General features: G+C 36.3%; 5 protein-coding genes, 1 non-coding gene and 2 pseudogenes across 8 annotated transcripts; 4 read left to right on the top strand and 4 right to left on the bottom strand.

Moving 5' to 3' along the window:
* The first annotated feature begins 24,943 nt into the window (after nt 1-24,943).
* LOC107628906 (peroxidase 39-like) lies at nt 24,944-26,544 on the top strand. Its single transcript, XM_088502697.1, has 6 exons — nt 24,944-24,979; nt 25,332-25,575; nt 25,689-25,730; nt 25,881-26,026; nt 26,104-26,292; nt 26,362-26,544. The coding sequence occupies exons 1-6, from the start codon at nt 24,944-24,946 to the stop codon at nt 26,542-26,544; spliced, it is 840 nt and encodes a 279-aa protein (XP_088358823.1).
* A 101-nt stretch (nt 26,545-26,645) lies between these two features.
* Nucleotides 26,646-27,237, top strand: LOC110262485 (clathrin light chain 3-like; annotated as a pseudogene).
* Nucleotides 27,238-33,434: 6,197 nt separating this feature from the next.
* LOC148576274 (secreted RxLR effector protein 161 pseudogene) lies at nt 33,435-34,184 on the bottom strand (annotated as a pseudogene).
* An 11,534-nt stretch (nt 34,185-45,718) lies between these two features.
* Nucleotides 45,719-45,822, top strand: LOC148576273 (small nucleolar RNA R71). The gene has a single exon (XR_015903581.1). It is a non-coding gene; the product is annotated as a small nucleolar RNA R71 (small nucleolar RNA).
* A 3,215-nt stretch (nt 45,823-49,037) lies between these two features.
* Nucleotides 49,038-49,703, bottom strand: LOC107605593 (uncharacterized). Its single transcript, XM_016307511.1, has one exon. It carries the CDS (start codon nt 49,701-49,703, stop codon nt 49,038-49,040), a length of 666 nt encoding a protein of 221 aa, XP_016162997.1.
* Nucleotides 49,704-53,866: 4,163 nt separating this feature from the next.
* On the top strand, nt 53,867-58,507 carry LOC107628891 (Putative membrane lipoprotein). 3 transcript variants are annotated; one of them, XR_001617876.3, is made up of 3 exons: nt 53,867-54,107; nt 54,225-54,390; nt 56,645-58,507. XR_001617876.3 is itself a non-coding variant. In XM_016331525.3 (2 exons), exons 1-2 carry the CDS (start codon nt 54,040-54,042, stop codon nt 54,337-54,339), a joined length of 183 nt encoding a protein of 60 aa, XP_016187011.1. In that variant the 5' UTR covers nt 53,870-54,039; the 3' UTR covers nt 54,340-54,625. The 3 variants fall into 3 exon arrangements, 1 of the variants encoding a protein (XP_016187011.1); XR_015902328.1 differs by having other exon boundaries at nt 56,642-56,987; XM_016331525.3 differs by lacking the exon at nt 56,645-58,507 and having other exon boundaries at nt 53,870-54,107; nt 54,225-54,625.
* Nucleotides 55,168-57,695, bottom strand: CT-BMY (chloroplast beta-amylase). The gene is made up of 4 exons (XM_016331512.3): nt 57,115-57,695; nt 56,664-56,874; nt 56,295-56,405; nt 55,168-56,166 (listed from the first exon to the last, which is right to left on the bottom strand). Exons 1-4 carry the CDS (start codon nt 57,693-57,695, stop codon nt 55,375-55,377), a joined length of 1,695 nt encoding a protein of 564 aa, XP_016186998.1. The 3' UTR covers nt 55,168-55,374.
* Nucleotides 58,508-63,708: 5,201 nt separating the features above from the next.
* Nucleotides 63,709-68,028, bottom strand: LOC107628874 (uncharacterized). Its single transcript, XM_016331501.3, has 8 exons — nt 67,532-68,028; nt 66,898-66,966; nt 66,738-66,788; nt 66,553-66,612; nt 65,817-65,882; nt 65,023-65,625; nt 64,567-64,638; nt 63,709-64,260 (listed from the first exon to the last, which is right to left on the bottom strand). Exons 1-8 carry the CDS (start codon nt 67,715-67,717, stop codon nt 64,027-64,029), a joined length of 1,341 nt encoding a protein of 446 aa, XP_016186987.1. The 5' UTR covers nt 67,718-68,028; the 3' UTR covers nt 63,709-64,026.
* Between the last annotated feature and the right edge of the window lie 4,061 nt (nt 68,029-72,089).

The following is a 72,089-nucleotide window of genomic DNA, read 5'->3' as shown; positions in this document are numbered from 1 at the left end:
TTACTTGCACGGTGACGACCTGCGAGTCGCTGCATACTTCCAACTTTGTGGCCTCGACTTCCCGAGCTAGAACCAAGCCCCCCAGAAGAGCTTCGTATTCTGCTTGGTTGTTTGATATGGGAAACTCGAACTTAACCGATTGTTCGTAAATAACTCCGGCTGGGCTTTCTAGGATGATCCCGGCGCCCCCGGACGTCTGGTTGGAAGCTCCGTCCATATGGAGCTTCCACCGTGTGCCTATATGCTCGGTTCCAGTTACTTCCACTAGGAAGTCCGCCATTGCTTGTGCCTTAATCGCGTGTCGGGGTTCATAGCTCAGATCGTATTGGGACAGCTCGATGGCCCAGGTCATCATCCTCCCCGCCAAATCAGGTTTTTGGAGCACCTGACGGATCCCCTGGTCCGTTCTCACGACCACCTGGTAACCCTGGAAGTATTGTCGTAGTCTGCGGGAAGAGATCAAGAGCGCTAGTGCTAGTTTCTCCAGCTTGCTGTACCTAAGTTCTGCCCCTTGCAACGCTCTACTCACGAAGTAGATCGGTTGCTGGGCCTTCCCTTCTTCTCGCACCAGCACCGCTACAAGCGCTGCTTTTGTTATGGCTAGGTATAGGTAGAGTGGTTCTCCGGCTTTGGGCTTCTGGTGCACGAAATTGTAATCTCCAGGCTCGAACAAATCCTGGTAATGGCTCCAAAGCTTGGTGCTCTGATCTTAATTCATAATTGTCACAACTTCGATACAACTAACCAGCAAGTGCACTGGGTCGTCCAAGTAATACCTTACGTGAGTAAGGGTCGAATCCCACGGAGATTGTTGGTATGAAGCAAGCTATGGTCACCTTGTAAATCTCAGTCAGGCGGATATAAAGTGATAATGGTGTTTTCGAATATTATATAATAAAATAGGGATAGAGATACTTATGTAAATCATTGGTAGGAATTTCAGATAAGCGAATGGAGATGCTTTTCGTTCCTCTGAACCTCTGCTTTCCTGCTATCTTCATCCAATCAGTCTTACTCCTTTCCATGGCTGGCTTTATGTGATACATCACCACTGTCAATGGCTACTTTCGGTCATCTCACGGGAAAATGATCCAATGCCCTGTCACGGCACGGCTAATCGTCTAGAGGTATCACCCTTGTCAATGGCTTCATCTTATCCTCTCAGTGAATAATATGCTCACGCACCCTGTCACGGCACGGCTATTCATCTGTCGGTTCTCGATCATGCTGGAATAGGATTTACTATCCTTTTGCGTCTGTCACTAACGCCCTGCAATCGCGAGTTAGGAGCTCGTCACAGTCATTCAATCATTGAATCCTACTCGGAATACCACAGACAAGGTTTAGACTTTCCGGATTCTCTTGAATGCCGCCATCATTCTAGCTTACGCCACGAAGATTCCGGTTGGAGATCTAAGAGATACTCATTCTAGCTTATTTCATGTAGAACGGAAGTGTTTGTCAGGCACGCGTTCATAAGGGAGAAGGATGATGAGCGTCACACATAATCATCACCTTCATCACGTTCTTGGGTGCGAATGGATATCTTAGAAGAGAAATAAGAAGAATTGAATAGAAAACAGTAGTACTTTGCATTAATCTTTGAGGAACAGCAGAGCTCCACACCTTAATCTATGGAGTGTAGAAACTCTACCGTTAAAAATACATAAGTGAAGGTCCAGGCATGGCCGAGATGGCCAGCCCCCTAAAACGTGATCAAAGGATCATAAGGTAATCCAAAGATGCCTAATACAATAGTAAGAGGTCCTATTTATAATAAACTAGCTACTAGGGTTTACATGAGTAAGTATTTGATGTATAAATCCACTTCCGGGGCCCACTTGGTGTGTGTTTGGGCTGAGCTTAAGTGTTGCACGTGCAGAGGCCATTTGTGGAGTTGAACGCCAGTTTTTATGCCAGTTTGGGCGTTCAACTCTGGTTTTGGATCCTTTTCTGGCGCTGGACGCCAGATTTGGGCAGAGAGCTGGTGTTGAACGCCAGTTTACGTCGTCAATTCTTGGCCAAAGTATGGACTATTATATATTTCTGGAAAGCCCTGGATGTCTACTTTCCAACACAATTGGAAGCGCGCCATTTCGAGTTCTGTAGCTCCAGAAAATCCACTTTAAGTGCAGGGAGGTCAGAATCCAACAGCATCAGCAGTCCTTTTTCAACCTCTGAATCTGATTTCTGCTCAAGTCCCTCAATTTCAGCCAGAAAATACCTGAAATCACAGAAAAACACACAAACTCATAGTAAAGTCCAGAAATATGAATTTAACACAAAATCTATTAAAAATATCCCTAAAAGTAACTAGATCCTACTAAAAACATACTAAAAACAATGTCAAAAAGCGTATAAATTATCCGCTCATCACAACACCAAACTTAAATTGTTGCTTGTCCCCAAGCAACTGAAAATCAAGTAGGATAAAAAGAATAGAATATACTATAAATTCCAAACTATCAATGAAACATAGCTCCAATCATATGAGCGGGACTTATAGCTTTTTGCCTCTTGAATAGTTTTGGCATCTCACTTTATCCATTGAGGTTCAGAATGATTGGCATCTATAGGAACTCAGAGTTCAGATAGTGTTATTGATTCTCCTAGTTCAGTATGATGATTCTTGAACACAGCTACTTTATGAGTCTTGGCCGTGGCCCTAAGCACTTTGTTTTCCAGTATTACCACCGGATACATAAATGCCACAGACACATAATTGGGTGAACCTTTTCAGATTGTGACTCAACTTTGCTAAAGTCCCCAATTAGAGGTGTCCAGGGTTCTTAAGCACACTCTTTTTTTTTTTGCTTTTGGACCTTGACTTTAACCGCTCAATCTCAAGTTTTCACTTGACACCTACACGCCACAAGCACATGGTTAGGGACAGCTTGGTTTAGCCGCTTAGACCAGGATTTTATTCCTTTAGGCCCTCCTATCCATTGATGCTCAAAGCCTTGGGATCCTTTTTATTTGCCCTTGCCTTTTGGTTTTAAGGGTTATTGGCTTTTTGCTCTTGCCTCTTGGTTTTAAGAGCTTTTGACTTTTTCTGCTTGCTTTTTCTTTTTCTTTCTATTTTTTTTTCGCCTATTTTTTTTTTTTTTTGCAAGCTTTGTTCTTTGCTGCTTTTTCTTGCTTCAAGAATCATTTTTATGATTTTTCAGATTATCAAATAACATGTCTCCTAGTCATCATTCTTTCAAGAGCCAACATATTTAACATTCTTAAACAACAACTTCAAAAGACATATGCACTGTTCAAGCATACATTCAGAAAACAAGAAGCATTGTCACCACATCAATATAATTAAACTAAGTTCAAGGATAAATTCGAAACTCATGTACTTCTTGTTCTTCTGAATTAAAATATTTTTTTTTTAAGAAAGGTGATGGATTCATAGGACATTTATAACTTTAAGACATAGTTACTACTACTAATGATCATGTAATGAAGACACAAACATAGATAAGCACATAACATAGAAAACGAAAAACAGAGAGAGTAAGAACAAGGAATGAGTCCACCTTAGTGATGTCCTTGAGCTCTTCTATGTCTCTTCCTTGTCTTTGCTGCTCCTCCTTCATTGCTTTTAGATCTTCTCTGATTTCATGAAGGATGATGGAGTGCTCTTGATGTTCCACCCTTAGTTGCTTCCAATAATTGTGTGGAAGAAAATGTATCCCCTGAGGTATCTCAGGGATCTCTTGATTTGCAGTCAAATGTTCTACCACTGAGCTATAGACCCTTGATGGAAGCTTTTGTCTTCCCTTTCCTCTTTCTAGAGGTTTCTCTGGCCTTAGGTGCCATCAATGGTTATGGAAAAAACAAAAAAGCTATGCTTTTACCACACCAAACTTAGAATGTTGCTCGCCCTCGAGCAAAAGAAGAAAGAATAGAAGAAGAAGAGGATATGGAGGAGAAGGATGGCTGTGTGTATTCGGCCATATGGGTGGGATTGGGTGGGGAAGAGATGTTGAATTTTTGAAGGTAAGTGGGTGTATGGATGTGAGTGGTAAATGGAAAACAGAAGGGATGATCATGAATGGAAAGAGAGATGATGAGGTAGGTGGGGATCCTGTGGGGTCCACAGATCCTGGGATGATCCTGTGGGGTCCACAGATCCTGAGGTGTCAAGGCATTTACATCCCTGCACCAAATTAGGCATGTAAAATGCCTTTGCACACAACTCTGGGCGTTCAGCGCCAGGTTGGTGCCCATTTTGGGCGTTCAACGCCCATTTGCTGCCATTTCTGGCGTTGAACGCCAGAACCATGCTTGTTCTGGGCGTTCAGCGCCAGGATGCTCCCATTCTGGGCGTTCAGCGCCAGAACCATGCTCTGTTCTGGCGTTTGAACGCCAGACAGATGCTCCTCCAGGGTGTGATTTTTCTTCTGCTGTTTTTGATTCCGTTTTCAATTTTTATATTTATTTTGTGACTCCTCATGATCATGAACCTATAAAGACACATAACTAAGAAAAATATAGTTAGATAAATAAACATTGGGTTGCCTCCCAACAAGCGCTTCTTTAATGTCAATAGCTTGACAGTGGGCTCTCATGGAGCCTCACAGATGTGCAGAGCTTTGTTGAGACTCTCCAACACCAAACTTAGAGTTTGGATATGGGAGTTCAACACCAAACTTAGAGTTTGGTTGTGGCCTCCCAACACCAAACTTGGAGTTTGACTGTGGGGGCTCTGGTTGACTCTGCTTGGAGAGAAGCTTTTTCTGCTTCCTCTCCATGGTTACAGAGGGAGATCCTTGAGTTTTAAATACAAGGGAGTTCTCATTCCATTGAAGGAATATTTCACCTCTGTCAACATCAATCACAGCTCTTGCTGTGGCCAGGAAAGGTCTTCCTAGGATGATGGATTCATCCTCTTCCTTTCCAGTATCCAGGACTATGAAATCAGCAGGGATGTAAAGGCCTTCAACCTTTACTAGCACGTCCTCTACTTGTCCATAAGCCTGTTTTCTTGAGCTGTCTGCCATCTCTAATGAGATTTTAGCAGCTTGCACCCCATAGATTCCCAGTTTCTCTATTACAGAGAGGGACATGAGGTTTATTCCTGAACCAAGGTCACACAGAGCCTTAAAGATCATGGTGCCTATGGTACAGGGTATTATGAACTTTCCAGGATCCTGTCTCTTCTGAGGCAATGTCAGTTGATCCAGATCACTTAGTTCATTGATGAACAAGGGAGGTTCAACTTCCCAAGCATCAATGCCAAATAATTTGGCATTCAGCTTCATGATTGCACCAAGAAACTTGGCAGTTTGCTCTTCAGTGACATCCTCATTCTCTTCAGAAGAGGAATACTCATCAGAGCTCATGAAGGGTATAAGGAGGTTCAATGGAATCTCTATGGTCTCTAGATGAGCCTCAGAGTCCTTTGGTTCCTCAGAGGGAAGCTCCTTATTGATCACTGGATGTCCCAGGAGGTCTTCCTCCTTGGGATTCACGTCCTCTCCTCTCCTCACAGGTTCGGCCATGGCGCTTATGTCAATGGCCTTGCACTCTCCTTTTGGGTTCTCTTCTGTATTGCTTGGGAGAGTACTAGGAGGGATTTCAGTGATCCTTTTACTCAGCTTATCCCATGAGTTCAGGCTATTCTTAGGTTGAGAATCCAACCAGAGTCTAGCTCTGTCTCTTACAGCAAAAAGGGAAAAGCATGAGCCTGTAGACTTTAGGATCTACTCCATTAGTCTTTACAGTATCACATATCTGCAAGAATTCAGTTAAGAACTGAAAAGGGTCTTCAGATGGAAGTCCATGAAACTTGCAGTTCTGCTGCATCAGAGAAACTAATTGAGGTTTCAGCTCAAAGTTGTTTGCTCCAATCGCAGGAATGGAGATGCTTCTTCCATGTAAATTGGAATTAGGTGCAGTAAAGTCACCAAGCATTCTCCTGGCATTATTATTATTTTCAGCTGCCATTTTCTTTTCTTGTTTGATAATTTCTGACAGGTGCTTGCTGGTTTGTTGTAATTCAGCTTCTCTTAGTTTCCTCTTTAGAGTCCTTTCAGGTTCTGGATCTGCTTCAACAAGAATGTTCTTGTCCTTGCTCCTGCTCATATGACAAAGAAGAGGGCGCAAAAAAATAATAATAATAATAGATATCCTCTTTTTTTTTTTTTGAGTGAGGGAGAGATGTTAGTGGATGAATAAACAAATAGAATAAGGTGAGAGAGGGGAAATTTCGAAAATAATTTTTGAAAAAGAGTTAGTGATTTTTGAAAATAGTTTTTGAAAAAGGTTAGTAATTTTTCGAAAAAATTTTAAAATAAAAATAAAAATAATTAGTTAAAAAGAAATTTTTTTTTTTTGAAAAGGAGGGAAGATATTTTCGAAAATTAGAGAGAGAGAGTTAGTTAGGTAGTTTTGAAAAAGTTAAGAAACAAACAAAAAGTTAGTTAGTTAGTTGAAACAAATTTTGAAAAGATAAGAAGTTAGGAAGTTAGAAAAGATATTTTGAAAAAGATAAGATGAGAAGATATTTTTGAAAAGATATGATAGAAATTAGTTTTGAAAAAGATTTGATTTTTAAAATCACAATTAATGACTTGATTCACAAGAAATCACAAGATATGATTCTAGGACTTAAAGTTTGAATCTTTCTTAACAAGCAAGTAACAAACTTAAAATTTTTGAATCAAAACATTAATTGACTATGGTATTTTCGAAAATTTTATATAAAAATGAGAAAAAGATTTTTGAAAATTATTTTTGGAATTTTCGAAAATAACCAAGAATTTTGAAAAAGATTTGATTTTTGAAAAAGATTTTGAAAAAGATAAGATTTTCAAATTGAAAATTTGATTTGACTCATGAGAAACAATTTGATTTTAAAAATTTTTGAAAAAGTCAACTCAAATTTTCGAATTTGATGAGAGAAAAAGGGAAAGATATTTTTTTTTATTTTTGAATTTTTATGATGAGAGAGAAAAACAAGAAAAATGATGCAATGCATGGCAATTTTAGATCAAAATTATGAATGTGTGCAAGAATGCTATGAATGTCAAGATGAACACCAAGAACACTGTGAATGTCAAGATGAACATCAAGAACATATTTTTGAAAAATTTTTAATGCAAAGAAAACATGCAAGACACCAAACTTAGAATTCTTTAATGCTTAGACACTAAGAATTCAAGAATGCATATGATAAACATGAAAAGACACAAAACAAAAAATCATCAAGATCAAACAAGAAGACTTACCAAGAACATCTTGAAGATCATGAAGAACACTATGAATGCATGAAATTTTCGAAAAATGCAAGATGCATATGCAATTGACACCAAACTTATGATATGACTCAAGACTCAAACAAGAAACATGAAATATTTTTTATTTTTATGATTTTCTAATTTTTTTTTGTATTTTCTTTTAATTAATTTTTTTTTCGAAAATTATTGTGAAAATTAAAAAATAAGGATTCCAAAATTTTTAATATGAATTCTAGGAATCTTGCCATGTTAGTCTTAAAGCTCCAATCAAAGGGTCAGGCATGGCTTAATAGCCAGCCAAGCTTCAACATATAATTACATGGACTGGAGTGATTAGTTGAATACCAATCCCAAAGCAGTTTGGGTATGGCTTTACAGCCAGATAGGATTCAACATGTTTCATGAAACACTAGAATTCATTCTTAAAAATCCTGAAGAAAAAAATATATTTTTTTTTTCGAAAACAAAGGAGAAAATTTTGAAATATTTTTGAAAAATTTTTGAAAACAAAACAAAAAGAAAATTACCTAATCTGAGCAACAAGATGAACCGTCAGTTGTCCAAACTCGAACAATCCCCGGCAACGGCGCCAAAAACTTGGTGCACGAAATTGTGATCTCCAGGCTCGAACAAATCCTGGTAATGGCTCCAAAGCTTGGTGCTCTGATCTTAATTCATAATTGTCACAACTTCGATAAAACTAACCAGCAAGTGCACTGGGTCGTCCAAGTAATACCTTACGTGAGTAAGGGTCGAATCCCACGGAGATTGTTGGTATGAAGCAAGCTATGGTCACCTTGTAAATCTCAGTCAGGCGGATATAAAGTGATAATGGTGTTTTCGAATATTATATAATAAAATAGGGATAGAGATACTTATGTAAATCATTGGTAGGAATTTCAGATAAGCGAATGGAGATGCTTTTCGTTCCTCTGAACCTCTGCTTTCCTGCTATCTTCATCCAATCAGTCTTACTCCTTTCCATGGCTGGCTTTATGTGATACATCACCACTGTCAATGGCTACTTTCGGTCATCTCACGGGAAAATGATCCAATGCCCTGTCACGGCACGGCTAATCGTCTGGAGGCATCACCCTTGTCAATGGCTTCATCTTATCCTCTCAGTGAATAATATGCTCACACACCCTGTCACGGCACGGCTATTCATCTGTCGGTTCTCGATCATGCTGGAATAGGATTTACTATCCTTTTGCGTCTGTCACTAACGCCCTGCAATCGCGAGTTAGGAGCTCGTCACAGTCATTCAATCATTGAATCCTACTCGGAATACCACAGACAAGGTTTAGACTTTCCGGATTCTCTTGAATGCCGCCATCATTCTAGCTTACGCCACGAAGATTCCGGTTAGGAGATCTAAGAGATACTCATTCTAGCTTATTTCATGTAGAACGGAAGTGTTTGTCAGGCACGCGTTCATAAGGGAGAAGGATGATGAGCGTCACACATAATCATCACCTTCATCACGTTCTTGGGTGCGAATGGATATCTTAGAAGAGAAATAAGAAGAATTGAATAGAAAACAGTAGTACTTTGCATTAATCTTTGAGGAACAGCAGAGCTCCACACCTTAATCTATGGAGTGTAGAAACTCTACCGTTAAAAATACATAAGTGAAGGTCCAGGCATGGCCGAGATGGCCAGCCCCCTAAAACGTGATCAAAGGATCATAAGGTAATCCAAAGATGCCTAATACAATAGTAAGAGGTCCTATTTATAATAAACTAGCTACTAGGGTTTACATGAGTAAGTATTTGATGTATAAATCCACTTCCGGGGCCCACTTGGTGTGTGTTTGGGCTGAGCTTAAGTGTTGCACGTGCAGAGGCCATTTGTGGAGTTGAACGCCAGTTTTTATGCCAGTTTGGGCGTTCAACTCTGGTTTTGGATCCTTTTCTGGCGCTGGACGCCAGATTTGGGCAGAGAGCTGGTGTTGAACGCCAGTTTACGTCGTCAATTCTTGGCCAAAGTATGGACTATTATATATTTCTGGAAAGCCCTGGATGTTTACTTTCCAACGCAATTGGAAGCGCGCCATTTCGAGTTCTGTAGCTCCAGAAAATCCACTTTAAGTGCAGGGAGGTCAGAATCCAACAGCATCAGCAGTCCTTTTTCAACCTCTGAATCTGATTTCTGCTCAAGTCCCTCAATTTCAGCCAGAAAATACCTGAAATCACAGAAAAACACACAAACTCATAGTAAAGTCCAGAAATGTGAATTTAACACAAAATCTATTAAAAATATCCCTAAAAGTAACTAGATCCTACTAAAAACATACTAAAAACAATGTCAAAAAGCGTATAAATTATCCGCTCATCAGCTTCCCGAGCACAGGGGGTGCTGCTAGGATTTCTTTGAAATGGTTGAATGCCTCCTCACACGCAGGAGTCCATTCAAACGCTATTCCCTTCTTCATCAGGTTGAAGAAGGGTAGGGCCTTTGCTGCCGATGCACCGAGGAATCGGGACAACGCGGTGAGCCTTCCCGCCAGCCGCTGAACATCTTTGATGCAACCCGGACTCCTCATTTGGAGTATTGCTTGGCACTTTTCGGGGTTGGCTTCCACTCCCCTTTGGGTTATCATGAACCCCAGGAACTTTCTGGCCTACATGGCAAAGGCGTACTTAAGCGGGTTGAGCCTCATGCCGTGTTGTCGGAGGGATGTGAACACATTCTCTAGGTCGCTTAGAAGGTCATCAGGTCAGGCGGTCTTCGCAAGGATATCATCCACGTAGACTTCTACCGTTTTGCCGATAAGATCGCTGAATATTTTGTTCATCAGCCTCTGGTACGTCGCCCCCGCGTTTTTCAGGCCAAAAGGCATCACCTTGTAGCAGTAGGTCCCTCCTGGCGTTATGAACATCGTTTTATCCTCAACTGGCCAGTGCATCGGTATTTGGTTGTAGCCGGAGTAGGCGTCTATGAAGCTCAGATACCGGTACCCCGCGGCCGCGTCAACGAGTGCATCAATGTTGGGGAGGGGATAGCAGTCCTTGGGACATGCTTTGTTGAGATCAGAGTAGTCTACACACATCCTCCATCTCCCATTGTGCTTTTTTACCAGGACCACATTTGACAACCAGGTAGAATAGTCTAGTTCCCGGATAAACCCTACTTCAAAGAGGCTGGCCGTTTGTCTGGCCACTTCCTCTGCCCTTTCCTGAGACATTTTTCTTCTCCTTTGAGCCACTGGTTTGGCTTCTGGCCTGATGGCTAGGCGGTGTGACATGAGTCCGGGGTCTATCCCCGGCATATCGGCAAGTATCCAGGTAAACAAATCGCCATTGGCTCTAATCATTTCCATCAAGGGCTCTTTTAATTCATGGGGGAGGTTTCTATTCACGAACGTGAACTTGTCCTCCGTGTTCCCGACCCTAAACTTTTCCAGGTCCCCCTCTGGTTCGGGCCTGGGCTTGTCGTCAATTCTGGCATCCAAGTTAGCGAGAAATACCCCCGATGCTTCCTTAGATTTCTTTCTTAACGAGAGACTGGCGTTGTCGCAAGTGACTGCCATTTCCAGGTCTCCCCTCACAGATCCTACTGACCCCTCTTCAGTTATGAACTTCATTACCAACATCCTTGTGCTGATGATTTCTCCTAGGTCGTTGATGGTCTTTCTCCCCAGGATGATGTTGTAGGCGGTAGAGTCTCGTAGGATCATGAACTCCGCCATTATCGTTATTCTCCCCTGGCCTTGTCCCAATGAGGTCGGCAGGGTGATTATGCCATCCGGCTTAATGAAATGGTCGCTGAGCCCCACGACGCCGTGCTGGTGAGTCTGTAGGTCGGCGTCCCTTAGGCCTAAAGCGTCGAACACATTACGGAACATGATGTTCGAGTCTGCCCCTGTATCTACAAGGATTCGCTTGACGAGACCGATTCCTACTCTGGCCGTTATGACCATGGGAGGGCTTTCTCCGACTTTGTCGAACCATTGATCCTCCGGGCCGAATGAAATGGACGGGTGCTTCCTCGTGCTTCGTGCAGAGGACGAGGAGACTGCCAAAACTTTGGCATCTTTCCTGTGTGCCGACCTTGACCTAGGTGCCGCATTCCTAGCTGTTACCATGTTCACTATCGTGAGGCTTTGGTCGTCGTCCTCCGGTTCTTGGCGTCGCTTTGCTGCCCGTGTCCTGTCTTTGCCGTCCTGGTCGCGATTCCGTCGTCTCGGCTCTCTAATGAGATGGGAGAATTCAGCTAGCTTTCCATCCCTGATCGCTTGTTCTAATGCGTCCTTCAGGTAGAAGCAATCATGTGTCTTGTGCCCGTAGCCCTTGTGATAGTCACAGTAGAGGCTTCAGTTTCCCCCTATTCGTTCCTTTAGTGGTCGGGGTTTCAACAAGATCCCCTTTTCGGCGATTTGTTGATAAACTTCCATGATTGGTGCGGTGAGGGGAGTGTAATTAGTGAACTTTCCGACACGAGAAAATGGTCTGGGTGCCTTGCTCGGACCGCCGTCCCTAGCGTGTTCCTTTTGTCCTTCTCTGTTCTTGCGGTGTCGGTCTTGGTTGTAAGAGGGCTGCCGTTTGTTGGCGGCCACGACTTGGCTAACTTTTTTGTCATTAATGTACTCCTTGGCTACACATTGAATCTCTTGTATGGTCCACACCGGCTTCGTGGTGAGGTGCTTTCTGAAGTCCTCGTTCAGGAGTCCGTTTGTCAGGCATAAGCTCGCAACTGAGTCCGTTAGCCCGTCTATTTCCAGGAACTCGTCGTTGAATTGGTCTAGGTATTTCCTGGTTGACTCTCCGGGCCGCTGGGTCACTCCAAGCAGGTTGATTGGGTGCTTTGCTTTGGCAATTCTTGTCGTGAATTGGCCTAGGAAGGTATGGCTGATGTCCGCAAAACTTGTCACTGAGCCCTGCGGGAGGTTATTGAACCACCGTATTGCAGGTCCCGCCAGGGTGACCGGGAAAGCGCGGCACCTTACCTCGTCTCCCACTCCCTCCAGGTTCATCCTGGCCTCAAAGGTCATGAGTTGTTACAGCGGGTCTTGTGTTCCGTCATACCTCATCTCCGTTGGCTTGTCAAAGTGTTTCGGCAGCCGGACTTCGAGGATGGAACGATGAAATGGGGTCACTCCCATTATCACGGGTCCCCGCGTTCTCGTTGTTCTCCCTTCGTCGTCCTCTTGATGAGTCTCCTCATGGTTGCAATCCGTCGTACGCCGCCTCTCGTGCCTGGCGTAGATGAGGGGGTCGTGGCGTCTTCTCACGCGTCCTCTTTCCCCAGCGCTCTCGGATTCAGCTTGAGGGCTGGCTGTGCGTCTGGAATGGCTCCTTGAGTGAGAACGGAAGTGGCTTTGCTCTGGGGTGTGCTGCTCGTGTTCCCGGTCTGCTAGCCGGCGTTCCAAGTCTTGCATCCTGTGACGTAGTTCTTGCATTATTCCGGCGTGGTTGTCGCTAGTTCCCCCGAAAGGGCGTCTTTCGAGAGATCGGGTGGTACGTCTTGGAGGGGACCTCGTGCGCAGTCTGGGAGAAGTCGCGGAGGGTTCCCCTCTGCGGCCTGTCTCTCCTGGGCCCAATACAACGTCCATCCAGGCGACTAGATCCCCACAGACGGCGCCAATGTTCGGTAGCTCGGGTACCGAATGGGTTCGGTTGATTTCCTGATCAGAGAAGGGGAAGTCGTCTGGCCGCACATCTTTGAGCTAAGGGTAGGCGAGGTCCCGAGCTCTTCGGATGTAGAGGGGGGTGTCATCTGCAAATACACTCCGACGCTCAAGTCAGTGAAGTGTGCAGGCGAGTAAAGATTGAGTGGTATGTGACGTACCTTGGGGGAAGGGTAGGTCCTTCCCCATTTATACCGTGTCAGAGGTGGGGAAGGGTAGGTCTGATGCCAGGGCATTTTGGCCAGTTTTACTGACCTTTTTTTTACTGTTTTTAAGGTAGTTTCATGCATTTTCTTAGGAAATAAGCTAGTTTTGGGTAGATATTCACTTACATCTTGATTCAAGCATACATTGTGCACTTTACATGATTTCATGAGAATTTTGCATGAATTATATGATAAATTGGATGATGCATGATCCCATGATTAAGAGCAAGACTTTGATGCACTTTGTTTGATTGATTTCAGGCCAAAAGAAGAAGAGAAGAGCCACGTTAGTGGCTACGTTAGTTACACTAACGTGGGCACTAACGTGGAAGGAAGGAAAGCCACAACGTTAGTGAGAAAAGTTAGTGGCATTAACTTTGAAGAAAGAAAATGGAGCCAACATTAGTGACACTTAACATTATCACTAACGTTGGACCAAGCTCATAAGTGGCCACGTTAGTTGCCACGTTAACTTAGTTAACGTGGCTTCTAACGTTAAGAAGTAAAGGGGAAGCCAACGTTAGTGACATTCAACTTTATCACTAACGTTGGCCAAGTCACAATAAGCCACGTTAACTCCCACGTTAACCTAACATGAAGAAACAAGGTGGTCGACAACGTTAGTGACACCAAACATTGTCACTAACGTTGGAAGGAACCCACACAAGCCCCAATAAGCCACGTTAACTCCCACGTTAACCTAGTTAACGTGGAAGCTAACGTGAAGAAGGGAGGTGATCGCCAACGTTAGTGACACCCAACATTGTCACTAACGTTGGAATGAGCCACACAAGCCACTATGAGCCACGTTAACTCCCACGTTAACTTAGTTAACGTGGAAGTTAACGTGGCACCTGGCAGCCTGACCATGCCTTCTTCAAACACGCATAACTTGAGCCACAAAGCTCCAAATGAGGTGATTCCAGTGGCATTGGAAAGTAGGATTCCAGAGCTTTCCAAGCATATATGGCACTATATGGTTGACACTAAATTTGAGGGAGAAACCCTGCCCCGAAAGTGCAAAGATGAACATGGTATCAACCTGTAGTAAGGCCAGCTGACCTCTTCACCTTCCAAGAAGTGTAACTCGAGTTGTAGAGCTCCAAATGATGCGCTTCCAAAGGCATTGGAAAGTAGACATCCAGAGCTCTCCAACAATATATAATAGTATGGGGTGGACACTAAGGTTGAGCTTCAGAAACTGGCAATAATGAAGCCATGATCGCTAGCGTTATTGGCACTCAAGTTTTTCATTAACGCTAGCAACTATGCCAGCGACCATGTCCACTTCAAAGGAGCATAACTTGAGCTACAGAGGTCCAATTGAGGTGATTCCAGTTGCGTTAGAAAGCTGACATTTAGAGCTTTCCAACGATATATAATACTCTATAGTGGGCATGAAATTGGAGTACAAACAAGAGGCATCTTTTAAGCCCCAAAAACACCAACTGGGCAGCAAGTGCAACATTAGCCACAACAACTTTAGCACTAACGCCACACTTGTGCGTTAGTGTGGCTAACTTTAGCACCAACTTTAGCACCTGGACCTCAATTTGACTCACTTCTCTCTCAAGTCCACTTCAAAGCTCAAGCAAGCAAGCCCACAAGTGTCAACCAATCAATGCCACAAGAAGCATCTAGAATAGAAATTTTCATTTTATTATAATTTGCTTTTAATTTCATTTTTGTAATTTAGGAGAGCCTATATAAAGGCCTTAGTCTTTACATTGAAAACAAGCTTGAAAAGGGGGGGACTGAGATTTTGGAATGGGGGATTGAAGAGGGGTCTTCGGACTCCCTCCCCTCACACACTTTTCCTTCTCTTTCTTTTAGTTGTAATTTTCATTTATGAATGTTGAATTTTAAATTTCAGTTTGAATCTTCATCTTTATTTTTCTGCACTTTCTTTCTTTTCTATTTTTGTAGAGCAATGATCAACTAACTCTTTACATTGGGTTAGAGAGCTCTATTGTGATTCAATGGATTAAGTGTAGTTCTTATTCTTCTTCTTCTTTCTTTCCTCTTGATTTTACTAGAGAGCTTTCGATCTTCATCCAATTGGGTAGTTATCTTGGAAAAGAAACTATTCATACTTGGATCTCTTCTGAACCTTGAAAGGGGAATGAAGAGATCATGCTAGAAATGCTTTCTCATGCTGGACCAAATTGGGTGTGGATGGATATGTGACTATAATCCTTCCAACACTTGATTTGGGAAATGCATGTGGTATAATCAGTGACCATACTTCATCTCTTCTCATGAGCAATTGACCAAGGAATTGGCTATTGATCAAGATTTGAGAGATTGAATTCCAATTCGATCAATTAAGATTGCCAAGGAGATCAATGAATGCATTGATTGAGGAAGAGATGAGAATGAACTTGATTCGGGGGATTGCAATATCTCTTGATCCCAATGTTCATTTTATTTTTTAGTTCTTACATTTTATTTTCCTGCCATTTTACTTCTCTACACTTTATTGCTTTCTTTACTTTCATGCAATTTACATTTCCTTGCTGCTTATCACTCCAATATGATTCGTCTAACTAGAATAATCAATTAACCATTGATTGCTTAATTCGTTAATCTCTGTGGGATTCGACCTCACTCTTTTGTGAGTTTTACTTGACGACAATTCGGTACACTTGCCGAAGGGAAATTTGTTGAGAGACAAGTTTTCCGTGCATCAAGTTTATGGCGCCGTTGCCGGGGATTAATCGTGATTAACAAACTACCGGTTGATTGATTTACTAGATTAGATACTTTTCTTTTTTCTTTATTTTCTTTTGCTTCTTTATTTTCTTTTGCTAACTAACTGTTTTTGATATTGCATCACTGGGAATTTCCTCATCTGTGACAATGGAGATTCCAATTTCTTTTGGTGATTATTGTTTGAGACAGAGCTTTCTGCAGGAAAGAAAGGAGCATCCATCATATTTTAGTCAATCATATTTCATGGGAAACTCTCCACCACCACATAATGATTCACTTTACTATGCTCATGGTGGGTGGGAGTATCAAGAACATGAAATAGGATACTTTCCAGAGCCACAAAATGGTCCATATTTTGGTAAAATTGATCACTACTCAAGTTGTGGCTGGGAAGATCATAATCAAAGAGATTTCACTCATTCATACCCCATTTATCAAGAGCCATCACCTCTCAATTATACAACCTCACCTCCAAGTTTTACATGCCTAAATTCTTTATCATTTGAGTATGCCTCAGCACAAAAGTCTATCCAAAATCCATACAATTCATTTCACCATCCACAAAACTCAATCCACTACCCACAAGAGTCATACCACTTTCAGAACACACAACCACAAAACATCCAATGCCATTCACAAGCCAACCCCGCCCCACCATTACAATCTACCCAACCTCCTTTAGATAAACTTGCTAGGGTGGAACTCATCATTGAAGAATGCAGAAAAAGTAGAATAGAAGAGAGACTTACTAGGATAAAACTCCTCCTTGAAGAAATAATAAAAACAATCGAAGAGGAGAAAATAGCAGAAAGAGACCATAAAGAAAAATTGAGACAGAATGCACAACTTTATTCTGAAGAACAATTCATTGAAGAGCTGAGATCACAAAGAGAGACCACTTCACTCTCTCCAGAAACAGAGGAGTTCATTCAAAGGTCAAGAATAAGGGAGGAAGTCAATCAAGGAAGCCCACACTCCAATAAAATAGAGAGTTGCATAGAGGGTGAGTTCATTGAACCACCAATTCAAGAAGTTCTTGATGAAGAGGATGCTCCACCCATCATACAATACCCAAATCCTGAAATCAAGGTGGTAAAGGCAATCAACATGAACACTAACAAAAGGATGGTGACCAAGAAAAGAAGGACAATATTCATGAAGAAGAAAAGGTCAACCAAAAGCCATCCCACCCCTACCCCCAACAAGCAAGTTTGCTCAAGCTAACAACAGAAGAAGGCTTGCTGGGGAGAGGCATTCAAAACAAGGGGCATTAACTGGCTCCTCTTTCCTCTTGAGGTCATTCCTCTTAACAAACTGGAAGAAGAGGAAGAAAGTTGTGAACAACATGTAAAGCTAATGACATTAAAAGAGCGCTTGTTGGGAGGCAACCCAACTGTAGGTAACATTTTCTTGCTTTGCTTAGTTTACTTTCAATAATCTGGCATATGATTGCACTCTAAGTTTGGTGTTGCCATGCAACAATTTGATTTTCAATCTTCACTGGGTACTTGCGATCGGGCGCCTTGTTCCTAACCGTCCGGGTCGGGTGGTGCCCGGGTCGGGCCGGCCCACATTCAGTTTGTACCAGGCCGTAACATGATGTTATTAGAATGTTGATGTTGTTGATGATTTGGGTTTGTTGGAGAAATAATGCAATTTTGTAGAGAATGATGAAGTGTATATGCATGTTGTTGATGATTTTGTATAAAGATGCTTTGGATATGAATTATTGTGTGAAAATGATTGAAATTGTGAAATTGGTGTAATATGGAATAAAATGGTGTATTGAGGTGTTTTGAAAATTGAGGTTTAGTATTTTCAATGAAAACTCTATTTTTTGACCAATTTTGGTGGAGCATAACTTGACCTCCAAACCTCCAACTTTTATCAAACTTGTCTAGAAAGAAAATCTAGTCCGAGAGGTTTATACCGTTCGAAGAACGGATGAAAAATAATTTTTAATAAAAAAGTTATGTGCGTCAAAATTTCGGTATGTAAAACTAAAATTCTGCAGCACTTACCATTTTGGCCACCCTGCATAACTCGCGTACTGTGAGCCTCGCACGCGATGCGGCCATTTCTTTCGGGTTTGGTGTCTCGCGTATGCGAGCAAGTATATGCGTACACGAGCAAGGCAAAACACACCCCCATGTACGCAAGACCATCCATGCGTACACAAAACCCCTGTTTTCAGCAAAGTGAATTTTATGATTTTAAAGCATAATTTGGAACCTCTAAACTTCTTTCTACTCTTTTAGCCCCTAAACCTTAGTTGTATGCTGAGTGATGAGATGAAGTTAGGAAGGAATGGTAATTTGGAGATGAAGAAATCTTGAGACGAGATGAATTATGTATGAGAAGTGCAGAAATATGATATATAAATGATGAATATGGCTGTAATGAATGATTAAGAAGGAATATGAATGAATGATTTATAATGACTTTGAAAATGAAATTGTTTTGGGCCTTGACCTGGCAAGGTTCGTGGTGGTTTACCGCTTGCCTAGTGTCGAAATGTTATGTGGGGGTTCGTGGTGGTGTACTGCCCACATATTTTTAAAAGAAAATGTTATGTGGGATTTCTGATGGTTTACCGCACACATGTGTTTGTTGTTTTTTCAATTGAAGATCTTTTGAGGTTCGTGGTGGTGGTGTACCGCTCGCAATAGCGGGGTTCATGGTGGTGTACTACGCGCCCACCAGGTGGGATTTGTGGTGGTGTACTACCACCGATTTTTAAGAGGACGATATCCGGGTTAGCTACCGATGTGTCGGGTTCTGACAAAGTAACTGACACGTGAGCTCATGGCCAGTAAGAAAGGTATGCATCATATGCATTTAAGTGACTTGTTTGATTTTGCATTCTTAGGTTTGCGTAATTGATATTCATACTTAACTGTTATATGTTCTGTTTGCTGTAACTGTAAACTACTTATGTTTTCTTTGTATGGATTGTTTGTCTGTGCATCGGTATTTTGGAGGATTGGAGAAAAGGTGATGAACATAGGAGTTAAGTTAGAAATTGAAATAGAATCTAGAATCCTTAGATACCTCACCCTGTTTATGGTTTTCAATGTTAGTTTTAACTTTGAATCTGTTGTCGAAAGTTCTAAGATCGCCTTCAACTTTAATGTTAGTTATATGGGAATCGTTACCATGTTAAGAACCTCTAGTTCTCATCCCATACATATTTTGTGGTTTTCAGATGCAGGATGTGAGGCATCTCACTGAGGCATACTGGAAGCTTTCTGCAAGCGAAGAACTCTACTTGTTTGGGGTTTCATTTTGGTTTAGATGCATATGTACATAATTATATATGTCCGATATATATATATATATAATGTTATGTCTCCCCTAGAGGTTGACTTGGAGAAACAGGTTCTGTAAACAGTATCTTTGGATATTTTGGGTTTCACGTGTATATATGTATGTATATATATGCTCTGGCCGGTCTTAACTTCGCGAACCAAGTCAAAAGCTTTGTTATCTGTATCTTGGAACTCTTTTTGTATATATTCATGTTTAGTTTATTTCGTTTATGTTAACGCTTTCAGGAGTGTTGCGCTTTTTCATTTAATGTTTGTTTTAACTTTCTTTCAAAAGCTCTTAGATAAACTTCATTTCAACTATATTATATATAAGATTTTATTTTTAGAGGTTGTAGTGCCTCGCCACCTCTGTTTTACATCCTAGGTGTAAAGCTCTGTATGGTAGGGTGTTACAGAAGATACAAGAGAGTGGCTCCTGAACTCATTTATTTTGAAAATAAAAATTTTATTTTACTTATAACGAGAAAGAAGAGTATTATTTGACATATTTTAGTTATTATTATTATTATTATTATAGAGGGGAGAGAATAGAGAAAGATAGAAAACGGAGAGAGAGAGAGAGAGAAAGAATGAGAGAATTAGAAAAAAGGATAAGGGAAGAAGTTTATTAAGAGAAAAAATTTATTTTAATTGTAATAAAAGAGTATCATGTGTTATATTTTAGTGGTTAAATTTTTAATAATAATAATATAGTGGAAATAATAATAGACCTCCTTGATTTTGGAGGAAAATAATTCAATTCAATTGTAATGAAAAAATATCATGTAGCACATTTTGATTGTAAAATTAATAATATATAATAAATATATCAAAGGATGATGTTAATATTAGAATTTTGGATATGAAATTGTTTGTCTAGAGAATATGGTAAAAAAGAGACTTGTCATTTTCTTTGCCTACTAAAGGAGAGATTAAATTACATCATATTCCTATACTAGCAACTTCACACGTAGCTAACTTTTGTTAGGATGAGCTGAGGTTATGAAGGAGAATCAATTCAGGAATGTGAGTGTTCAAAAAATTTTTTGGAATAAAATAAAAAATAATTATTTTTCAAAAAATATTTTTTATCTTTTTTTATTGGGATCCAAAATTTTCTTGGAAGTTGAAGCAAGTTCACCCACTGCATCAACGAACTTGTCTAATTTGTTGAAGTTCGCCCGCTGCATCGACGAACTTCGTGAAAATTATGAAGTTTACCCAACGCGACAAACTTCACCTATATACACCAAGTGGTCCTCTCATTTTCTCACGCATGATTAAAAGAATTCACTTACTCCCTCATATTTTCACTCTCTTCTCTCAATATTCACTTCTCTGCCTTCAAGTCAAATTTCAAGTAAGTTATCTAAACTACTTTATTTTTAAATTATTTTACTGTGATATTATTTTATTAATTTCAGAATCGAATTTTTGATATAATTAGTTAGCATTAGATATTAATAAAATGATAATTATATAGACTTAATTAGTTGAAAATATAAAAATATTTATTTAAAATTAATTATTTAAAAATATAGAGATAATTATTTAGAATTAATTATTCAAAAAAATATAGAGATAATTATTTTCAATTATTTACTTAAAAATATAAGAATAATTATTTGGAGTTAATGTTTTAGAAATCAGTGTAAAAATTATTTACAATTAATTATTTTGAAATTAGTGTTAAGTGATAGAGATATATATTTTGTTAATTGTTTAAAAATTTTGTGGATTTAAAAATGATTGATATTAGTTTTGTAAAGATTTTATTTTTAATACTTTAATGGACTAAGAATTAGTAGGTTACGAGGAGACGTTGTATAGATTAGACCAGGTAGAGTACATTACTGAAAAACTTGGCCAACTAGTATTTGTTTAAATTATGAGTTTAATAAGTATAAAATATGTATATTATTTTAATCACGTACTGGACATAAATGTTAATTTTTTTTTAGCCTAACAAGGTGTTGTAGACTCATTAGAATTTACTGGCGAGATCCAACGAGAGCATCAGGATACATGTACGATGGGTTGGTTTCGAACATGTAGCCTACATGGTTGAGTGAGACCATGACTAACCTTTGGTATTCGCATTGGGGGGGAGAAAGTATCATATTTTCCAAATTCTACGTGGGAAGATGACAATTACCTTATAGGACATGGCATATAGATGGGTCTCAATGTTGATGGAGACTGATTGGGAGCAATACTCTGATGAGCGTTCTATGGAGGACCTATGACAACAGTTTCTAAGACATGTACCAAGTCTGAACCACAGATAAGGTCAGAATAAGTGGACCATCAACTAATCGTGATTCAGAGACACTGTTTGTGGTGAGTTGGCTGATGATGCTATAGAGGAGCGACTATTTTAATACATCCGAAGGTACATTATGTAGATCTTAAGGGCATTCTATTTCCAGATGCCTCTGTCTCCTGCATGCACATGAGGTGATTACCTCTGTTGGAGGACCTGAACCGATGTGACCGGTCGTCTTGAAGTTCAGTTGTTCTTGCGTGGTTGTATTGCCAAATGTGTCGTGTAACCGACTATAGGCAGCAAAATGCAATAGCCAGGCTATAGGTTGTAGTCATTTATTGCCTGAGATTAGATAGAAAGAAGGGCTAGGCCTCTCTCATCTCTCCTTCGATCACAGCAAATGCAATGGACAATATATTTGAATTACCATATTAGATAATAGTCATCAGTAGAGTACCTCCATATATTCCATATAAATAAGTGTTATCAATCGAGATAAGTGTTTGCAATACTTGAAAGCTTCTACACAAGGAGGGAACGTCCAAAACACCCAATGAAACATGGCACTATCGTTGTCAACACCTATGTTACAAGTTGCACTCAAGTATCTAAATCAGGAACTTTGCATGTTAAAATACAACGAATCATAAGTAACTAACTAAATGCAATATAATCAGTCCTACCAGATAGGTACATCTGTATTACGAATAACGATGTAGGAAGCTCGTTATACGATGCTTCTCAATCTCCATATATCATTGCAATGACTCTTTGCATTGCAAGCCAAATTTTTTTATAAGATGTCTTGTAACCAAAGTGATTCTCAATGGCTCATTAAAGAACTCTTATGCTGATTGTAGGATCCACCTTACCATAGTGAATGTAATCAGCTACCACCTTCAAATCCAATCTTCCATGATCCTGACCTAATGTTGTTTGCATGCAAGAATGTGAACCACTATATCTCCTAACTTTCTATTTTTCTTGCTTTTGACGATATAAAATGTGTATGTTTCTTTGACATCCTACACAAACTAGGTGCATTGTACAACATACTTCAACTGGTCACTCTCTAATATCTTATACTCCACAACCATCCTGATGCTATATAACTTTATCGCTATCACGAGTTCTTCTTTGTTTTCGAATTGCTGCCCAATCTCAAACTTATGCATTGGATCATCCTCGGACCCTCTCTGACTAAAGGACCAATCTTTGTTCATTGCATCAAGATTTAACGTGAAATAGTGAGCAGGATGATCATACGGTTTGAAAATAGTAGGCTATGTTAGCACAACTTGTGACATTGTGAAGTCGTTTAGCTCTTCACCTTCCTTCTCATATATATCCACTGGTTCGGCATTTGCATCTTCATTATTGGACACATGGTGAGCTTGATAAGGATTCATCATTGGGTCTCCAACTGCAAAATCATCATATCTTTCATAATTTGCTTCCAACACACCATTATTATAATCCTTAGGATTCGACTCCCCTTGACCCCTCAGGTGGCATGTTCAAATCAACTATCAATCTTCTATTGTTTGTTCTGAATGTCGCAGATGATGGGTTTTCATCACCCACTTTCAAAGAAGTCCCTGCACACATATCAACCAGAAACACAAATAACTCTAACAGATAGACATTTGAAAAATGATTGTGCCAACTCCTGATTAGTCGTATGTCTTCATCATCATATATTCGATACCTATGTCAAATAAAAAATTATTAGAACTGATGATTACATAAAAAAGTAATATTAAAAAAATGTTTGCTTAAAAAATAAGCAAACAATAAAAAATAAAATACCTTTTTGTAAATTAAAGTGCTGCCTACCTCCATTGAATATTTGTAATAGATTTTTCTCATCATCTTTGTGTGTTGTTGACTAACTGCGTGTACTTAAAATTTTTTTAACGTCAACACCTCTCTCACTTCAATTGGCAAGTATACAAAAGTCGGTTGCACAGAGCTAAGTACAACAGATCTATCTTGATCAAATACGATTTCACTATCATAATGAATTGATAAAAATGGTATTCCATATATTATAGAGATGATAGTGATGAGAAGTATAAAAGAGAAATAGTAAATTTAAATGTGAATGAAGAGAATCCAGTGTGTGAAATTTATATTAGAGCTTAGAATAAGGTCGCAGCTGACAAAGGGATGTAGTGGGTGAACTCTATAAATTTCACGAAGTTCGCCAATACAGTAGGCAAACTTCATTAGATTACGCAAGTTTGCTGATATAGTGAGTGAACTTGCTTCAACTTCTAAATAAAAAAATTGGAATCCAATAAATAAAGATAAAAATATTTTTTTGAGAAATAATATTTTTTCATTTTATTCTAGAGTTAGATGTCAATTGTCAAAACAATGATCTAGAGTCAATGCTCTTTTGTACTATAAATTCAAAATCATAGATTCAGGTCAAAGCTCAAAATACCATATTTTAAATAGTGACCAAGTCTACATCTATAACATAAACTAAAAACGTGTAATGCAAGTTTTATTCTTTTATACTTATGTTGTTGTTGATGTCCACTACAAGAAAAGGGGTAATTATCGACGCTATAAATCGACGGCAAAATCTTCGTCGATAATTTTCGACGGTTAGTCGTCGATAAAATAAGAAAATAAAAATTAAAAATAAAATATTAAAATCGACGATGGAGTCGTCTATTATTTTAGAAACTTAGAACCTTCATCTGCCAGTATTGCATTGCCGACAGAGATTGGGCGGGAATATTTTTTTTTCTTTTAAAATCGACAGGATTGCCGTCGATTTTAATATTTATTATATCGACGGCCTTTTACCATCGATAAATTTAAACAATGAAGATCTTTTTTAAAATGAGATGGATGATTTAGATTTATTATATAAAATAGACAGCTAAAGTGTTGATTTGTTTTTCCAAATAAAATTGACTTAGATACCGTCGATTTTTATCAACAAACAGTTTTTTCCCGCGTTTAGTTCCCGCGTCCCTCATTTCTCCCCAGTTCACCTCAGTTTATCTCAGAAGTTAACTCCAATTGGCACCTTCTCCATTTCACCAACCCTACTTCTCTGATTCCGCTGCGCCTCTTCGCTCTGCTGCCACCATGTTGTTGCTCTACTGCTCCCGCACCCATCACACACGCGCCACCGCCCCTCCGCCCCCTGTTTCAAATCGAAAACACATCGTAACACCTCCTTCTTTGTATGAATCTCCAGCAATTTGTTACATGAACTATTGCGAGTGCTACTTTAATTTGCAACAAATGATTTCACAGTTCCTTTTCTCTTTACTTTTCTATGTTGTTTCCTTGTTTTGTGAATCTATTACTATTGCCCTCTGTTTCCTCTTCTTGTTCCATATCTCATATTTTCTGATTCTTCCCTGTAGCTGCTTTGGTTTTACCCGCTATATGAAGAACTTCATTCTGTTATCTCAATCTCTTTGTTCAATTCAGCAATTAATTCGAATTGTATTGGAATTTTGAACTATGGTTTCACTTAATCTGTAACCCTAACTTGCTCTTTTTCAGAGCTTGAAATGAAGAGGATTTTGCTCTACATTTTCAAAGAAAAGCAGAAGAAAAGCATGGAAGCTGGTACAATTCCAAGTTTCTACAAGAAGGCATGTGAAATTGTTACTTTTTCATACTTCGTTCTAGTATAAAATTTGTGTCTATATCATAGTAGACTTCTCCCTCTTCACAATAAAATTTGAATTAGTTCCCAGTGCATCATATCCCTACCAAATCGAACCCAATTTGCTCCATAATTGTGCCAGACAAGTACAATTTTGTCAGAGTATCTGTCTTTGCTGCATATAGGATTAATTTTACACAAGTCCTCTAATGTGTAATAGGATGGTTAAGTTTATCAGTGAAAGCAATTTTTTTCCTCTGCCAAATTTTTGTTTTCTTTTGCTAATCATACCTTCTACTTCAATCTGTTTTCTGTCTGTCACAGTAACTTGCATCCAGTTTAATCCTGTTGATGATAATTACTTCATTAGCGGATCCTTGGATGCTAAGGTTCGCATATGGAGCATTCCTGATAGGCAGGTTGTTGATTGGACTGATATGCATGAGATGGTTGCTGCTGCTTGTTATACACCTGATGGTCAGGTTGGTCTAAAGATTAATATGCATGCATTCACAACATTTGGAAATTCAACTTTTTTAGTTGCATCTCAATCAAATTTGCTAGTTCCTGCAGAGTGCACTGGTTTGTTCTTACAAGGGCAGTTGCCACTTATATAACACATCAGGTACCATCGCTGAGACTTTATTTTCTAATAATTTTTATAACACATTGGTACCACTTATATAACACATCAGGTACCACTTACAGGGCAATTGGCAAAGTACAGGTTTCTGAAGGTATCATTTTCTGGCTAACCTATTCATTGGTTATATCGCTTAAACTTGTGATACTTTTCTCAGTTGGTGACATTCTCCTTATTTACTGAACACTGAATGCTGATGATTTGGACGCAATGTGGGTTTGCTTAAGAGAAAATTGTGTAATAGATGATGCTACTGGCTTGGGTTTCCATGCTAAAAGCTGCCCAAAAGCTGAGAAGATTGTTTCTGATTTTGTGAATGAGCACATCCACAAAGCTCCTTCACTTGCAGCTGTATTAATAACAATGCATTTTCATGATTGTTTTATCAGGGTAATTATTTAGTTATTACTTAAGTAATTACTAATTAGCTTGTTGTGTTTCAAAATAACCTGAGTTTTAATTTTTAGGGGTGTGATGGATCAGTGCTTTTGAACAACACAAACAAGCAAGTTGAGAAGAATGCTTCACCAAACTTGACAGTGAGAGGGTTTGACTTTATTGAGGGAATAAAGAGCCTTGTGGAAGCTGCATGCCCTGGTGTTGTTTCTTGTGCTAATATCTTAACTTTGGCTACCAGAGACTCTATTGTTGCCACTGTGAGTACATCAACATAATAATTATTCATCAACACTAATATTATATAATTAACATGGGATTTTCTTCAGGGTGGACTCTTTTGGCAAGTTCCAACAGGTAGAAGGGATGGTTTAGTTTCTAATTTGTCAGAATCCACAAGAAACATTCCTACTCCATTTGATAACTTCACCACCCTGCAAACTAAGTTTAATAATGCTAGACTTGATCTCAATGACTTAGTCATCCTATCTGGTATTTACATTAATAAGTAGCTTATTAATAAGTAGCTTAGTTATCCTATCTTAGGTCAATTAAAGTCAATTACATGTTTGCGGAACTCAGTTGTGAACAAAAATGAATTCCTTATGCAGGCAAAATGCCATTCAGTTAGAGGAGAAGGAGAAAAGGGAGAAAGAAATGAGATCGAAGATTATTGAGGAAGCTGAGGAATATAAGGTGGCTTTCTATGAGAAAAGGAAGCTTAATGTTGAGACTAACAAGGTTCAAAACAGAGAAAGGGAGAAGGTAAAACATCATCATCATCATTGTTCACTTCCTTCCTGTCTTTTAATTCTATAATAAATTTCGCTTATGGAACAGCTATACTTAGCTAATCAAGAGAAGTTCCACAAAGAGGCCGACAAAAATTACTGCACCTGATGCCGCCTCACATGATGCCGCCTCCACCTGCACCTGCCAAAGGCCCCAAAGATGGCAAGGATGCAAAAGAAACAGCATTTAAAAATGGGAAGCCTGCACCAGAAGGTGCACCTGCATCGCAACCGAAGGATGCTGCCACCAATAATGGCACTACAGAGGTACCCCAAAAAGAAGCTCCTTCCACTAAGGAGCAATCTGCTACATAATTCTGCACATCACTTTGGCTTTCTCAGAACCTCATTTCTGCTGTCGCCCTTCTCAGTGAAGTCTTTGCGGATATCTTTTGTTCTTCTCTTTAGTTTCTATGGCTCATTGGTTCACTATTTTTATATTTTTCATTTTTACAACATTATGATTTTGTATCTATCAAAATCCATTATTTTTTACTTGCTTTGACCTTTGACCATAGAAATTCAGTGTTCATCAGTTTTGATACAACGAGAATTTGTCAATTAAGTAGCTTAAACCTTGAATCGATCTGATATCTAATGATTGCTACCTAATCATTATGGCCATTTAGGTTTCACTTACACAGGCAAGAATAGATGAGTAAACTCGATGAGGACTCTGATGGTTTCTTTCAGCCACATGTATGGATTCTTATTGTTATTGGGTTTTCTATTTAGTGTTCTCTTCATGTGTTTAATTGAGTTGTCTCATTTTTCCATTAAAAAATGCAGCTATATTGATATGCTTGAAAAGGAAGAAGCTTAAATCTACTGCTAATAAGGATCTCAACAAATCGTCTGCTGATGAGGTATTGCTAATATTTTTAAAAAAATTTTCAATGTGATGCTTACAGTTTAAACATTTTTAAGTAAGCTCTTATATTGGACTAAAGTCCTTATACTATGCTAATATTTTTCAACCAAATCCTTCTCGTGTAAAAATTTCGTAATCAAGATCTTATGCTGTACAAAAATTTTCAGGAAAATGGTAATTTATCATCCATGACCATTACATGAGGTTGATTACAAAATTTTAAACTCAAGGATCTTGTTAAGATATGCTTCTATGATATAGGCACTTGATTAGATATACGTAACGCGTATAGAATATACTAATCTGATTACAAGTTTTAACTATAAAGACATAATTAAAAAATGAGTGACAGTGAAACTATAAAGACTTTCACTAATATAGCCTTAGCCTTTTTTTATATTCTTGTATAACAAAATACAATATTCTAGTATAATATCCAACCTAAGATATTTTGTCTTTTCGGGGGATCATCTTGTCTCCACTTTATAATATCCTCAAACAAGGCTGACAAGAAGACATGCCAAAGGAAAGGTAAATGCATGTAATTGAAATCTAGTGGAGTAATTGAAATTTCAGTTTCTTTTTTTTTTTCCATTAGAAAGTCTTGAGGTGTCCCATTTCCTTTAACTTTTATACCCTGATATTCTTTTTTGCCATAACCTGGTCTTGGAAGATCCTTAAAAAGCGACACTCGTTAAGGATATGTGCCAGCTCCAACAATTAATATAAACTGCCTTTATATTACTAACATTGCCAAATACCAGCAACAAAAATTTCTTCCTGGCTCCATACCATTAGTTAATGATATTAGTCATCATAGTTTGAATCATAAACTTATTTCAGTGTTAACAAAAAACAAAGTTTCCTTATTCATCTCCTTTCAATTGTTGTTATATTCTTTTTTACTTCAGGAATCGAAAATAGTTGACCTTGTCAAACCATTGCCTGGTAGTAAGATCATGGTCTGGTGGCCAGCGGACAAAACGTAAGTATTTCAGTCTTCTTACCAACTGTGGCCTTTATTTCTATTTTTTTAGAATCTGAATAGATACTATGTAATTATGTTAATTTGAATTAGAATTTGGGAAAACATGAAATTCATGCAATCTCTATCCTCTCTTCCATCTCAGCAGTTATGATGGTATATGATGCTGTAGTATGTCCATGCTTGTGAACTATCAATTTAGGATAATGCTAATACTTAGAGCAAAAAATGCTATTAATTGTCGAAGGCTTCGGCATGAAATTCCTATGGATAGTGAAAAAATAAAGTTTATTGTTGATAGAAAAAGAAATCACTATACAAAAGGAGGGTGTAATTGTTGTGTGCAATCTCATTCCTTTTCTTACTAGGTCTTAGCTTCTTCATTAAGCTCTCTTATTTTCCATATATATAATTGATGCTCTTATAAAATTCTTTTCTTCAGGTTTTATGGGGGGTTGTTGAATCTTATGATCCTGTCAAAAAAAGGTGTGTATAAAGCTTCAGTGCCTTTTTCAGTTATTTTTTGACATGTTTGATTTCATCAATTTAATACATGCATAGTTACATTGTGCTACCAGGTACAAGGACTTGCTCTTCAGAGACTCGCCGAGGCATCGGATACGCAAGTATAATCCGGTCTGTTGAATCTATAGTAGAGACTCGTCGTGTTAGATACTTCATAGATACTTTTACATATTTCTAGCTATACTTTATTATTTTTCATACTATTTTTTAAACTTATTTAGAGTATCACATGATTACATTTCTCTTTTAGTTATAAGTTGTGTTTTATGTTAATTATTTTATCAAATTTGTATAGATATATGTTAATTATTATAGTAGTGGCATAATGAGTGTATGTTTATCAATTTGTTATAATATGAAATTAATGAATTTAGATTTCAATTTGTGGTTCTATATGACCCTGCTGTTATCATTTGCATCTTTGGTTACAATAAAATCGACGGCAATGCTGTCGCTTTTTAAATTTAACATAGACAAAAATCGACGGCAATGTTGTCGATTTTAATGTAAAATAGACAAAAGAAAATGGAAAATATGTCGGTAATTTAATAATTAAATCGACAGCTAATTTGTCAATTTTAATAAATAAAAATATCGACACAAGTGTCGTCGATTTTAGATAATATTATCGATGACAAAGGTGTCGCTTTTATTAAATATGTAAAAATCTTAAACCTATATTATCGACACTGTAGCCGTCGATTTTATTAAAAGTTTATCGACACCCAAAAAAGCCATCGATTTTATTAGTTTTTTGAAAAATCGACACGCTTTAAAGCGACGACTAACATCGTCAATTTTATCGTCGATTTTTAATATTATCGACGGCAAAACCGTCGATTTGGCCGTCGATTTTAACGGTATTTCTTGTAGTGGTTATCATCTCTTGCTTCATTTCATTTATTGTGAGAATCATTTTATATAGCAAAAGAATATACACTCTACATTGTTCACTTATAACTTCCTATTATGTTTCTATGCTCATGTTTGTTTCTAAATTTTTTCACTTTTACATTCTTTGGTATTTCTATCTCCGTTTGATAAGTACTTAAATTTGCATGATAGCAGTAATAATTCTACTCTTATTTGCATGGTACTATGCTCAAATTAATGATTATGGTGATTTAGATTAGTTGTTTGTATGGCTTATCTTATATGTGTACATTCTCATTTTCATAATTAATTTAGAATATAGAGCCTTATATCTTTAATATAATTGAAATTTATCTTTGCTAATCTAATAATGATAAATATCATTGCTTTTATAATATAGATTTAAATTTTAACATTGAGATTACATGATTAAAAAAAAGTGACGGGAAAAGACATCATGGTAAAATTGGTGAAAGGTGATAATAATAATGATAGAAGAACCATTGTGATATTAATAGTGATGGAACTATTATAGATTATGTGTTCCTAATAAATTAGAAAAATTTTCTTCTATTTTTGATCTTTTTAATTAATATGATTAAGTTGAAGAATAAGAATATTGGGTCTCAATATATTAAGTGTAAACTTTTAAATTATTAAATGCATTCATTATGTTTGATAAAATATCACAAATCATTTAGAACAACCTCTTAACTATATAATATAAAATTGCCACGAAATGATGATTATTCTGTAATTACAAAAGCTCTGTGATATTTTTGTGATTGAGAGCTTATATGATTTTGGAATTGTCTACATTATTACTTTAGCTATCAGCATGAAGTGTGTTCTTTGACTAATCATACATAGAATATGTACATTCTTTTGTGATATCATTAAAAAGGAAACATAAAAAATAAGAAAAGAGGGACTTAAAAACATATTTTTTTTCTTTTTTTGTATCTCTTTATTCTTTGAATCTGTATCTAAGTATCTTCCATTGAAGAAATGTTATTAAAAGTAATCTTTATACTATTTTTGTACTATTTTTCGGGGATATTTTACAAAGTAGAAGAGAGTTTTAGATCAGCGATTAAATTATTTCTTTATAATCTCAAAATCATAGATTCAAACCCTAAAAACAATCACAGATGTAATTATCAAGTGTAATTATCAAGTTAACATGTGTGTATTAAATCTTTTAAATGTAACTCTTTCTCAATCATATATTTATGCAGAATGCTTCTGTATTAATAACATCAGTATTTTTTTCGTTCTCATAACCTAGTAACGGTCTAAAACTAACACACTTCTGAAGATTTTAAAAAATAATATAGACATTACACAACTTTTTATATTCTTAAAATTCGTACATTGTAACACACATTGATAACTGTATAATTTTTCAAAAAATCTTTCTCCATTGTTGTCAATTTGTCATAACTAGAAAAAAATTGTTAATTTTTATATGTCTAATATGAAGTAATTAACTATATATCAATTTGGACACTTATATTAATCACACACAAAAAATTAATCTTGTTGACCATAATTCATTTAATCTAATTGAAACCATTATTCCTTTAGTAAAGTAAAAGTTCTTATCATCAAAACGCAACCATTTTCAAAAATATATACACATATTAGAAAAACTACAAAGGAAATTAATAGAAAAACTACAAAGGAAATTAATTATTACTGTAGGATTACAAGTGTTCATAACACGCAGCGGAAGTAATAAAGTAATCCTATTGATCTATTTTGTGCTTAAAACTTTATTGAAATAAGATGGGTTAGATGCCAATACCTAAGTACCCTAGTGAATGAAAACTTTCTCCTTCGATAGTACGAAGGTACTATGTGTATCCACACCGAGACTAATCCTTGTTGTCAACTCCTTGACCAATGAATTTAACTGAGAAATTTCTTGCAACTCCTTGCACCAGCAATTCTTCACTAAGAATTGGAATATTTGTGTATGTGGAGGTAAAAGAAAAACTTGTGTGTACTTTCTTTTATCATATACACATATATATAGTATGAGATTGATGACTGATTTGTGAATCAGATTACAATTTAATTTGAAACAGAATCAGTTGGGATCTTATCCATATTTAAAACTCATCATAGAATAAATAATTAATTATTTAATATTCTCAATTATCATATTATTATATTCATGGTGCTAGCAAAGAATATAATAATATTCCATTTGAATTTATATAATTATTTATTTGATGTAATCAAAATAATAATTAAATGATTATTTACCAAGGATTAGAACACTCGTTAGTGTGTGACCCCATAGGTTCAATACTAAGCGGGTAGTAAATTAGTCATACTAAATTTACTAATCAAGGTTGGCGTCTAGCAACGCTCCTTGACGACCCGATAGTATGAAGTAATAATATTTTTACTAAGAACCCAAGATGAACAAAAAATACAACTCCTTCCATCTTTTCAGCTCTTGGCTAACTTTTAGAGTACGGTTTAATTGTCAAACTCTAACTTGTTACCATTATTATAATGAATTATGAATGACTTAGGAAACTCATTTCTTAATTCATTCAAACCCCTTGGCCAAGGCATTATTTATTTCATTCATTATAATCGTAGAGCTCAAACTCATTACCATAGTTGATGAATTCCATTTTGACTAATCATTAATTCTACAAGTATTTAAATCATACCCAATATCCATTCAACTAACACCGTAGGGTGTTAGGTGTCCGGAATCAAAGTATAACAAATACATTATCAATTACTATGATAGTTGCAGGTCAAAGAAAAATTCTAATATTATGTTCATCATAAGAATATCCTATTGACAAATATACGGTAACTATAACCATTAGGAATTCTTAGAGTGAGTCAGTTCAATGGTTATATCTCTATATATACCATTTATATATATAATTTAATAAATGAGATCTATTAATCTTCATCCAATGAAGACTATTATATATATATATATATATATATATATATATATATATATATATATATATATATATATATATGTTAATCTATCCGAATCACTAATGTCCCATTTTTAGTGATTCTACGATTAAGAACAATTTAAATTAAAAGTACTCAAAAAACGTATATCTCATTATTACGATCCCTATCGTAATTATTCGTTTCTAATTTTAATTAAGGACACTATCATAAATTATAAAAGTTTATTCTTATAAAAAGAAATAATAATAATAATAATAATAATAATAATAATAATAATAATAATAATAATAATAATAATAATAATTCACAATAGTATTTTGTTGGACATACACACTTATCTCCAACAATCTCCCACTTGCACTAGAGTCAATCAGTCATATATTTCAATCCCAATTCTCACATGTGCTTATCAAACTCTTTTGATCCAAGTGCCTTAGTGAATGGGTCTGCTGCATTATCCTTCCCAGCAACCTTTTGAATTTCAACGTCTCCACGTTCAACGATCTCTCTTATCAAATGATACCTTCTCAAGATATGCTTAGATTTTTGATGTGATCTTGGCTCTTTTGCTTGTGCAATGGCTCCATTATTGTCGCACAGTAATGGAAGTGGTTCTTTAATTGAAGGCACCACATCAAGCTCATTTATGAACTTCTTCATCCACACAGCTTCTTTAGTAGCCTCACTTGCTGCTATATACTCAGCTCCAGTTGTTGAATCAGCTACAGTAGCTTGTTTGGAACTTTTCCAACTCACTGCACCACCGTTTAAGGTGAAAATATAACCTGAAGTAGATTTGCTATCATCTTTGTCTGAGGTAAAATTTGCGTCAATGAACTCTTTTGGTATAAGTTCAGAATCTCCATAGATGAGGAATTGGTCTTTGGTTTTTCTTAAATATTTAAGAATGGATTTAACCATTTTCCAATGTTCCTCACCTGGATTTGCCTGATATCGACTGGCTACTCCTAGCGCATATGCGACATCAGGACGTGTACATGTCATGGTATACATGATAGCTCCCACTGCACTAGCATATGGTATTCTACTCATGCGTACTCTCTCTTCAGAAGTTTTAGGACAATCCTTTCTACTGAGAGTAATTCCAGTGCCTATTGGTAAATAGCCCTTTTTGGAGTTTTCCATGTTATACCTTTTCAATATGGTATCAATGTACATAGATTGTGAGAGTCCGAGCAACCTTTTAGATCTATCTCTATAGATCTTTATTCCTAGAATATAGGCTGCTTCTCCTAAATCCTTCATGGAGAATTATTGAGATAGCCAAGTTTTGGTATTTTGCAATGCTGGTACATCATTTCCTATTAGTAATATGTCATTGACGTTAGGAATTTTTGCCAGTAAAGAATTTTATAAAAACAGTCGCATTGTAGGTATAGTTTCTAAACCAACAGAAATCCCTTCGTACAAACGTTTTGGTTGTCACAAGTAACAAACCCCTAAATAAATTGATAACTGAAGAATTTAAACCTCGGGTCGTCTTCTCAAGGAACTGCAGGGAAGTATGTTCTTATTATTGGTTGTGGAGATTGTAAATTGGGGTTTTTAAGATAAGGGACAAGTAATTTAAATTGCAATTAAAATAAGTAAATGACTGTAAAATAATTAAAAAACTGTAAAATAAACTTTTGGCAAGGTATGAGAAATTAGAAGTCTTATCCTAGTTATCCTTATCAATGATGGTGAAAATTGAACTTTAATTCCACTTAGTTAACCTTTACTAGAGTAAGGGAAAGACAAGTAACTAATTAGTTAGATCCTCAAATCCTAGTTAATCCCTAAGGAAAAGTTGGGATTGTTGAAGTTCAATTCAATTAGCAAAGAGAACGATTATCAATCATGTTGAGTTTGATAGCTCCTGAGTTACTGATTTCTTAACCAAGACCAAAAGGGGAAAAGTAAATCTACTGGAATAAAAATGTCTTCAGATTGGAAGCAACAGTAATATAAATAAAAGAAACAATTGTAAACTGAAATACCTCAAATAACATTAATTCAAAAGAGTAATCTGTAACATAGAAGAATTCATAAATTAAATTAAAAAGATAAATAAAAAGGAATGTTGAACCTGATAAAAAGATAATCCTGAAAGCGAATAAAATCCTAAATCTAAATCCTAATCCTAAAAAGAGAGGAGAGAGCCTCCCTCAAAACTACATCTAAATCATGAATATAATTAATTGGAGAGTCCCTCTGAATGGATGCATTCTCCCACTTCATAACCTCTGATCTGTGCCTTCTTGACTTGGAATTGGGCCAAAAAGGGGTTCAGAAATCGCTGGGAGCGTTTTCTGTAATTTCTGGTGCGTGACCTCTGTCACGCGGCCGCGTGGGTCACGCGATCGCGTCACTTGGAGTTTTTCTTGTTGCGCGGTCGTGTCAGTCATGCGTCCACATCATATGCGTTTCGCTTAAGGCGCGCGATCGCGTCAATCACGCGGTTGCATCGCTGTTAATTCGCGCTGGCATGCGGCCGCGTCGTCCATGCAATCGCGTCGCTGCCTGTTTCTTCAAAAACTTCATTTTGTGCTTTCCTTCCATTTTTGTATGTTTCCTTTTCATCCTTTAAGTCGTTCCTACCTTAGAAGATCTGAAATTACTCAACAAACGAATCACGGCATCGAATGGTAATAAAGGGAAATTAAAATAATTATTTTTAAAGCATAGGAAACATGTTTTTCACATACATCACATAATAAGGAAGGAAAAGTAGAACCATGCAATTAATATGAATAAATGGGTGAAGGATTGAATAAATCACTCAAATTAGGCACATGATATATCATAAAATATGGATTTATCAATCATCAACATAGAGTACTAAGAAAATGACTGTACTCCCACTAAACTTTTTGTATATGCAAGGATCCTCTTCACACCGGATAAAATCGAACTTTTCGATTGTCTTATTAAAGCAAATGTTCCAACTTCTAGAAGCTTGCTTTAGCCCATAAATGGCGCATTACAGCTTACAAACTTTACTATGATCAGACTGAAGTGTGAAACCTTCAGGTTGTGTCATGTACACTTCCTCTTTGAGTTCTCCATTAAGAAAAGCTGTTTTCATATCCATTTGTCATATTTCATAATCATAGTAAGCTGTTATAGCAAGTAGAATCCGAATAGATTTGAGCATTGCCACAGGAGAAAATGTTTTTTCATAATCTATTCCCTCCTTTTGACGGTATCCCTTGGCAACTAGACGGGCTTTATAGGTCTCTACCTTACCATCTGCTCCAATCTTTTTCTTGTAAACCCATTTGCAACCAATAGGTTTTATGTCTTTTGAGGGTTCAACCAAAGTCCAAATATTGTTGATCCTCATAGACTCTATTTCGGATTCCATGGTACTCTACCATTTTAGACTTTTGGAACTTTGCATTGCCTCTTCATAAGTCTTAGGATCATTATCATCATAATCGATCCCATTTTTCACATCATCTTGCACCATTAGGTTTAGCCTTAGTGGTGGACGATGTTCTCTTGTGGACCGTCGAAGAGGTAGTTCTTGTACCAAAGGCAGTTCAAGGATTGGTTCATTAATCTCTCTTTGAACTACTATTGGTTCGTTATCCTCAACTCTTGAAGATGATAAATTTGGTGTTTGTTTGAGTACATCCAAAGTTGGTTGCTCAACTTGAATTTCACGTTCTTGAGCTTGTACTATTTCATTGGTTTCTTGAACTTCAACAAGTTCTATTTCTTCACCTTGTCTTCCTTCAGAAAGAAATTCATTTTCTAAAAAGGTTCCACCTCTTGCCACAAACACTTTGTGATCAGAAGGGTGATAGAAATAATAACCCATTGTTTCTTTAGGGTAACCAATGAATCTACATTTATCGGACCTAGCATCAAGTTTATTACTTTGCAATTTCTTAACATATGCTGGACATCCCCAAACTCTAATGTACCTGAGATTTGGTTTTTGTCCTTTCCATATCTCATATGGTGTTGAAGAAACTGCTTTAGTGGGTACTTTATTTAGCAGATATGCTGCTGTTTCTAAAGCATAGCCCCATAAATTCAATGGAAGATCAGTAAAACCCGTCATGGATCGAACCATATCTAATAAAGTTCGATTCCTCCTCTCTGAAATACCATTGTGTTGTGGAGTACCAGGAGGTGTCCATTGAGAAAGAATCCCATTTTTCTTTAAGTACTCAAGAAAATTATCATTTAGATATTCTCTTCCTCTATCAGATCTAAGCACCTTAATGCTTTTACCTGTTTGATTTTCAACTTCACTGCGAAAAATTTTGAACATTTCAAATGACTCAGATTTATGTTTCATAAGATACACAAAGCCATATCTAGACATATCATCAGTGAAAGTGATAAAATAGGAATATCCTCCTTTGGCTTGAATTTTCATTGGTCCACAAACATCTGTATGTATTAGTCCCAATAATTCTGTAGCCCTTTCTCCATGTCCCATAAATGGAGTTTTGGTCATTTTTCCTTTGAGACAGGATTCACAAGTTACATATGATTCATAATCATATTTGTTAAGGTAACCTTCTTTATGTAACTTAGAAATCCTTTTTTTTCTCCTATATGACCAAGTCTATGGTGCGGTATTTTTATAACCACACTTACTAACCGGCAAGTGCACCGGGTCGTACCAAGTAATACCTTACGTGAGTAAGGGTCGATCCCACGAGGATTGATGGATTAAGCAACAATAGCGTTTGATAGGATTAGTTAGACAGACAGAAAATAGTGTTGAGATACAATATAAAAGACATTAAACAATATCAAAAATATTGAAGAAAGGCAAGTAATTAAGATGGGAATAATATATGGAGAAGGCAGTTAAGGGTTCAGAGTTATCTATTTTCTGGATTGACTTTTCTTATTAACTATTTTAATCATGCAAGATTTAATTCATGGCAAACTATTTGTGACTAGACCCTAATTCCTTAGACCTTCCTAGTCTCCTCTAAAATTTATCAACTGCCAATTCCTTGGTCAATTAATTCCAATTAGAGGGTAATGATCAAATTCTAGTTTATATGCCACAAGAATCCTAATTATCCAAAAATAAAGGGATTATATGTCACGTATCCCGTTAAATACAAACAATTAGAAATTCAGGATAATATGTTTTCAAGCTATTGTTCAAGTAAAGAGCTTTTCCAAGTTTTACAAGAACTCAAATAGAACATGGGTCATACTTCCGTTCCACCCAGATTCATAAAATAAAGAACGAAAACAATTATTGAAATATAAATCAAAACATGAATTAAAATAGAAAAATAATATTATCAATCCATACAATAGACAGAGCTCCTAACCTTAACAGTGGAGGTTTAGTTGCTCAAGGAAAATAGAAAATAATGATTCAGTTAAAAATGTACAGCCTTTCAATCTGATGGCATCAGATCCCTTTTTATAACTCATCCTAATAAATTTAAATTCTAATATTAAAAATTAAACTTAAAATAATATCTTTTCCTAATTTAAGATTTGAATTTAAATTTGAATTAATTTAAATAATCAAATCTTCAATGGATGGATGGGGACCACTTGAATTGTCCATGCTGCAGCTTCTAATCTGTGTTTTTTGGGCTGAAAACTGGGTCAAAATAGCCCAGAAATCGCCCCCAGCGTTTTTCTGCACGTGGCGCATGTGACGCGTCCGCGTCATCCACGCGTTCGCGTCATTTGTGCAGATTCCAGTCCACGCGATCGCGTCAGGCACGCGATCGCGTCATTGCGATTTCCTCCATTCCGCGCGGTCGCGTGAGCCATGCATCCGCGTCGGTATTCGCTAGTCATCTCCTTGGCTTCTTCTCTTTCTCTGCAGAAACTCCATCAAATTCCGCCAAATGCTACCTAAAATAAACAGTATTGTACAAAACTCAAAATAGCATCCATAGTAGCTAAAATATAATTAATTCTTAATTAAATTCAACAATTTAGATGCATATTCACTAGGAAAAGATAGACAAAATGCTCACGCATCACAACACCAAACTTAAACTGTTGCTTGTCCTCAAGCAACCAACACTAATATAAGCTTAGGATGTGAATTTGCATGAGAATGAGAGTTCAATTAAGCCCATGTCTTCTCTTATAGTGGGGTTTAAAACTGCAATCCTGAACAGTTTTGGCATCTCACTTTATCCTTTGAAGTTCAGAATGATTGGCATCCATAGGAACTCAGAATTCAGATAGTGTTATTGACTCTGCTAGTTCAGTATGTTGATTCTTGAACACAGCTACTTTATGAGTCTTGGCTGTGACCCTAAGCATTTTGTTTTCCAGTATTACCACCGGATACATAAATACCACAGACACATAACTGGGTGAACCTTTTCAGATTGTGACTCAGCTTTGCTAGAGTCCCCAGTTATAGGTGCCCAGAGTTCTTAAGCACACTCTTTTTGCTTTGGATCACGACTTTAACCGTTCAGTCTCAAGCTTTTCACTTGACACCTTCATGCCACAAGCACATGGTTAGGGACAGCTTGATTTAGCCGCTTAGGCCAGGATTTTATTCCTTGGGGCCCTCCTATCCATTAATGCTCAAAGTCTTGGATCCTTTTTACCCTTTGCCTTTTAGTTTAAAGGGTTATTAGCTTTTTCTGCTTGCTTTTTCTTTTTCTTGTTTTTTTTTTCGCAAGCCTTGTGTTTTCACTGCTTTTTCTTGCTTCAAGAATCAATTTTATGATTTTTCAGATTATCAATAACATTTCTCTTTTTCATCATTCTTTCAAGAGCCAACAATTTTAACATTCATAAACTTCACTATCAAAAAATATGCACTGTTCATGTCATGCATTCAGAATCACAGAAAATACCACCACATTTAAGTAAATAAGACTATTATTCAATATAGACCCACTTTCTCATGCAATATATCACTCCTATATTTTTTTTTATTTTTGATTTAAACTCAGTGAGTAATACATGAGACATCTTTTCAGAATTAAAGCAATAGAAAAACTAAACTAGTCCTAGGATTCTAACTAATAAAGGATCATGCAACAAACAAAGCAAAATAATAGGAAACCGGAACATAATATAGAAAAAGAGGGGAGGAATAAAAAATGAAAGGAACTCAACCACCTTAATTATCCTAGCGGTCGCTTTATTCTTCAGGTTGTGCTCCTTCGCGAAGATGATTCACCTCCCTTTTGTACTAAAACACCTATAAGCGCAGCGTCAACACCAAACTTAAAGGTTTGCTTGTCCTCAAGCAAAGAAGAACTGAAAATAGAAAAGACAAATATTAAAATGAAAGAAAAAATAAAAGGATAAGAGAATAAGAGAGAAGTAGGATTGGGAGAGAGAGAGAGAAAGAAAACTGGGCGGCGCAAGCGATGCGGCCGCATGGGGCACGCGGTCGCGTGACCCAGTTTGTGCTTCTGGCGCGAGTGCAGCCTCGTGCCAGCACAACTCTCTGTTCAAATTGATATAATTGCCAAAATTGGAGTGAGGCGATCACATGGGGCATGCGATCGCACGAGTGGGCAGTTAATGGGGTACGACGCGGCCGCGTGGGGCATGCGGTCGCGTGAAGGGAATTGCGCGTCCAGCGCCAGTCCAGCACCACTCTAGCACAACTTTCAGCTGTGCACCCGTTTTACGTCGAAAATCAGGGCACGCGGCCGCGTGGGTCACGCGGTCGCGTGGGACGAATTGTGCCATTGGCACGCCTCCAGCCACGCTCCAACGTGACTCTCTGTTCGTTTTTATTTTTCTCTTCTCCCCTTGCAACGCGGACGCGTCGCTGATGCGGTCGCGTCGCGTAGCATTTTTTTTTTTAGCTTGAGGTGGTCGGTTCCTGGAAGAACATAGCTGCATGATCAGAGAATTAGTAAGAATTCAATAAAAATAAAATAACTAAGAAAAACTACTACGAAAAATGGCGAAGGATACGAAATTATCGGGTTGCCTCCCGACAAGCGCTTCTTTAACGTCACTAGCTTGACGGTCAGTTCTGCTAGTTCAGCAGATGAGTGGACCTCTGGCGGTCAATCTCGCCTCCAAGATAGTGCTTTAACCTCTTGCCATTCACTATAAATTTCCTGTCAGAATTTTCTTCCTGTATTTCCACATGACCATATGGCGAGGCTCTGGTAACCACAAACGGTCCTGACCACCGGGATTTCAGCTTTTCGGGAAAGAATTTGAGCCTTGAATTATACAGAAGCACTCTTTGTCCTGGCTCAAAGACTCTGATGGCAATCTTCTTATCATGCAGTAGCTTGGTTCTCTCCTTATAGAGCTTGGCATTCTCATAGGCTGAATATCTGAATTCATCAAGCTCATTCAACTGAAGCATCCGCTTAATTCCTGCAGCTTCTGAATCAAGATTCAGGTACCTGATTGCCCAATAAGCCTTGTGCTCCAGCTCCACTGGCAAGTGACAGGCTTTTCCATAGACCAACTGATATGGGGACATGCCAATTGGAGTCTTGTATGCTGTCCGGTATGCCCAAAGAGCATCATCAAGCTTCCTAGACCAGTCCTTTCTTGAAACACTGACGGTCTTCTCCAGAATCCTCTTAAGCTCCCTGTTGGAAACTTCAACCTGTCCACTTGTCTGAGGGTGATAGGGGGTTGCCACCTTATGACGGACTCCATATCTATACAGAAGAGAGTCCAGCTGTCTCTTACAGAAGTGACTTCCTCCATCACTAATGAGTGTCCTTGGGACACCAAACCTGCTAAAGATATACCTCTGAAGAAAGCTCATTACCACCTTGGCATCATTGGTGGGCAAAGCCACAGCTTCTACCCATTTGGACACATAATCAACTGCCACTAGAATATAGTTGTTTGAATGTGAAGGTGGAAAAGGTCCCATGAAATCAATACCCCACACATCAAACAACTCAACCTCAAGAATCCCCTGCTGTGGCATTTCATGGTTGGCAGAGAGATTTGTTGCTTTTTCACATCTGTCACAGTGCTTTACAAATGCTCTTGAGTCTCTGAAGAGAGTCGGCCAGTAAAACCCACTCTGAAGGACCTTTGTAGCTGTCCTTTCACCACCAAAGTGGCCTCCATACTCAGAACCATGACAGTGCCAAAGAATCTGCTGTTTTTCTTCATTTGGGACACACCTCCGGATAATTCCATCTGAACACCTTTTAAAAAGATATGGTTCCTCCCAAATGTAGTACTTTGCATCAGTCAATAGCTTCTTCACTTGTTGCCTACTGTACTCCCTTGGGATAAAATTCATGGCCTTATAATTTACAATGTCTGCAAACCATGGAGCCTGCTGAATGAGGAACAATTGCTCATCTGGAAATGTCTCAGTTACAGCTGTGGGTGGTTGCACTCCTGCTTCAGGCTCAATTCTGGAGAGATGGTCAGCTACTTGATTTTCTGACCCTTTCCTGTCTTTTATTTCAATATCAAACTCCTGAAGGAGCAACACCCATCTGATTAATCTTGGTTTAGAATCCTGCTTGGTTAGAAGGTACTTCAAAGCAGCATGGTCAGTATAAACAATAACCTTAGAACCAAGTAAATAGGACCTAAACTTATCAACAGAATACACAACAGCTAATAATTCCTTTTCTTTAGTTGTGTAATTCTTTTGAGCATCATTTAATACACGACTGGTATAATAAATGACATGTACAAGCTTACCATGCCTCTGTCCTAAAACAGCTCCTATAGCAAAATCACTAGCATCACACATTAATTCAAATAGTAAATCCCAGTCAGGGGGAGCTAAAATGGGAGCAGAAGTAAGGTTTGCTTTCAGAATTTCAAAAGCATGCAGACAATCAGAATCAAAGACAAAAGGAACATCAACAACTAACAAGTTGCTCAATGGTTTAGCAATTTTTGAAACATCCTTTATAAATCTTCTATAAAATCCTGCATGACCCAAGAAACTCCTAATTTCCTTAACATTAGTTGGTGGTGGTAATTTTTCAATTACCTCCACCTTTGCTCTGTCAACCTCAATTCCCTTACTTGAAATCCGGTGTCCAAGAACAATGCCTTCTGTAACCATAAAATGACATTTTTTCCAATTTAAAACAAGGTTTGATTCTTGACACCGTTTCAAGACAAGAGATAAATGTTTAAGGCATGATGCAAAAGAATTACCAAAAACAGAAAAGTCATCCATAAATATTTCAACAAACTTTTCAACCATATCAGAAAAAATTGAAAGCATACACCTCTGAAAAGTTGCTGGAGCATTGCAAAGTCCAAATGGCATTTTCCTGTAAGCAAATACTCCAAAGGGGCATATGAATGCTGTCTTCTCTTGATCTTGAGGGTCTACTACAATTTGATTATATCCAGAATATCTATCTAGAAAACAATAAAAAGCATGACCAGCTAACCTCTCAAACATCTGATCAATGAAAGGGAGGGAAAAATGATCCTTCCTTGTAACAGTGTTGAGCCTCCTGTAATCTATGCACATTCTCCATCTCGTGACTGTTCTTGTAGGAATAAGCTCATTCTTTTCATTCTGGATCACTGTCATCCCTCCCTTCTTGGGAACTACCTGCACAGGACTTACCCAAGGGCTGTCAGAAATAGGGTAAATAATACCTGCTTCCCATAATTTCATTACCTCTTTTTGGACCACCTCTTTCATAGTTGGATTGAGTCTCCTTTGTGGTTGCACAACTGGTTTAGCATCATCTTCAAGAAGGATCTTGTGCATACACCTGGTTGGACTAATCCCCTTTAAGTCACTAATGGTCCACCCAAGAGCTGTTTTATGGCTTCTAAGCACTGAAATAAGCGCCTCTTCCTCTTCAGGCTTCAGGGAAGAGCTAATAATTACTAGATATGAATCATTTTCACCCAAGAACACATATTTCAGAGAAGGGGGTAAGGATTTGAGCTCAAGCTTGGGGACTTTCTCCTCCTTTATTGGCGTGTTCATCAGCTCCTTTTGGGGTGGTGAATCATCAACTTCAACTAATTCATAGTCAGAATTATGGTCCAGAACATCATCAAGTACCTCAACTTCCAGTACTTCTTGAACAAGTGGTTCAATAACATCTATTTTCATACACCCCTCAGAATCATTGGGGTGCTTGAGGGCTTCAAAAACATTTAGGACCACCTGTTCTTCATTGACCCTCAGGGTTAATTCACCCTTTTCTACATCAATCAGAGCTCTACCTGTAGCTAAAAAGGGTCTACCAAGTATAATAGAGAGTTTTACCTCCTCTTCCATGTCTAATATAACAAAATCAACAGGGAAAATAAATGGTCCTACTTTAACAAGTAAATCTTCAACCACACCTACAGGTAATTTAATAGAAAGATCAGCAAGTTGAAGAGAAATACGAGTAGGTTTTACCTCCTCAATTTGAAGCTTTTTCATCACTGAAAGTGGCATGAGGTTGATGTTAGCTCCAAGATCACATAAAGCTCTCTGAATACCGACTTCTCCAATGGTGCAGGGAATGACAAAACTCCCTGGGTCTGGCATTTTCTCAGGAAGGGTGTGTTGAATAATAGCACTGCATTCCTTGGTTAACACCACTGTCTCTTGTTCCTTCCAATTCCTCTTGTGGGTCAACAACTCTTTCATAAATTTAGCATAGAGGGGCATTTGCTCCAGGGCCTCTGCAAAAGGAATGTTGATCTGCAGCTTCTTGAAGACATCTAAAAATTTAGAGAATTGCTTTTCTTTGGACGTCTTCTGAAGCCTCTGAGGATATGGCATTTTTGGCTTGTATTCAGGGGCCTTTGGCAAGGTGGGATAAGTGTCAAGAGAGTCAGGAAATGGGTTGTCTGCACGTTTAGGAGGGGCGTGCTCTACTTCTTCTTTCTTCTCCTCTGGAGCTTCCTTTTCAACTGGATCTTCATTGACCTTATTCTCAGAACCAGCTACCTTACCACTTCTCAATTGAATAGCCTTGCAATCTTCTCTTTGGTTCACCACTGTATCACCAGGGAATGTATTTGAAGACCTTTCAGGTAATTGCTTGCTCATTTGACCCATTTGCACCTCCAAGTTTCTAATGGAGGCTCTGGTTTCTTGTATGAAACTCATCATCATCTCCCATTTAGAATCTTCTTGGGATTTAGAATTTGCCTGCTGAGGTGGTTGTTGTTGCTGAGACTGAAATTGGCGGTTATTATGGTTGTTCTATTGAAAACCACCCTGAGAACTATTGTTGAAGTTCTGAGGTTTTTGAGGTTGATCTCTCCACCTAAAATTTGGGTGATTCCTCCATTCCTGATTGTATGTCTTGGAATATGGATCATTGTTGGGATTTCTAGGACCACTCCCCATGTAATTCACCTGTTCAGAAGAGGGTTGAGCATAATTATAATTATCATTTTGCATAAAGTTACCTGTCATGTCATAGGAGGTATCTTGGGGTGGATTTTGAGTGTTGATAGCTGAGACTTGCATGCCACCCATCTGTTGAGTAAGTAGATTTATCTGCTGAGACATAAGCTTGTTCTGAGCAAGAAGAGCATTAACAGCTTCTACTTCCAACACGCCTCTCTTCTGAGCGGCCTCAGAGTTCACAGGATTCCTGTTAGATGTGTATAAATATTGGTTGCTTGCAACCAATTCAATCAGCTCAATAGTCTCCTCTGGTGTCTTCTTCTTGTGCAATGAACCGCCTGCAGAAGTGTCTAGGCTCATCTTTGACATCTCTCCTAAGCCTTCATAAAAGATATCCAGTTGGGTCCACTTGGAGAACATGTCAGGAGGGCATTGCTTAGTCAGTAACTTGTATCTCTCCCAAGCTTCATAAAGAGTTTCACTGTCCTTCTGCTTGAAGGTCTGAACCTCCAACCTAAGCTTAGTCAGCTTCTTTGGTGGGAAAAATTTAGTGAGAAACTCTGTAACAACCTTTTCCCAAGTATTCAAACTCTCTTTTGGTTGGGAATCTAACCATAGCTTTGCTTTATCCCTCAGAGCAAATGGGAAAAGCATGAGTTTGTACACCTCTGGGTTTACTCCATTTGTCTTCACAGTATCACATATCTGCAGAAAATCAAAAATAAATTGATTTGGATCTTCATGAGAAAGTCCATGATACTGCAGTTTTGTTGCACCAAGGTGACCAATTGCGGCTTCAACTCAAAGTTGTTAGCAGTTATAGGAGGCACCACAATGCTTTTTCCATAGAGATCCGCAGTAGGGGCAGAATAAGAGCTAAGCACTCTTCTCTGCTGATCATCCCCATTCGGATTTACCACATTGGCATTAGCATTATTATTTGCCATAGTAGATTCTGCAGCCTTGCAAAGTCTTGCTTGTTGTAAACGTCGCCTGAAAGTTCTTTCAAGTTCAGGATCAAAGTATAAGAGATGTTCTTTGTCTCTATTTCTGCGCATACACAAGGAGAAAACAAGAAAAAAAATGGAACTTTCTACGTCAGAGTGCAGAGAAGTCCCTGTGAGGTAACCTGTGTAAAATAATAAAATAAAAATACTAACTAAATAAATAAATAAATAAATAAAATTTCGAAAATAATAATTGAAAATAAATAAAAATTTCAAAAATTTAAAAGAAAAATTAAACAGAAAAATTAAAATAGAATCAACTGAGTAACATCAAACTTAATTTTAGAAATTAAGAAAAAATATTAATATTATTTATTAAAATATTTTTTTTTCTATAATAAAAAGAAAGAACGAAAAAAACGAAACAGGGGAGGGGGATATAAACAAAAAGGAAAAGAAAGTTAACAACGTAAAGGAAAAAAAAATTAACGTAAAAGAAAAGAAAAAATTAACGTAAAAAATGTAAAATAAAAATTAATAATAAAATAAAAAAAATATAATAATAAAAAAAATTATTTAATCTAAGCAATCAAACAACGAATAGTTGTTAATCACAGTCAATTTCCGGTAACAGCGCCAAAAACTTGGTGCGGTATTTTTATAACCACACTTACTAATCGGCAAGTGCACCGGGTCGTACCAAGTAATACCTTACGTGAGTAAGGGTCGATCCCACGAGGATTGATATATTAAGCAACAATAGCGTTTGATAGGATTAGTTAGACAGACAGAAAATAGTGTTGAGATGCAATATAAAAGACATTAAACAATATCAAAAATATTGAAGAAAGGCAAGTAATTAAGATGGGAATAATATATGGAGAAGGTAGTTAAGGGTTCAGAGTTATCTATTTTCTGGATTGACTTTTCTTATTAACTATTTTAATCATGCAAGATTTAATTCATGGCAAACTATTTGTGACTAGACCCTAATTCCTTAGACCTTCCTAGTCTCCTCTAAAATTTATCAACTGCCAATTCCTTGGTCAATTATTTCCAATTAGAGGGTAATGATCAAATTCTAGTTTATATGCCACAAGAATCCTAATTATCCAAAAATAAAGGGATTATATGTCACGTATCCCGTTAAATACAAACAATTAGAAATTCAGGATAATATATTTTCAAGCTATTATTCAAGTAAAGAGCTTTTCCAAGTTTTACAAGAACTCAAATAGAACATGGGTCATACTTCCGTTCCACCCAGATTCATAAAATAAAGAACGAAAACAATTATTGAAATATAAATCAAAACATGAATTAAAATAGAAAAATAATATTATCAATCCATACAATAGATAGAGCTTCTAACCTTAACAGTGGAGGTTTAGTTGCTCATGGAAAATAGAAAATAATGATTCAGTTAAAAATGTACAGCCTTTTCAATCTGATGGCATCAGATCCCTTTTTATAACTAATCCTAATAAATTTAAATTCTAATATTAAAAATTAAACTTAAAATAATATCTTTTCCTAATTTAAGATTTGAATTTAAATTTGAATTAATTTAAATAATCAAATCTTCAATGGATGGATGGGGACCACTTGAATTGTCCATGCTGCAGCTTCTAATCTGTGTTTTCTGGGCTGAAAACTGGGTCAAAATAGCCCAGAAATCGCCCCCAGCGTTTTTCTGCACGTGGCGCATGTGACGCGTCCGCGTCGTGCACGCGTTTGCGTCATTTGTGCAGATTCCAGTCCACGCGATCGCGTCAGGCACGCGATCGCGTCAGGCACGCGATCGCGTCAGGACGCGATCGCGTGCCTGACGCGATCGCGTCACGCGATCGCGTCATTGCGATTTCCTCCATTCCGCGCGGTCGCGTGAGCCATGCGTCCGCGTCGGTATTCGCTGGTCATCTCCTTGGCTTCTTCTCTTTCTCTGCAGAAACTCCATCAAATTCCGCCAAATACTACCTAAAATAAACAGTATTGTACAAAACTCAAAATAGCATCCATAGTGGCTAAGATATAATTAATTCTTAATTAAATTCAACAATTTAGATGCAAATTCACTAGGAAAAGATAGACAAGATGCTCACGCATCAGTCTACAATGCCAAAGATATGATTCATTTACTTGATTATTCCTCTCTCTTTTGAGAGTAGAAACATGCATGACAGAATTACCATTTAAATTGGGAAGAATATAAATGCCATATTGGAGATAGCCATTTACGTATAAGTCATCACCATAATAAGTAGAACAAATGTCATTTTTAATATTAAAATAAAAATCACGTTTGTCCAACATAGAAACAGAAATAACATTTGCAACAAAATTAGGAACATAATGACAATTCTCCAATATTAATGTCTTGTCCGTAGGCATTGCTAAAGAAATAAATCCTATAGCTACAGCAGCAACATTTGCTATGTTCCCGACTTGAAGGTAAGTTTCTCCCTTCTTCAGCCATCTACTTACTCGTAGTCCCTGCAACGAATTGCAAATATTATGAGCACTTCCGGTATCTAATACCCATATAGAAGAATTAATAGTAGCTAAAGAAATCATGAAAACTGTTTTCAAGCATGTCTTACCTTCCTCTTTGGTTTTCAAAGAAGCAATGTACTCCTTGCAGTTTCTTTTCCAATGACCTTTGCCTTTACAATAAAAACATTCAGCATCATTTTTGTCAGCCTTTTCTTGTTTGCCCTTGGATTTTGTCACACCACCTTTAGGTGCCATGGGTTCTCTTTTAAAATTATTCTTTCCATTTCCTTTTGCTTTTCACTTTCCTTTCTTCTTAGAAGAGCTGCCAACTACCATAGCAACTCCTTTTTTTTTCTCAGATGCAATTTGATTCTCATAATCAATTAGCATGTTGAGCATTTCATGAAGATCACAGCTTACTTTAATCATATTAAAGCTAACAATGAATTGTGAAAAGATTTCTGGAAGAGATTGCAAGATCAAATCTTGTGAAAGTTCTTTGCCCAATTTGCATCCCAACTTCTCAAGTTGTTCAATAAGATCAATTATCTTAAGAACATGGGGTCCAACAGGAGAGTCCACATCAAGTGTGGATCTAAACAAAGTTTTGGACAATTGATATCGGGCCGTCTTACTTTGTGCACCATACATCTTCTTAAGATGTTCAACAATAGTTGGTGGATCCATATCCTGATGTTGCCTTTGAAGATCAGAACCCATGGATGCCAGAATGATGCATTTGGCAGTAAGACAATTTTCCAAGTACTTCTCATAAGCCTTGATTGCCTCATTATCAATACTTCCATCCTCTTTAGGAACTGGGGCCGTTACAACAGGCTTATCGATTATATCAATTAGCCTTTCATGCATGAGAACAATTCTCAAATTGCGATACCATTCATCATAATTGACTCCAGCCAATTTGTTATTTTCAAGTATGCCACGCAGTGATAGAGTAGACATATTATTCATGAATCTAAAAGGAAAAAACAAATATAAGTATGTATTCACACATACAAATAACACTTTCTACAATAATTATTATTATAGAAAATTAAGAAATCTTTATTTCTTAAATTAAGTGTTAAAAAAATATTTAAAATTATGAATGAGTATCTTGGTTGTCAAGTCATTACTCATACATTTTTAAACAGATGATTAAATGTATCACATACAAGTTTAATCCCAAATAATTACCTGGTTGTCAGGTTATTATTTAATTGAATTATATTTTATACCCCTAGGTTGTTTAGGTTCAAGTAAAAATTAATTCATTCCATGTATCAAATACATATATATAAATTTTATCCTTGAGTACGAATCTCCTGGTTGTCAGGTAACTCCTCGTAAAGAAAATATAAAATTTATTTATCCTTTTTTTCCTTTCAGTTTTATTTCATAAATAAATAAAAATAATAATAACAGTATGTTCCTTAACATACATATAATTTTATCCCATATAAATTTATAATTTTAATAATAGCATCCCATGCCATTATTAGGAATCACATTCACTATAATAACAAAATTTAAATTAATCCTATTAATTCTGTAAATTTTTGCAATAAAATTTTAAACACAAAAGGGCCATGGCTCTGATACCACTGTAGGATTACAAGTGTTCATAACACGCAGCGGAAGTAATAAAATAATCCTATTGATCTATTTTGTGCTTAAAATTTTATTGAAATAAGATAGGTTAGATGCCAATACTTGAGTACCCTAGTGAATGAAAACTTTCTCCTTCGATAGTACGAAGGTACTATGTGTATCCACACCGAGACTGATCCTTATTATCAACTCCTTGACCAATGGATTAAACTGAGAAATTTCTTGCAACTCCTTGCACCAGCAATTTTTCACTAAGAATTGGAATATTTGTGTATGTGGAGGTAAAAGAAAAATTTGTGTATACTTTCTTTTATCATATACACATATATATAGTATGAGATTGGTGACTGATTTGTGAATCAGATTACAATTTAATTTGAAACAGAATCAGTTGGGATCTTATCCATATTTAAAACTCATCATAGAATAAATAATTAATTATTTAATATTCTCAATTATCATATTATTATATTCATGGTGCTAGCAAAGAATATAATAATATTCCATTTGAATTTATATAATTATTTATTTGATCTAATCAAAATAATAATTAAATGATTATTTACCAAGGATTAGAATACTCGTTAGTGTGCCATAGGTTCAATACTAAGCGGGTAGTAAATTAGTCATACTAAATTTACTAATCAAGGTTGGCGTCTAGCAACGCTCCTTGACGACCTGATAGTATGAAGTAATAATATTTTTACTAAGAACCCAAGATGAACAAAAAATACAACTCCTTCCATCTTTTCAGCTCTTGGCTAACTTTTAGAGTACGGTTTAATTGTCAAACTCTAACTTGTTACCATTATTATAATGAATTATGAATGACTTAAGAAACTCATTTCTTAATTCATTCAAACCCCTTGGCCAAGGCATTGTTTATTTCATTCATTATAATCGTAGAGCTCAAACTCATTACCATAGTTGACGGATTCCATTTTGACTAATCATTAATTCTACAAGTATTTAAATCATACCCAATGTCCATTCAACTAACACCGTAGGGTGTTAGGTGTCCGGAATCAAAGTATAACAAATACATTGTCAATTACTATGATAGTTGCATGTCAAAGGAAAATTCTAATATTATGTTCATCATAAGAATATCCTATTGACAAATATACGGTAACTATAACCATTAGGAATTCTTAGAGTGAGTCAGTTCAATGGTTATATCTCTATATATACCATTTATATATATAATTTAATAAATGAGATCTATTAATCTTCATCCAATGAAGACTATTTTATATATATATATATATATATATATATATATATATATATATATATATATATATATATATATATATATATATATATTAATCTATCCGAATCACTAATGTCCCATTTTTAGTGATTTTACGATTAAGAATAATTTAAATTAAAAGTACTGAAAAAACGTATATCTCATTATTACGATCCCTATCATAATTATTCGTTTCTAATTTTAATTAAGGACATTATCATAAATTATAAAAGTTTATTCTTATAAAAAAGAAATAATAATAATAATAATTCACAATAGTATTTTGTTGGATATACACACTTATCTCCAACAATTACTAATCACAAAATTTTAATGGCCATTCAAAAACATGGTATTAAAATCAATTTTTAACAAATTTTGCTGCTCAACTCTTTAGCCAAATTAAGATACTAGACAATTTTTTAATTTATTTGCAATAACTTTCTAGTACAAACATACAAATAATTGGAAAAAAAATACTAAGTCTCCCACTATGCATACAAATAATTTGAAATAACTACATAGTATTCACGTTTTTTTTATATTGGTTTTAATTTAAATAAATCTACAGTTTTTAGTTATAAACAGAAAAAGATCAAACAAATTTTTTTTCCTGTAAATTATAAATTTTGTTGGGATTTCTTAACAAAACTTGTTAAATAATAACATATCTTATTACTAGTCACTTAGTCAGAAACTCGGTTGAAACGGCTACAAATTCACCTGAAAAAAAGTGCAAGCCCAGAAAAAACCTTTAATTTGGACTAATTTTATTAAGAAAAATTCTATGGTATTGATGATGGTTGTAAGTATGATATGCTTATATGTGGTGTCATGTTAAGATGGAGACACGTGGAGTAATTTGAGTATGGGATTTGTAAAGTGACTCCGTTGCTTCTATTTTATTGTTTTGCGGAGATTAAATAATTAGGAGGTAATTAGTAAATTAGAAATATAATGGGCCAATTGATGGGTTGAGCTATGTGATGTTGAACAAAGATAAATGAAAAATAAGGAGAGTCCCAAAAAAAATAAAGAAGGTCCCAAAAATTTTTAAGTGGCTACATTCTGGTAAGGATTTTCAGTTCATGTCCCTCACGTAGCCGCTTGAAATTTTTTGGGACCTTCCTTATTGTTTTTGGGACCCTCCTTATTTTTCATTTATCTTGGATCAACATCACACACCTCAACCCATCAATTAGCCCATTACTTAACCATCTCTAATTTACTGCTTACCTCCTAATTATGTAATCTCTGCAAAGCAACAAAATAAAAGCAACAGAATCACTTCACAAATCCCATATTTAAATCTATCTTCAGCTCCATGCGTCTCCATCTTATCATGACACCACATATAAGCATGTCATGCTTACAACCAGCATCAGCACCATAGAATCTCCCTTTCATTAATTCTCATATCACAGATTAAAGCTTTGGTCAGTAAGTATAATCATATGGTCACACTGTTCACTTCACGACACGCTTCTCCACCCTGCAATGCACAATCGACCTGACGTAGGGAGGAGTTGTCCAGGCGCAGGTGTCTCCCAAAGGAGCTGTCCACGTTATAGTCTTCATGTGAGGACATTTAGACTGTCCTCACCGTAGTAACCTGCATCTTTGAATCTTTTTTTATCAAACAAACTAACAAAGGGTAAATGGTCAAATTTTTTCTTAAAAAAGTACTTATTTTTTAAATTAGTTTTTAAAAAATTTTTTTAATCAAATTCGTCTTTAAAAAATTTTAAATTAACCGCATTAGTTTTTCTATTATTTTCTTTGTTGATAACACTAAATTTATTAATACGGCATGTTAAGTGATACTATAATATATATGGGAGTTTTAATTGACTATTAAAATAATAAATTTATAAAATTAAATCAAAACTTAATTGAGGGAATAACTTGAGACATTATAATTCTTCAATTAGAATTGATTTGATATAATTTTATAAATTTATCATGCTAATCGCTAATTAAGATTAGTATGTATGTGTTGTGATACCTCTTAATATATCACATAAAAAATTTTGGCGCCGTTAACAATAAAAGTGATAAAAACACTAAAATAACTAACTTAAAATCTTTAAAAATTGAATTTAATTAAAAAAATATTTCAAAAAGTAATTTAAAAAATAAATAATATTTTAACAAATGTTTATACAAGTTGGAGTTCCAAAAAGGGCAAAGCCCAAGACAAATATAGTTCTTGTTTGATAGGTTGAGCATGAAGGTAAAAAATATGAAAATGTTGAGCGTGTTAACAAAAAACTAAAATTAAAAATTGTTATCTTCACCAAAAACACCAAAAAACCTGCCATTTCAAGACCAAACACAAGAAAAAGGAAGAAAGTTCCCAAAAGATGAGGGAAAAAATTGGTAGTGAGCGAGGGGAAAAGCTGGAGGTTAGAAAAAATTGGTTTTGATTGGAGAGAGATGGAGAAGAAGCTTACTCTGCTTCAGACTGTTGCCACTGCTGGCGTCTTCTCTGCCATTTCCTTCTGGTGCGTATAAAAACTTTTCTATTCGCTTTTATTTCTTATTTTAGGGTTTCTTTTAAATTATCGTTTCCCCAATTTAATTTCACATGAATTAAGAATTATGAATGTTGCTGCAATTAGGTATGGGTTCATGTTTGGGAGGGAGTCCTCTCGTAAAGAGCTCTCACAGTTAATCGAAGATCTCCGAAACGGAAACCCCTCTTCCTCTTGCTCCGTTTCCAGTTCCCAATCTTGAAATGAAATGGTTTCTCTCGTTTCCTTCACGCCATCGTCACCATGTGTTTGTGTAATTGACTCTGTTACTTCATTCCTTGTTTCGATATAGTCTCTGCAATCAAATGGGACATATTTTCTATATACTAGTTCACTGTGCCGTTGGACACTCATAACGTGTTTGCACTAATCTGTTTTGTTTTGTTCGAAATCCACATTGGTCCCTTCCCCTAACAGTTTTGTAACTACAGTTGGTTGTATACTTTTCTTATCAAATTTCATTTTTCGGCAAGTAATTTCAATTTTAATTTTTCATGGTTTCTTTATATGCTTTATTCCTGTGTTAATGTGTCTGTTTCGTTGAGAGAATGAGGTGAAACTTTGCCCTTTTTAGGTCTCTAAAGGTTACCGATTTTTGGATTACAAGTTATAATCTCTGAAGAGTAATAACAATCTGATAATTATGTTCCAATTCAAACTTCAGAGTTCAGATTATTGATTTAGAGTAGAAATCTTTCAGATCATTGACTTCTGCAATTGTTTATACTGGCTTGTTCACTATGCATAATCTGATATCTTCTTCTCAGAGGTGTTGTTAATCAATAGTGAATTATTTTTCCAATAGTTTGGAAATAGTTCTCCTTTTCTTATCTTCAACTACTTCTGGCTGTTTCTTGGCTTGTAACTATTTTGTTTTTGCTTGATGATATCTTTGCTGTTGTGTTAATGGTTTGAATCTTGAAAATGTAATAAGAATAATCAAATAGAACAAAATGGCATATTTATACAGATTCTTAAGTTAGAGGGAAACAAATGACATAGAGGAGCTTATGTATATTGTTCAGAGGAATAGATTGAAATATCACCATCAGTATATATTGAGTTTCTACATCAGCAGATCAAGTTTTTCTCCTATAGTACTTGGAGTTATATACATTAATGAAATAAAATAATATCTTGATCGTCATGGGTATTGACATGGCATATGCCATTCTTGTGTATAACCATCGTAATTCTATCTCGTGAGGCCTGAACATGCTTATTATTATATACATTCTCACACAAGAGCAGCCTCTTGTGATTTTTCCCTCTGAGTTCCCTTGATGTGCCCAACATAAAGGTCACTTCCACGGGAATCAGCGTCTGAGAGTCTCTGTCTCCTACCACCTTCAGACATGCTTCTGACAAAGTCCACCATGTGCCGCCAGTTATCACCTTCAAACAACTTCTTGTTCATTCTTAGATATGTAAATGCGGTTAGTCCGTTGCCGGAGTCTGACCTACTTGTTGACAAAACTTGAGCATATGCATCTGCATCATATCTTTCCAAGGCATTTTCGCCTGCAAGTTCTACTCTAGCCATCTTGGTTGCCATCTTTACCTGATGTACTAACCCCTCTGGTGAGCAGTTAGCGTGGCCAGGCTGCTCTCTGTCCTTCATTTCCATGCAGGTGAAATTGAAGATAACTTCATGTTTTGCCAGCATTCTAGCAATTGGTAGATAACCATCATTGAATCGTGTATTATAATATCCGGCGGTTAGTTCAGCTGCATGTGACCTTGCTTTGTAGTGCCAATGGATTCCAGCAATTTTCCCAGATAGTTTGACCCCAGATGCCTGAAATATTCCTCTGGCAGATGCAAGAATCTTGTCACCATGATCCAGCAACTTGCTGGAGTACCATTCCAGAAAGAACTGTCCATATTCGGAGTTCCATGTTCCTTCCCTTTTAAAAAATCCAGTATCGTCTGGAAATTGGTTGTACTTGCCAGAGTCATGGGGACCACTTGTTCCCCATTCTTTCTTTCCAATGGCTTCTGCAGCTGCTGCCAAGGATGCTTTCATATACTGCATCAGAAAGAAGTAATTTTAGTAAAATAGACATGTTGAAATTGCCGTCTGTTAATAGTGTCCAATGTTTTGTGTGCTTTTGGGCCATTGTAGAAAATAATGCCAACAAATGCCAGTTTCCATACCTTGTCGTAGCATTGGAATTCACCAATTCCAGGAAACCTCCAAGTTCCATTGCTTTCTGGGTATGATGGATATCTTAGCTCCCCACAAGGACCCATACCTACTTGTATTTCCTGCAAGAGAGTTGATCTTAGAAACTCAAACCTCATTTATTGCACACACAATCCGAAATGCATCATGCTCATGGTGAGGTAAACCTCAAAACATAAAGGGCTTTTTTCAATTAGTACCATAATTTGAGTAGTCCATCTGCAGGTCCCAGATATTTTACACTTAATTACAACAATACCTTCTTTCACTTTGTTATTTGACTCACTTTTATATGATGAAATACCAATTTGTATTGTAGCAGACTTTGCTGTGTTACTTACCACGATAACACTGCCCAAGTAATTTCTGAATCTGTCATGGAAGCTCTTCATGTAGTCAGAGTAAACTTGGAGGGGAGTCCTTCCTTTCAGCACAGGCATGGAATCACACCCTAAAGAGATGTACTCAGGATTCCTCCTCCCTGATCTGTCTGTATAAACCAGGTCAGGGTTCTTGCTGATCTCTTCCAACACCCATGGTGGTAGAGGAATGCTGAAAAATTGCAATAAAAGAATAATTGTAAATAAGTTTATGTCGTGGTCATTTAGAACTACCGAAATTGTTAATATCATCTATCATTTTAAGAAGATGACGGTTATGCCTAACACTACGAGTATCATTTAGTAATAAAAAAAAAGGATATGGCTAAAATTCTGCTAATTAGTCATTTCATCTATAGGACCGATTCTCAAGTAGAATCTTTAACAAGTTACATAATACACCCTTTCATACCTGCAAGTGTCTCCAACATTTCCTCCACACTGATGGAAAGACATGACAACTTGAAGCTTCAAGCCATGCATTTGTACCATCTGCACAAGCTCAGCGTAGGCTTCCCAGTTGTACTTCAGAGGTCCATCTTTCTCCGCCAAACCCCACCATACATCAACCATTACCCCTTCAACGCCGGCACTTTTCAGAGCCATCAAACTTGCATTCATTGCTCTCGGCTTGTTCAAGCCGCCTCCCATTGTTACTGTGTCTAGCGGCAGCATCACATACACAGGCACCCTCTTTGACACATTGTGGTTGTCGTGATGAGCAACTGACGGCGCATGCACCTTCTCCCGTTGCTCATCTCTCTGGTGTGTCTGATGATGACTTGCTTCCCTCGCCGAATTCTTTACTTGAATGCGGGAAGATGGCTTAATCTTTGCAAAGCTAACTGTGGCAGAGACATCATCAAAAGCTTTAAGGGCCTTGGTTTCTTTCTGGTTTACAAAAGAGATTGAAGAACGAAGTGTTAAGGCCATTTTTGTGCGAAGATGGAAGAAAGGAAGGGTACGTAGAATTTCTAAAGATGGAATGTGCATATTTATAAAGAAAATAAAAAAAAAAAGGAGGGGAACTCAGGTTTGGAGTTGAAGTTGACAACATTGGTGGGCTCTAGTTGAAAAGTGTAAAAGTGCAAAAAATCAAAACTAGTCTGTTCTGTTTGAACCTTGCTTACGTGGTTCCACCTCTTCCATTCTTATCTAACCGGAAACGTACGGGCATCAGTTTTTGGTTGTTAATTACTAGTCATTATTTGTATTATGATCATTCGAAAGAAAAATTATGTGACTAAGGATGATGGGAATTGCATATTTTCTTTCTTTTCATTATATTTCCCTTCGTTTTTCTGATATTCATATGGTCATCGAATTATTGGACGACCGGACAAAAGAGAAGAAAATTAGGCAACAAGGTGCCAAGTTATTATTCACTATGGTGATTGGTGAAGAACTCAACAACCTTTTGAAGAACTTGATATATTTTTTTTTTAATCTAAAGCAAAAAGCCAGAAACTCAAGGGTCACTAATGCCGGTTTGTGCCTAGGTAAATGCATAAACTGCACTTATGCCAGTGATTAATAAATCTTGATGAATCCGGAGATCCTGACCTTGAGCTTCTCAACCCAAACTTCTTTTAATGTCTTGGTTATTGTATCTTATTTGTTTTTCCTATCGAGGGTATCCATAGTTAGAAATGTATTGAACCCCTAATAATATATGCTTAAAGAATCTAATTAGCTAACTATACTAGACTCATGGGTTAGTAAATATGAATATATGTTTATTGTTAAGTAGTTCTGAAATTGTAGAAAGAATTTCTTATTTTATCCAAATAAGATAATTTTTGACAGCGAATTGGAGACAGCAGCCGCGTGTATTTCTATAGCACAGCCAAACTTGAATGTTGAATTATTGTTCTTTTTTATGTGATATTGCAAACTTATTTCACAGGACGATAATCAACGAGTGGTCTTTTGCTGTTGCCACCATAAAATGACAAACCCCACCAAGTTTGAATAGGTATCTTTTCAATGGTTTTCTGTCTTCTGCCTCCTCCAGCAAACTGGGATTTTGTGGATGAAAATGTTTTACAGTTTCAATATTATTTCTTGGTTCTTGTTCAACCTGCTCAAGATAAGAAGGGCTCAAAGGTCCATTTTTTGGTTGGGGAAAACCTGTGGTTCAGATTATATATTTGGTTTCTTATTCTTGGACTGTTCTCTCTGATTTGTTTTTCATTACTGTTCAACTTTTCACACTGCATAATAGATGCATTAGCGTGATGGACACTATTAGAATCTTATTGTTGACGAATAAAGTAGGGTCATTCATTGCGAGCATGAATAGCCTTTTTTTGTCATCTGGCAACAATTTTCCTTAAACGTAATGGGAGACTTGCAGTTGCTTGCTTTGGTAGCTTACAAAACGGTGAAGTATTAGTTAGGAATCTATATTTATCAGGTAGGAGAGGCTGTCATCGTTGCTCACTTGCTCAAGTTAAATTAGTGGGGTTTGGATCCGTCGTGCTTCATTCTTGTTGATTAACTGGTTATTTATTTGTGCTCATTTCCCATTACCTGGTTACCCTTGCACAAAAAGTTGAGCAACAGTAATAAAGAAAATGCTTCTCATACTTGTAGGGAACTTTGGCTTTAAGTGATTATTGACATAATATAGTTTGTTATATGAACTAAATAGTATAATTTATTTATTTATTTAATAGCCAACAAGTTTGGCATATCATGTTCTGTAATAAATTCGATAGAAATTTTAACTTTAGCGTTTTTCATGCAATTTTGGGGAAAGAAATCATTCTCAAGTCTGTCAAGTGTCAAGAGAGCAACTAGCTATGCTAAGCTCTTGGGAGAACAATTATTGACCGTGATTACTTGATCAACCAGCCTCATTCCTCTTTAAATGTTTAGATGTGGAATCAAATTTCGTTAGAATGAGAAGTCATGTGATGTTCACCAAAATAGAGACATATGGGGAGGAATTATGGGAAATTAATACTGTACACAAGTCAAAGTCCATTGAAGACAGATTGCACCATTTTGCATGGTGATGTCCCACAACCTCATGTGGTATCCCCTACTACAAGTGCTGCTGTTAAGTGTTAATATAAGCTTTGCTCACATGAAATCAGGTTACAATACAAAATAAACCGCTCTTTGTGGTTCTCCTGCAGTGCTGCTACATTCATAACCCCTTAACTAACATTTTTTTTTCTAAGGATTTAATTTGAATGTAATTTTTCGTGTAAAAGAGTTTTGCACCTATGTTCAAACACGTCTCATTATATTAGGATTTTTTTTAAATAAATAAATTAAATATTTTATTTACGGATATAGATAATTTATAACTTAATTATCAATTTGTGTTTTTTTACTTATCTTGTTTACAGTGTAAACGAAATAAGCTTGTGCATATCTCGTTTATAAGACATGTTTGTCGTTGCATGGATCACGTTTGCACACGTGTTGTAAAATAAGGCTTATCTCATTTACAGTGTAAACCGGATATGCACAAGTTTATTCAGTTTACACTATGAATGAAATAAGTAAGGTTCGCGCCTATATAAGCAAGCCGTTTACAGCGTGACTGTTGTCACTTTTAAACCATTTTTTACTTACTTTCTCTCTCCTTTGAACATTTCTGTTGATATTATTGAGACACTCGAACCTTATGGCATGCACAGATGCACGAGATGATGACATTAACTGCCTGAACGCAATGTGGCATATCGTTGGAGCGATCAACTTCTAGGTTAGTGTTGTTATTTTTCTGTTTTAGTTAAATAAGCATATAGTTATAGTTAGGGTATTTTTATAGATTTAGTATATGTTAGGTGATGGAATGTATTCTTACTAAGTGTTAATTAATTAATTTAATTTAACTTATTAGTTAATTTAATTTATTTAGTAAATATTTATTACATTTTTTTATTTCTTTAATTCGAATTTTATATTTTTAATTTTAATTTTGAATACACTAGATAATTTGTTTTACTAAATATTTGTTGCAATATTGTTGGATAAATTTTTTAAATGTTTGATTTTTAAAGTTAATTATTCTAAATCTAACTAAATTATGAAATATGAAATAATTGTTTATTATAATTTTTATTCTTTTATTTCGAAATATAAAATTTTACTTTTGAAGTATATTTATTGAAATATTTTATTTTTTAACAGAGACCTTGCCTACTAATCCCTAGGCGAGTGAGCCGCACTCTTGTACTATCGGACGCCATTCTCCCTTATTGAAGGAGATTGGGTGTGGCAACACGGTGCAGTTCAAGGACTTTGTGTTTGACAACCCCCTGATTACTGCATTCATGGAGCGTTGACGTCTAAAGACCCACACTTTTTACCTGTCTTGGGATGAGTGCACCATCAACCTATAAGATATACCACCTTGGATTATGCACGCACAGAAAGCTAGTGGGTGAGTACTTGCGTGACTTCTAGACATGGTACTCCACTACTCCGATAGTACACGAGATGTTACATCCTGCTACTGATCAGGGGTTACCTGATGATAGACAAGTCAAATAATCAGGTCCATATCAGGTGGCTGCCATTATTAAAGAACTTCAAGAGGTGTGGCGGTTTGTTTTTGGGATTCGCTATGTTTGCATATAGGTGCCACTCGTCATGCTCTGCAGCACATCGATCTATCAAGTGCCCATCATAGTACGGTATCGCTCAAAAGTCATATTGTTTCGGGCCAACAACTCTGCAATGCTTGCAGCAACCTCAACACCTTATTATATGACTTCTCCTAATCATTGTATATCTACCCAATTGCCTTTTACTTCGTCATTCAGATCTTTCTGTATGAGAGTTTGAAGTGATAACTTTGCCTAACTGCACCTTGTAGAACAGAGATAGTAATTGATGGACTGGAGTGTATGAGGGGCAGGATGACACTACAAATAAGGTTGTTGTCCAACTGTCGATGTTCTTGAGATATGGTGGAGGCTAAATAGGTGTACGCACTGCCAAATTTACACACCTCCCTGATGAATTAAAATATAATTGGTAGGCATTCAAAATCAAAATATTTATGATAAATAAGAATATACATTACAATATAAAGTAAGACTTATCAATATCCGAGATTTTGTCGAAGGGCAACACGGAGACTCCAAGGATATCCTGCTGCAAATTGCTTGCAATGCACATAGTACTTTGATCGATTCGACTCCACAATTCGATACTTAGCACTTCTTCAAATGCTATAATTCTTCACACCTTGCATGACTGCCTCTTTGCTTTGAATCTATGACCAATGCGAAACTTCACATCACCATCTATCTTGTAATCGTTTCCACCCATATTGAAAAATAGAGTTTTCTCATGCATTGCGTCCAGATCCAATGTATGATAGTGACTGGGTACAGCTGATAACTCTAGAATTGTTTGCGGGGCATGCAAAAGATAGCAAACAGATATTTTATACATAAATATATTATTTTATTATTTCGATTCAATCTCAATTGAATTTCGATTGAATTTCGATTGAACTTCTAACTCTATCAGTTTAATAACTAGTTCAATTTTTAGAACCTTGCTATAAATATGTACCACCTATGATGAGGTTCCCGTACAAGTAAACATGCATACATATTAGCGATAACTTTTTAATCATGGTGTGTTTGTCGGGTATAATGCATCATCAAGCATCAAATGGAATGACGAAGTGTTTAATTTGTGATTGTTAATCTGCGCAAGTTGATCTTCTTGTTTCAGAAACAAATGATGCAGAATCTTCCAAAACACAACTGATCTTTGATGTTTTTGTACTCTATGCTAATGCTAAAGAAGGGTCACTGAGCTGAGCTGTGTCCATGTTAATCTTAGGCCTACCATTTTCCAATTATGTGGAGGAAATCAAAGCCTTATCTTTCCATTTATCACACTTCATCTCACAACCTAAAGAATTCTAATTAAGCTCAAACCACCAGAAAGAAAAAAAAAACGTGTAATTGAAAGGACATAAATATATAACATCAAGGAAGCTTCAATTCTTAGGTAAGAAACAAACAATTTTAAGATTTGGAAATCAATAAAACATGACAAACATGGCATTGTCGTTCGAATACTGGCTCCCTTTTTTTTTTTTTGGCTAAAAAGAGTTTTCCTTGGTGAAAATGGAATAAGATAAAAAGGATGAGTAACAAAAATGTGTGCATACTAAAAGATCATTCGCTAAATTAACCGTCATGTATTTATATATATTAATTTACATATTTTTTTAATTAAATAATCAGCTATAAGGATAATCAAACTTGTTATATATATTAGAATAATCAAACATGTAATATACTAATAATCAAACTTGTTTATAATAATATAATAAAAAATTTTATAAAACATGTCAAATACATATTTCTATATGCAACGACTAATGAATGGTTGATTTTTAATATCCACGAACATAATTCGGCAAGTAATAAACTCTTTTTATGAAAAATGGACGAATTACTTTGCATAATTTGTTCACATATATATTAGTAGTATAATATGTAAAATATTTCTATGAAAATAGATGCTGTCTTAGAAATATACACGGTCAATGTGAGGACCACTTTTAAACTTAATTCATGGCAGGAAATTTTTAAGTAGAACTAAAACTAATTTCAGTGAAGTATTTATGAATTTTGAGAATTAAAGCATGCACTTGAATAAAATCTGAACAAAAAAGATTTTCCTTTTCGAAATATCTTCGGAATTCCGAGATATTTTCTTAAGGCATGCCAAGGGTTGCCCTTGGAGCACAACATCAAAAAGTAAATGGAACCTTTTTTTTTGGGACTTGAATAGAACCTTTAAGATTCAGAGCTACACCTCTCATTGTCACAACTCACAAGAAACATATATCACGGGAATAGATCCTCTTGCGTGAAAGTTTTACGAAACTATATCGTGTTTTGGTCTTCGCTACTGATTATTAGATCTTTTTATCAATCTCATACTTATCCCCACTTTAATCATGTAAAATTTTCAATGAGAAGATCCAATCCGGGTGTATTACACTCTAAGCTTATGCAAGCCAACAAAACTAGTGCGATATTTAATAACATGTTATAGCTTACAATACCTTACAAAACAAAAAATGTTATAGCTTACAATGAAAGACTGAAAAAGAAAAAAAAGAGAAAGAAAGGAGGCATAATAATTCCAAACAATATGTTCATTTTATATTTATCCATCCTATTCAAAATAGCCACCATATATGTAACAGCAATTGTTCTAATTGATACTGTTTCCTTTTACAGCAATGAAGTACAAAGTTCTCAAGTATGTATAAATACATGACATGATCCTCAGAGGAAAACAACCAACATGGCTAGCAGCTTAAGATTCAGGATTCTGCAATGGGATAAACAGATCCAATTCGATTGCCGAGACGGTAGCACTTGATATTAACTGAATATGGACCCAGCTGAATGTGGTTGTCCTCCTCGCCCACATAGAAACAGAGGGTATACAGAGCAATTTCAAATTCAGGGCTCACTCCCACCAAAGTGCTTGATACAGATTTTAGAACATTATTCCATTCAAACTGAATTGTCAGAAGCTGTGTTTCTGAGTCTGGCTGTAAGTAACAATGGCAAAGAACATTAACGATGATGATAAGGTTAATTACTTACTGCTCAAAGTATAACTGTGCTTAACTAAAAACTTGGACAAAAGAACTAATAAAAACTGGTATGGAATAAAACAGAGCTATGATTATAATTTATAACTCAGTAGCTAATTCTTTTTTTCTTTCTTTTCATTATGAAAAAATTTCTTGAGGAATAATTTTCAATATGCATTGATTTCTAGCAATGCAGAAGTGAGAAGTGGAATGCCTGAAATAATAGTCATTTGAAAATAGAAGAAACAGATAATCACTCACAATTTCGCCACGTCTACGGGGAAAAATATAGCCTTGATAATCAACCCTCCCTTTTGCTTCTTCAAGGTAAAACTGCCAAGGATATGCTCAATAAATGAGATGTAATAATCACAAGAACAAGATACATGAAAATTTCAAACTAAAGAAACAAAATATACCATGAAAGCTGTGATCTATCTATTAGCAACAATATAAAAGGACAGCATGACACTACTGCAAAATTTCATTATCTTTCTCTTTGAAGCTACTCAACATGTTACAATATCACTAGGTTCGGTGAATAGATCAACAACAGAGGAACTGCCTAACAAATGCTATCAAAATGAGTGCTTAAAAGAACTCTGAATACTTCTGACATCCTAAGAAAATATACCATAAATTTGACATTAATTATATAAAGATCTTAAGAGGGAAGGGAAAAGAAAAAAGAGAACAAAAAAGAAAAGAGCATCACACCTGCAGCCAGTTATGAAAGCCAGAAACTTCACTGCTGTTCTTGATTTCTCCAACAAAAACATGTTCGAAAGCAGAGGAGGAACCAGACGTTCCCCCACGTGAATAAAGGTCAAACCACAAGCTGCTAATCATTCTTTTGAATTCTTGAAAGCTCCCTGATGCAATACCCTTGGACACAAGATACTTGTGCAGATATTTGATTGGTGCTGTTCTACTAATTTCTTCAATGAAAGAAGCTTGCTCTTGCCTCTCTTCAGACGTGACAACTTCCTTACTTCCTTGATTTGGGTTGTAGTTATCTAGAAGCGAAAGAAACCGGGCAAAAGTAGGCTTTCTGAATACATCATTGCTAACCCAAGTAAACAAGCAACCCTCTGCCATGTCTTCCTTTTGGTAAGCCTTCTTTCCTTCGCCACAGTCAATTTCATAATCCTTTCCCGGTACCAAACGATTTAAATCAAGGTCCCACAGTTTGTCACATGCTTTAGACAAATCATAAAGCTCATCGTTCGAAGGCTCCGCACGACCACCAACATCAATATCATTAGAGTATTCTTGCTCATCTGGTGGTAGTTTATAGTTGTTCCAATTATCCTTGGGAACCTAAATGAAGATGGTAAGATCTATTATTAAGATAGTGATGCAGCATACATGTTCAGGACTAATACATCATCACACACTTGCGACAAAGTTAACATGACGCAAACTCTTTTAAATTCATACAAATCACTCAAAGCGCATCTCTTTTGAGTTTTATTTCTGCTTGATGTATCAATTAAAGTTTAAAGACAAACCTTGTGTTGTTGCCGCCTTGAAGGTTTGCCAACAGTCTGCCATCCATCATTGTTCTCTTCATCAAACTGCAAAATATAAAATTGATTTCACCAATATAGTTAAATTTCATTTCGCCAACAGCATCAGCAAAAAAAAGGCCGATAACCAAGTTCCCTCAATATGTTTGATGTTCAGACTATCATGAAACCTGATTTTCAAATGTCCAGCCAATGGATCATTTATCATGTAAATAATCTCTTTTATTTTAAAAAGGAACTATTTCTTCTAACTCCTATCCTATAAAAATCTGAAATTGTAAGCAGAGAGAGCAGAAAAGTTTGGATCAAAGCAGTGCCATATGTAAATGGGCACACAATCAAGAGTACAAGAGCTTGGTTTTTGAATGTGATTCTGTTATCACAACTTTATTTTTCATAACATATATAACAAAGTGTAATCTCATTACAGAAACAAACTATATCTATCACACCCTATGGTAATAAATAACTAGAACAATCTTACTTGCTACGTGCATGATGAACATTGCAATCAACATGTATTATATATTTTAGGGCTAAACCACGCCATATTTCTCGATGTCAATAAGTACAGTTTTAAATTATAATCTCAAGAAAGACTCGAAGTTGCAATTTTCCATTTACTTCAAGCTAGCATCTTAACAATAATTTTGAAAAGGGGGGGGGGGGGGTTTATCAAAAAGAAAAAGGAAAAGGAAAAGAAAACATATATATTAACCTTCTTGTGTCTGTTGGAACTCTGAGATTCCCACTCTTCTTGCTTTGGACGATATTGCTCCTACAATATGATAACAGCAACACCATCAAAAGCAATACTAGATAACTGAGATCAACTCGGGGCTTATACAGGAGGACAATACTCATCCAACTCATTTATTTAACAATGAACATGAATTCACCCACCATTTGAGGCCTGTAGGAATCCCCATAACTATCATCGTGCCGCTGCTCCTCCTGCAACAATAACAAACTAATGAAGCAAAATTAAATTGTTCATATGTTGTTGGGGTTGAATTCAATGAAGCAAATGACAAGATTAATTGAACAAGTGGCAAAATGGGACCTTCTGTGGTCTGTTGGAAAGTCTAGAACCCTGTTGGCGCCACTCCTCCTGCTCATAACGAGGCCCCTCCTGAAAAAGTCTCCTATTACTCGCAATGATTTGGCATAGAATAGGTAGTAAAAATTGCGTTCACATCATTGAGGATAACTGAAATTCACTCATCTAGTATCTATTCGTCCGAGTTCCATGGATCATAGCAGACCTAAGTGTTATGTCTACGATTTACATAGATTTAAAGGTCTCATTTTTACAACATACAAGAATACTACCAGAATCATGGTGTATATTTCATAAAATCTCAGTGCGAATTACACTCATCATCCTTAAACCTCAAAATTTAATCTTTACATAGGTATTTAGTGTCACACTATACCATATGAAAATCTTAAATGTAATTTTACCCTGAATTTCAGAGTAGCACTAATTATTCATGTAATTCGAATAGAATCAAATTAAATTGCACAAAACCTAAATGTCTGTACTTTGGGGAATACCCGTTTGATTTTAGAGACGGAACAAAAATGTATTTGGATCTGAAGACAGGTACAATCACTAAAGACACTGATTATTATTTTCGTTGTCATCATTTATGTTCTGAATCTGATTCTAAAACCAAAGGGGAAATTGAAGTAACCTGTGAAGTCCAGTTGTGGTGTCTGGGAGGAGGATGATCTTGCGGATCCTGATCCTGATCTCCGGAGACGACTTCAGCCCAGGAGGATCTAGACCGTTCATCTCGGGAATCGCGGCGGTTGTTGCGGTCGTCATTGTCGTCGTCACCAAGGGCAGCATGGACCAACCCCTTGATCAAACCCTCCATAATCGTAGCCTATGTAATGTACTTTATGTTTCAGTTTAAGTTATCAGTGTTAATGAGGATTGAGGCTCAACTCAATTGCGTGAGAGAGAGAGAGAGAGAGAGAGAGAGAGAGTAGGTGTGAGTGGATATTGACAGAGCTTAAATGAGTTGGTTGAATAAAGACAATCATGTGGTGCTGATTTGGCGCTTTATATTCATGACCGTTGCCGACAGGATCAAGGTAATTCTCTATTCTGAATATCCATCCACGTAGAACGCAAAAAAGTGACTAATTAAATCTCGGACGTAGGTGGAAATTTTCACCTTCAATTATCACCGGTATTTCGGATTTCGGATTAGTGCCGCCAAAATGTCTAGACCATTAAAGATTTTAAATAAAATATATTTTTTAAGTTTTTTAATAATTATTAAATAATTTTTTTTAACTTTAATTATAAATTAATTTTATATATTTTATTTAATTATAAAAATTATTTTTTATTTTATAAATTATTATTTTATTATTCATCTATTATGTTTATTAATAATAAAAAACAAAAACAATAAAGAATTAGATCTTCGTAATAATTTTTTGGCAATTCTAATCGATTAAAAATTTATCTTTGATCCGTTACATCTCTCGAGCGTTGTAAAATAGTGTTTCATAGAGAATCAATCGATTGAATTAACAAAACAATCAATTGAATTTCAGGTTTCTCATAACTCAATCGATTGGATTGGACTTCAGGTTATCACAAAACAATCGATTGAAAGTTGCAAGGCAGGATAGTTTTCGCAAACATCAATCGATTGGTCATATTAACCAATCGATTGAACGATGACTAGAATGTGGGTTTTTTATAATTCAATCGATTGTTTATATTACTCAATCGATTGAAAGCTTCAAAGCAACTTGAGGTCGCACAATTCAATCGATTGGTTGTGTTACCCAATCGATTGAAGTTTGTACATGACTAATGGTATATTCCAATTCAATCGATTGGTATGAGAATTCAATCGATTGGAATGTAATGTAAATAAGTTTTTTTTTTGCATTCAATTGATTGGTAATGTAATCCAATCGATTGAATTTTGAAATGCGCTATATTCAACCTGGTAACCATGCGTATTCAGACTCTCTCCCCGTTTTAAAACATAACAACACCATTTCTACACCTCTCTTCTCTCTCTAAATCCAAAAAGCTTCTCTCTTCTTCTTCTCCAATCTCACCAACATCCACTCCAAACTACATACATATTATTAATCCTCATCCAAATCCTTACAAAATTCACTAAACCAATATCCCCAAAATGGCCAGAGTTAAGAATGCCAAAAGAGCTAGGATTGAGGGTGAAAGTTCTGCATCCGCCAGACTAGTTTCTTCATCCCATTACATGGCAAGGTGGCTGCCGTCTCCGAGGGCATTGAACAACTATGTGGAGAAGTTTGAGTCAAGGGCAATTGTTCCTCCCAGGTACATAACAGCCGAGTTTATTCATGATAGACATTATAATTTAGTCTGAAATGCTTTGCAAACATAGCACTTGACTGATTTTGTACAAACTAAGGATGATTATTATTCGCACTTGGTGAGGGCTGTTTATAGTACTTTAAATTATGTTGTTCCTGAAACTGATGAAGAGGGTGAGGAAGTAATGCCGCTGATTGAGTTTGATTTAGGGTCACGATATTATAGAGTTACTTTGGAACAATTAGCTGAACAATGGAATTTAGTTTATCATGGGGCAAAATTTACTGGAGGTATTGCGGCAGATGAGGAATGGGGTGAATATAATAGATTGGTTGGTTTGCAGAGTCTACAGTATGAGAATCCACGTATGGATGCTAGAGGTAATATAAGTTGCAGTGGGTTGGGTAATGAGCAGCGTATATTGATGTATTTGTTTTCATACATGTTGATTCCAAGAAAACATAATCATAGAATCTTGTTTAACGAAGATATTCTAGTGCTTTGGGCTATTGGTGACTGGAAAGGAGATAAACTAGCCTTATTTTATGGTTCATCATATGCTTGAAATGAAGAAAGAAAAATCAAGTGTTGGTTTAGGATATGCTTGCCAATGAAGCAAGATTTTCACCTAGCTTGGAATTGACTTGAGTGAAGAGAAAAGTATCGTCTTGAGTAATGTAGTCAAGATTGATGACAGCACTCTAAGATAGATGGGAAAAGATCTGGATGCCCAAGAACCTCAAATCCAAGGACAACCACAAGACCTGAAGGTGCAAGCACAATCCCAGGAACCCCACTACCATCGCCTCCTTCGCCAACAATGCGAGATTTGATGGATGAATTACGAAGCATAAGATTATATATGGAGGGACAATTTGCTGATATGAGGAGGCAAAATGAAGCTATCAATCATTAAGGAGAAGCTATTGATCTTCTATACACTAATCTAGGCATCACAAATCCAAGGGGCATCATCCCAAGCCCTGGACCATGAAGAAAATGTGTCGAAGAATGAAGAAAATCTGTTTCAGGGTCTTGAAATTTTTTCAGTTGTTCTTGAAATCAATTGATATGCATTCAAATTTGCTTACCAATCGATTGAAGAATGCTTACAATAAGGAGTTTGTATGCATTCAATCGATTTTACTGATTCAATCGATTGTTTTGTTAGTGAAGTATCCTCAATTATTGATTCAATCGATTGCTTTGTTAGTGCAATCGATTGAAGTATCCACAATTACTGATTCAATCGATTGTTTTGTTAATGAAATCGATTGAAGTATCGTCAATTATTATTTCAATCGATTGGTAAGTGCTTGAACATGTATAGTGCTATTCAACTAGTTTCTTCATGTTTTTATTTAATTATTAGTGATTCGTCTAATCTTCTTCTTCTTCTTCTTCTTCTTCTTCTTCTTCTTCTTCTTCTTATTATTATTATTATTATTATTATTATTATTATTTGAGTATTTATCTACTTAAAAATAATTATAAATAAGATATAATCATATGAATTAATAAAATTTACTTTGTTAAATTGTAAAATAAAAATCAAGATAAAATTCAATTTGTATTAGATTTTAACCAAACGATAAGATAACATAAAATTTTTTAGAATTGTTCACTTAGTTTAAAAATTTAAGAAAAGATAGAATTAAAATTTGATTATCTTTATTGGTTGTATATATATACGTGCTCACTCCGACTAATTCTTTATACTTTGACAAATTATTTTAAGTATTTGCCTTTCAACCAAATCTACTCATATAATATTCTTCAGTTGATAATAATCATGGATATTCCTCCTAACAAAGATTTAGTCCCCAATAATGTATGTAATACACAGAATATGTCACTGACTACAGAATGTGATCTTATCACACTTGATTTTAGTGATCAAATTGGAACTACAATTCCTAGTACTAAGGTAAGACGTAATGGGTTTTTAATTTTTAGTAGAATATATTATGAGTAATTTAATCTTTTATGTTTTCTTTCTACAGGATGACCTAGTTATCAATGACAATGTTATTTAAAACAATGATCTAAATAAAAGTGAAGAATTGTCTAGTAAAGTGGAAGAGGTCCTCCTTAGCATGAAGGTAATTTAATTTGGCAAATAGTAATACAATTTATATTATGTAATACATTTTAAATATTATAAACATTTTTTCGCTATTAGTTGTGATTAGAGAAATCTTTGTCTTATTCCATTGACAATCTCATCAGAACAACCATCACTCTTTTTGTATTTTTATATTTATATGAAATTATTTTACCTAAAATATTTGCAGTCAATGAGAGTTGTAAACATGGCTCGGGACGAAAAAATTGATAAAATCCTTGAATCTGTAAGCTGCATTGAGACAATGATATCACAACTGAGTCTGAACAATAATTTCGAGACTCCGACCAAACTTTCTTCACAAAAGAAACGTCCATTCTCAAATAGATTGAAGGCTAAGAGTTCGGATATTGATATTCATACTGCTATATCAGACGATGAGGATGATCTTATTGAACTGGACAAGAGGTCTTTCACTCACGATGATGCGTTCAACATCAAAATCAATATGGAGCCGCAACGAAAAAGAAAAAATATCAAATGTATATGCATGTGTAGTAAAATTCATGCATCATATTTTTTACTAGTATATTCCTAACATGATAATAAAATTTACTGACCTATTTTTTTTTCTTAGGGTAAGACTATTATGGGGACATAGAAAAAATTACCGTTCACTCCCCCAAGCGGAGTTAGAAAGCCAAAGATTGAGCCCAAATCATTCAATAAATCCAAGGCATCTTATGCACTGAGCCAATCCACAAAAGACTATAGAAGACCTGTTTATTTCTTTTCCATTACCAACGTAATTACCTCTTAGACACCAATATTTAATTATATAGTTTGTTATGAGTAG

The sequence above is a fragment of the Arachis ipaensis genome, chromosome B1 (genome assembly GCF_059453495.1).
Source record: "Arachis ipaensis isolate K30076 ecotype BB chromosome B1, ASM5945349v1, whole genome shotgun sequence".
Lineage (NCBI taxonomy): Eukaryota > Viridiplantae > Streptophyta > Magnoliopsida > Fabales > Fabaceae > Arachis > Arachis ipaensis.
The sequence above is the reverse complement of the archived record's forward strand: the minus strand, read 5'-3'. Positions and strand labels throughout refer to the sequence as shown.

Coding starts and splice junctions, on each gene's coding strand:
- LOC107628906 (XM_088502697.1), top strand. CDS start 24,944: ATGGAAGCTGGTACAATTCCAAGTTTCTACAAGAAG. Junction 25,576..25,688: donor AGTTCCTGCAGAGTGCACTG/GTTTGTTCTTAC, acceptor ATAACACATCAG/GTACCACTTACAGGGCAATT. Junction 26,027..26,103: donor TTCATGATTGTTTTATCAGG/GTAATTATTTAG, acceptor TTTAATTTTTAG/GGGTGTGATGGATCAGTGCT.
- LOC107628891 (XM_016331525.3), top strand. CDS start 54,040: ATGGAGAAGAAGCTTACTCTGCTTCAGACTGTTGCCACTGCTGGCGTC. Junction 54,108..54,224: donor TTCTCTGCCATTTCCTTCTG/GTGCGTATAAAA, acceptor TGCTGCAATTAG/GTATGGGTTCATGTTTGGGA.
- LOC107628874 (XM_016331501.3), bottom strand. CDS start 67,717: ATGGAGGGTTTGATCAAGGGGTTGGTCCATGCTGCCCTTGGTGACGAC. Junction 65,883..66,552: donor GTTCCAACAGACACAAGAAG/GTTAATATATAT, acceptor TATATTTTGCAG/TTTGATGAAGAGAACAATGA. Junction 64,261..64,566: donor CCCGTAGACGTGGCGAAATT/GTGAGTGATTAT, acceptor TGTTACTTACAG/CCAGACTCAGAAACACAGCT.
- LOC107605593 (XM_016307511.1), bottom strand. CDS start 49,703: ATGTCTACTCTATCACTGCGTGGCATACTTGAAAATAACAAATTGGCT.
- CT-BMY (XM_016331512.3), bottom strand. CDS start 57,695: ATGCACATTCCATCTTTAGAAATTCTACGTACCCTTCCTTTCTTCCAT. Junction 56,406..56,663: donor ACTTGGGCAGTGTTATCGTG/GTAAGTAACACA, acceptor ACTCTCTTGCAG/GAAATACAAGTAGGTATGGG. Junction 56,167..56,294: donor AATTCCAATGCTACGACAAG/GTATGGAAACTG, acceptor TTTCTGATGCAG/TATATGAAAGCATCCTTGGC.